At 45.1% G+C, this 72,089-nt stretch overlaps 1 protein-coding gene across 1 annotated transcript; it reads right to left on the bottom strand.

Annotated features, from left to right (window-relative positions):
• Window positions 1–17,097: 17,097 nt before the first annotated feature.
• LOC126992961 (uncharacterized) lies at window positions 17,098–58,817 on the bottom strand. The gene is made up of 7 exons (XM_050851786.1): window positions 58,345–58,817; window positions 57,596–57,910; window positions 55,552–56,310; window positions 49,206–49,451; window positions 45,194–45,423; window positions 18,473–18,621; window positions 17,098–17,254 (listed from the first exon to the last, which is right to left on the bottom strand). Exons 2-7 carry the CDS (start codon window positions 57,891–57,893, stop codon window positions 17,098–17,100), a joined length of 1,839 nt encoding a protein of 612 aa, XP_050707743.1. The 5' UTR covers window positions 57,894–57,910; window positions 58,345–58,817.
• Window positions 58,818–72,089: the final 13,272 nt, after the last annotated feature.

Here is a 72,089-nt window from a genome sequence, read left to right as displayed (position 1 = left end):
GCAATAAGGTTTTGATTATAAGTGATCCGGGTAGGACACTTAGCAATGGATTGGATAAGTTCAGGTTCAACGAAGACATAGACAAGAAATGGTTTACCAACAGAGTGGTGGATGAGTGGAATAGACTTAGAAGTCATGTGGTGACGCCAACACGAGAGATACATTCAAGAAGAGGTTAGATACGTTCTTGGATGGGAGGGGTATGGGGCGTTAGTTTGGTGCCGTGGTCTAGTCGGCATGTTGCGCTGTCTCATGAGACCTTCTTCCTCCTCTTCTTGTTGCAGGGAGGAGGGGAAAGGATACGGGATGGTGCGGTGTGGCGTTTGGCTTGCAGTGCCACATTGGGATCACAGGAGCTGCCTTGTATTGGCCACCCGGTCTGTTGCAGACTCCTTATTTTCTTATGCTTTTAATTTAACAAGGGATTCCCGATTTTACAACCCCCCCTTATTAACTACTGAATAATAACGCTTGCATTGTTACCGCGCGGCGAAACCCTAACCAGATTCCCGACTATGCTGAGCCCGACGGGTGGGGGTGGGGGGTCGAGGGGAGGCACAGCCCCACCCCCCCGTTAGAAAGGTGGGAGGGTCGAGGTGGGGCGAGGCCCCCCCTTTTAGCTTCAGTCTTGTTAGTTTCCTGAGAAGGAACTGACGCTGTCGACATTAGAGGGTGGAAAAACTGCATCAGAAAATGCATAACTGGTAACTGAGGCAGGCGACCCCCCCCCCCTCCTCCTCCTCCAAAGATTGCTCCCTCCCCATGGGGGGGGAGCACGGGCCTTTGCTAATGGCGTTCCGTAGCAGGGTGCCGACAGACCGACTCTATCGGCGACCGCAATCTAGCCGATCAAGTCGGTCTGTCGACGAGGACTCGCGTGTCTCTGCGACCCACCTGCGGAACTGGAATTGTTCACGCTTCTTGACTGATTAAATCAATAAGTAAGTCTTTTACCATGGCTCCGATGGGGCTCGACCTCTTTTTAAATGCCTCCATGCTTGTAGGGGTGATACTAAAGGGCAGAAAAGAGGTAGCAGCACGAACACGTGTGCACTCCCGCGGGCTGTAAAGTGTAAATACTGGCCGCCAGGATGCCAACTCTATCACTCACGCCCTATGTTCCCAATTATACCTATATTTGCCTTTCAATCAACCATTTTACTCGTGATTATACATTGAAAAATATGTATGATTACACTAATATATGTAAAATGCTTCAATTATCAATATTTCCGTGTAGAGATGTGTACAGAGGCTACCAACCCAACTCGGAAGAAGCTCTAACGAAGGAAGGGGCCGAGATCACTAATAGTATCTGGCAGAAAGGGGGCACTGCTGAAGGGAAGAGGAAGAGGAAGGTGTAGAGGCTGCCAAATGGTACGGCTGTTAGGCCAATCGGCAGTGACTGAAAAATCCAAGGTGGTAGCTTGTGGATTCAAACCGATGTTGTCCATGGTGTGGTGAATGTGAGCCCAGCACGCTAACCATTCAGCCACCGCCTACCCATTTGCATCGATAGTCTAACATACAAGCTACGAAAAGACATAGTCACATCATGGAAGAGCGATCAATGTTTTTTTTTCAAATTCATTGATTGATAGCTCATTTCAGGTATATTAAAAGACAACTGTCTTAATAATTAACTGCATGTAAATAATGATTAATAATCGAAATAACATGAAATAGTATAAAGTAACTGTTGAATTTGATGCTAGGCTATTAGAATATTAGGCTACCCCTGTTGTTTACATGCCACGCATCAAAAGTCCTTACATCAAAATTCTTTATGTGTAGACACTTGCTGAGTCGGATGTCACTTTATGTACCTGAATGATATGAAATATGGGTATCTGGAAGGCTATTAATCGTTTGAGTATGATCAGACTATACTGTTTGATATACAAATTGTAATTTCGTGAGATTATATGGTAGATTATCGCTGCAAATCGGCACGTTTGCTGTTCATATAAAAAGGCGATGTTTTTTTTTTATTACAAATATTCAAATAGTATATATAAGTATATAAAGTTGATCACGCAGTCACGAACTAGCATTGCGCAGGTGCCACATCTACGTTCGCGAGTGAACAGACGGAATGAAACGGACTATAGCTTTATTTTATTTTTGCTACTGGTTCATTTTTTTTTTTTGTGTGTGTGTGTGTATTAAAATTCGTGTTTTCTTACTGTTTTATTTTGTTTGTTTCTCTACTGGGTTCACTTTATTTTTGCTACTGGTTTTATGTTGTTGTTAAAGATTTACCCCTAGTATCACTAGGGGAACGGGCCCTTGCTCGAAGACTGTTAGTTAAGTTAGTTAAGAGGGTAAAAATGCTCCCTCCCTTCGCGGGGGAGCACGGGCAGGCCCGTAGCAGGGTGCCGACATACTGACTCTATCGGCAATCGAAATCTATCCGATCAAGTCAGTCTGTCGACGAGGACTGGCGTGTCTCTGACTGGTTTTATTTAGCAGCATATCTTTGACAGTCAGCCCAGTTTATTTTTGTACACTGGCTGAGAGGGATATATATATATATATATATATATATATATATATAGATATATATATATATATATATATATATATATATATATATATATATATATATATATATGTAGTTTTACTATTTAGGGGAAAAATGCGTGTATCGTATTGACATTATTATGAATTCGTGTATTTATATGTGTATTTATATGTATTTATATATCAACATCATGTTCAAACGGTACTTATTATAATGGTTAGTTGTTTATTGTTCTGTATCTCTCTTTTGTGTAGTGACTATATCGACGGCTTCGTTTTGTTAAGTGTACAGTGAAGACGCACTTTTCAATGGCTGGTGCAAAGAAAACGAGAAGCTTGAAAGAGGAACAGCGGTAAACGAGAAAACCTTTAGACGATTGTTGCACGGGGGTGCTAATTTATATTATTTAATTTGCTAACTTGCTTGTTACTGTGTAGACTGACTTAACCTAATGATGTGACTGAGTGAAGACGTAAAAATATACTCTGTGAATTATAAACTGGTTCTGAGAGGAAGGGACACTGCTCTTTCCAATGCTCAAAAGCTCTTCTGAATCCTCAGTTCCTCCTCTCGTCTCCTCTTCGTAATCCATAAAACCCACTCTTCATAAGCTCGCCTCCTGCTCCAAATCCCATGTCTCTTTCTCCTAAATCTTCTTGCTTGATCTCGAATCCTTTGTGCCCCTTCCCAATCCTCAGTGCCTCTGACTGACTAACTATCTGTCAAATTGGCAGACAAACTGACTGAAAAAGTGACTGGTAAACTGACTGACTAATAACTTGACTGACCTCGCGAACTAAGGGTGTGGCTAAATATATATCGGAATATCTGACTGACTGACTTATTGACTGACTGACACACTCAGGATAAGTCTCAGGAAGGCGCTTTGAGGCACGTGGCACCAGGATGGATTACCAGATCATTCTGCAGTGGAGGCAGTAAATAGGGGATGAGGGGTAGAGGGAAGGGACAATGGGGGAAGAAGGATTACTGGATTTACATATATTTACATAGAAAATCAGACCACACAGACCACATGGTCCAGAATAGGTGGTCTGTCCTTAAACCTAAGTGATTCTACATTAATTAGATGGCTCCAGAACGTTGCATTTCAGCTCTAGTTAATATTAACTAGTTAATATTAAGTTCAAGGAAGTGACGGTCGAGCTTGTCATTAGTGTTACACTGGACCACTGAAGGTGGGAGCTTATTCTGTTCTCGCACTACAACGTTGGTGAAAAAAAATTTGGTGCAGTCTGAATTTACTTGTCTACATTTGAGTTTTATGCCATTGTTCCTCGTTCGCAAAGTGTCATCGATCATAAGCAATTTTTATCTGTCTACATTCGTGAAACCATTAAGTATTTTAAAACGTTCGATCAGTTTTCCTCGGAGGCGACGTTTATCGAGAGAGAACATGTTAAGGGTGGAAAGCCTTTCTTCGTAGGCTTTGTTGGAAAAATAGGAACATGTAATAAAGGGAGGGAAGGAAAATAAATGACAAGATAAGGGAAGGGAAGAGGAAAATTAGAGAAGGGGAAGAAGTTTGGTCGGGCTATTCAACTTGTTTTTGTTATTTATTTGTAAGACCGCATGGCGTGGGATATTAGGTTGAGCTAAGTTTGGTTTATTTAGCTTTATTGTTATTTATTTGAAGCACAGCGTAGGGTGATATTATTAGGAGGGTAAAATAAATATTATCATCCTAGGCGAGGTTAAGTTAGGTTAGGTTAGGTTAGGTTGAGTTAGGTTTGGTTTATTTGGCTTTCCCCTAAATCTATTAACAGTGGTGTCCCACAGGGTTCTGTCCTATCTCCCACTCTTTTTCTGTTGTTCATTGATGATCTTCTTTCCAAAACGAACTGTCCTATCCATTCCTACGCCGATGATTCCACTCTGCATTATTCAACTTCTTTTAATAGAAGACCCACCCTTCAGGAACTTAACGACTCAAGGCTGGAGGCTGCAGAACGCTTAGCCTCAGACCTTACTATTATTTCCGATTGGGGCAAGAAGAACCTGGTGTCCTTCAACGCCTCAAAAACACAGTTTCTCCACCTATCCACTCGACACAATCTTCCAAACAACTATCCCCTATTCTTTGATAACACCCAGCTATCACCTTCCTCAACACTAAACATCCTCGGTCTATCCTTAACTCAAAATCTCAACTGGAAACTTCATATCTCATCTCTTACTAAATCAGCTTCCTCGAGGCTGGGCGTTCTGAACCGTCTCCGCCAGTTCTTCTCCCCTGCACAGTTGCTGTCAATATACAGGGGCCTTGTCCGCCCTCGTATGGAGTATGCATCTCATGTGTGGGGGGGCTCCACTCACACAGCTCTTCTGGACAGAGTGGAGGCAAAGGCTCTTCGTCTCATCAGCTCTCCTCCTCATACTGATAGTCTTCTACCTCTTAAATTCCGCCGCAATGTTGCCTCTCTTTCTATCTTCTATCGATATTTCCACGCTGACTGCTCTTCTGAACTTGCTAACTGCATGCCTCCCCCCCTCCCGCGGCCCCGCTGCACTCGACTTTCTACTCATGCTCATCCCTATACTGTCCAAACCCCTTATGCAAGAGTTAACCAGCATCTTCACTCTTTCATCCCTCACGCTGGTAAACTCTGGAACAATCTTCCTTCATCTGTATTTCCTCCTGCCTACGACTTGAACTCTTTCAAGAGGAGGGTATCAGGACACCTCTCCTCCCGAAACTGACCTATCTTTCGGCCACCTCTTTGGATTCTTTTTAGGAGCAGCGAGTAGCGGGCTTTTTTTATTAATGTTTACTTTTTTGTGCCCTTGAGCTGTCTCCTTTGCTGTAAAAAAAAAAAAAAAAAATTATTGATAGCACAAAATAGGATGATATGGTACGCGGTGGCTGAGTGGATAGCGTGACGGCGCCGGGCTCAGGACGACGCTGGTTCGCGCCCAGCCCGGTGCCACCAAGCCGGGATTTTTCAGCCGCCGCCGAGTGGCTTAAGACTACCCACATGCTGTCCAAAAGACCACCCATCAACCCGGACTCTAGATTCTAGGATTAAATATGAGTTCCGGAGGGCAGCATGAGCCAATGCAAGATGGCGCCACTATAAACACTTGCCTGCGTCACAACGGGCTGGGCCATACCATAAGGCCCCTCCAAACAAGCCTACCGGCGCCACAGGCGAAGACGTAGAAATACAATTATGAAGGAGGGTATTATAAATATAATCATCGTTGGCTAGGTTAAGGTTGAGCTAGGTTTGGTTTATTTAGATTTATTGTTATTCATTTAGAGTAAAACACAGGGTGATAATATGAAGGAGGTTAAAAAAACATATAATCATCGTAAGCGAGGTTAAGTTAGGTTAGCTTTTTTTTATTACTTCGTTTTTTTTTTTTCTTTATAGCAGAGTAAGGCGTGATATTTTGATGGCGTAATAGAATAATATCATCTTCGTAGGTCAGGTTAAGTTAGGTTAGGTTAGGTTATTTAGATTTTTACTTAGTGTTTGGTTTATTTATTCATAGCAGAGCAAGACGTGATAATACGAAGGCGTAATCTAATAGTATCATTTCTGTAACGGCTCGTGAAGTGTTCGTTGAATGATTATTATCAGATTAACACTCCTCAAGAAGATTACAGACACTGATAAGAAACTGGCTGATAAGCATATATTCTCTCTCTCTCTCTCTCTCTCTCTCTCTCTCTCTCTCTCTCTCTCTCTCTCTCTCTCTCTCTCTCTCTCTCTCTCACCAATCTAAGATTCGTAATAGACTTACCGAAGATTACGTCATCATAGAAGCAAATAAAATTATTGTTCAAAGAAGATTAAATTTGTTAAACGTGCAAATTTACACACTCAGACTTACTTTTTTTCCTCTCTTTAGTTGTAGAGTTACCCCGTGTGTGTGTGTGTGTGTGTGTGTGTGTGGTGAATGCTAGGTAGCTAGTGGTTTGGACGGGAAGGAAGAAAAGATGAAGAAGGTTAGGGAAGACAAAATGATGAGGAAGGACAGATAGGGTAAAAGGTATTAGGATTAGGAAGGAAGGAAGGAAAAAAAGAAGGAACGGAAGGAGGAGGTAAGGGTAAGATGAACTAGAGATGGAATAGATGGATGAAGGAAGAGAGAGGGTCATGGTGGTGGTGGTGGTAGTGAGGTGATGGTGGTGGTGGTGGTAGTGAGGTGATGGTGGTGGTGGTGATGATGGCGGTGGTGGTAGTGAGGTGATGGTGGTGGTGATGATGGTGGTGATGGTAGTGAGGTGATGGTGGTGGTGATGATGGTGGTGGTGGTAGTGAGGTGATGGTGGTGGTGATCATGGTGGTGGTGGTAGTGAGGTGATGGTGGTGGTGATGATGGTGGTGATGGTAGTGAGGTGATGGTGGTGGTGATGATGGTGGTGATGGTAGTGAGGTGATGGTGGTGGTGATGATGGTGGTGGTGGTGGCGAGGAGACAGTGTTTAATGGTGATGACAGTGGTGATGGATAGAGTGTAGCATGGTGGTGATCACATGTTTGCGGTGGTGCTGGAGATGGTAATGGTGGAAGTGGTGGTGTTGTTGTTGTTTTTGGTGGTTGAGGTGGTGGAGGTGATGGCGGAGATGCTGGTGGTAGTGGTGGTGGTGGTGGTGGTGATGCCTGATCGTACCAAGAGTATAGGGTCCTGTTATTATCTGTGATAAGGTGGTGATGAAGTGAGACTGTGTACCTGAGTGAAGGAGACCGGCAGGTAATAGTGATAGGTAAGAGTTAACGGTGTGTGTGTGTGTGTGTGTGTGTGTGTGTGTGTGTGTGTGTGTGTGTGTGTGTGTGAGTGAGTGAGTGAGTGTTTACAGCAGAGGAGTCAGTTCAAGGGCATAAAAAAAAGGTAACAAATGTAAAAAAAAAAAAAAAGCCCGCTACTCACTGCTCCTAAACAGAGTTAGAGGAGTGGCCGAAAATAGGTCAATTTCGGGAGGAGAGGTGTCCTGATACCCTCCTCTTGAAAGAGTTCAAGTCGTAGGCAGGAGGAATTACATATGAAGGAAGATTGGTCCAGAGTTTACCAGCGTGAGGGATGAAAGAGTGAAGATGCTGGTTTACTCTCGCGTAAGGGATTTGCACAGTAAAGGGATGAGCTTGAGAAGAAAGTCGTGTGTGGCGAGGCCGCGGGAGAGGGGGAGGCATGCAGTTTGCAAGTTCAGAAGAGCAGTCACCATGGAAATATCGATAGAAGATAGAGAGGCAACATGGCGGCGAAATGTAAGAGGTAGAAGACTATCAGTAAAAGCAGGAGAGCTGATGAGACGAAGAGCATTAGGCTCCACTGTGTCCAAGAGAGCTGTGTGAGTGAGATGCGCACTCCATACGAGGGCGGACAAGGCGCCTGTAAATGGATAGCAACTGTGCGGGGGAGAAGAACTGGCGGAGACGGTACAGAACGCCCAGGCTCGAGAAAGCTGATTTAGTAAGAGAAGAGATATGAAGTTTCCAGTTAAGATTTTGAGTTAAGGATGGACCGAGGATGTTTAGTGTTGAAGGTGATAGCTGAGTGTTGTTTGGAAGATTGTGTCGAGTGGATAGGTGGAGAAACTGTGTTTTTGAGGCGTTGAAGGACATCTTGCCCCAATCGAAAATAATAGTAAGGTCTGAGGCTAAGCGTTCCTGTAGGGTGAGTCTTCTATTAAAAGAAGTTGAGTAATGCAGAGTAGTCATCGACGTAAGAATTGATAAGACAGTCCGTTTTGGAAAGAAGATCATCAATGAACAACAGAAAGAGAGCGGGAGATAGGACAGAACCCTGCGGAACATCACAATTAATAAGTTTAGGGGAAGAACAATGACCGTCTACCACAGCAGAAATAGAACGGTCAGAGAGGAAACTAGAGATAAAGGTACAGAGAGAAGGATAGACACCGTAGGAGGGTAGTTTGGAAAGCAAAGATTTGTGCCAGACCCTATCAAAGGCTTTTGATATGCCCAGCGCAATAGCAAAGGTTTCACCGAAACGGCTAAGAGAGGATGACCAAGAATCAGTTAGGAAGGCAAGATCACCAGCAGAACGCCCCTTGCGGAACCTATACTGGCGATCCGATAGAAGGTCAGAAGTGGAAAGGTGCTTTTGAATCTTCCGGTTAAGGATTGATTCAAAAGTTTTAGATAGACAAGAAAGCAATGCTACAGGACGATAGTTTGAGGGATTGGAACGGCCACCCTTCGTAGGCACAGGCTGTATGAAGACATACTTTAAGCATGAAGGAAAGGTAGATGTTGATAGGCACGGAGGCACAGTTTATAAGGACAATAGGAGGCACTCCATCAGGTCCATAAGCCTTCTGAGAGTTGAAGCCAGAGAGGGCATATAAAACATCATTATGAAGAATCTTAATAAAAGGCACAAAGGAGTCAGAGGGGATATGAGTAGGATGAATATGCCCAGAATTGTCCAGGTTGGAGTTCTTACAGAAAGTTTGAGCGAAGAGTTTAATTAACCAGGCAGGGTATCAGCACGGAAGCACAGTTTTTAAGGACAATAAGAGGCACTCCATCAGGTCCATAAGCCTTCTGAGGATTGATGCCAGAGTGTGTGTGTGTGTGTGTGTGTGTGTGTGTGTGTGTGTGTGTGTGTGTGTGTGTGTGTGTAAACACGTCGGAGGGGCCAGCCAAACACCGTACAATATAAAACACGATTTGTTCCAAGTCAATACAAAAGGTCATAATCTTAAATGTCATAGTAATAACACATACATACGCACATACGAACATACCCACGTACATACATACATACACACACGAAATACGTATGTCGACCCCCTACGCACATGTAACACTCTCTCATGTACTACTCACGATATATACATACATACATTGGGGAGGCGGTGGCTGAGTCGACAGAGTGACGGCGCCGCGTTCAGGAGGACGCGAGTTCAATCTCCGCCCGGTGCCACCAAGCTGGGATTTTTCAGCCGCCGCCGAGTGGCTTAAAACTACCCACATACTGTCCAGAAGACCACCTATCAACCCGGACTCTAGATTCTAGGATTAAAGATGAGCTCCGAGGGGCAGCATGAGCCAATGCAAGATGGGACCACTATAAACACTCGCCTGCGCCAGAACGGGCTGGGCCGACCATCAGGACCCACCGGGAAGAAGCCTTGGGCCGACCATCAGGCCCCACCATGAAGAAGCCTACCGGCGCAATAGGCCGCGACGTAAAAAAAAAAAAAAATATTAACGTATTTTTTTTATACGTCGAATTAGTCTTTAGTAACAACAATGTGGCTGATTTCTCTTGATTGGCCCATTTTTCAAGGGGTCCTTCTACAGGAAAGGAAGCAGCTCACGGGCAGAAAAAAAAATAATAATAAAAAGCCCGTTAATTACTACGACAACAGATGAAAAAGGTGATGATTGAAGATTGAAGGTAAGACAGAAAGGTGATCAGATCTGCCCATACAAAAAAAGAGTATTGATGAGTGGCCCAAAGAGAGGTCAGTTACAGGTGGAAGCTAGCTGGCATCCCTGATTTTTTCTTTACATCAGTTTACCCGACTGAGTTTGTAAAATGTCGACTCAACTCTGTGACAATAAGTAAGGTAAGGTTGGAGGCATACGCTATGGATGCGCGTGGCCTAGGTGCTATAATCCACCACTTCTATTTCAGTCACAAAACAAGGAATTTAAAAGGCAGACTTGCCATGTGACTCTTAACTCGGTAACAGCGGGGATCATGTTTCTTAATGGTCCCTGAGGGATTTTTTAGTATTGGCGAGGGGTGGAGGAGTAATGGGAGCAATGGGAGGAGTAATGGGAGGGGACATCTAACTCATAATATAACCAGGCAGCTTAGAAGTAATTCTAGGGGAGTAACAGAGGACGGGATAAGAATCTTCTATACTAACAGCAGGAGCCTCAGAAACAAGATAGACTTACTAAGGGGTGAAGCTTGTTCAGAAAATTTTGACATAATAGCGATCACTGAGAGTCAGAATTGAAAATCAGAATTTGAAATAACGGGTTATCAGATGTTTCACAAAGACAGAAGGGGCAGAAAGGGAGGTGGAGTTGCGCTATATGTTAAAGACTCACTTAAATGTTTAGTTAACAATTCAGTCAAAACTAACATGGATTCAGAATCAGTTTGGGTGGACGTTTACAAAGGGAAAGAAAAACTAACTCTAGGAGTTATATACAGGCCACCCAACCTTAACTGACAGGCCACGAGTATATTACTACAGGAGATTGGCAGGGCGAGTATGAGCAGAAATGTCTGCGTAATGGGGGACTTTAATTATAGGAATATAGACTGGGAAGACCTAGTGGGTGACCTGGAAGCCGAGGACTTTCCTGAAGTTATACAAGATAATTTCCTTAAGCAGGTAGCTACTGAGCCTACCAGAGGAGATAACAGACTTAGTCCTAACCAATAATGGGAACTTGCTACGTGAGTTGGAGGTGGGCGGAGAGTTAGGAAATAGTGACCACAGAACGGTTCGTTTTAGCTTAGACTGGGTGGTAACCCGCGAACCAAACCCAGTGTTAGTGCCAGATTTTAGAAGAACAAACTACGAGGGGCTTCGAAGACATCATGAAGGGGTAAACTGGGATAATTTAGGGATTCATGAGGGCCAGAACTGCGGATTGGAGAGCCAGGAGAACCAGGTAGAAATGTCTTACAATAATTTAGTTACAGTAATAGTAGAGGGGCAAGGTCAGCATATACCACAGCGAACACTTAGAAAAGAAAACAATGATCCTAAGTGGATGACTCGTGGACTAAAACACGAGATTGGGTTAAAGAAGGGAATTTATCAGAAAATAAAGAATGGTGAAACACATCTCAGTGGCCGGTACGTCGAATTATCTAGATTAGTTTAGAAAAACACCAGGATAGCAAAAAGGAACTATGAGATCAAAGTAGCAAATGAGGCGAAAAGTAATCCTAAGGGCTTCTTTCAGATGTATAGAACAAAAACACGGGAGAAAATTGGACCGCTGAAAACAAACACAGGGGAGCTAGTAGAAAATTACGAAAATATGAGCACATTGTTGAACGACTACTTCCTTTCAGTATTCACACAGGAGGATCGAACGACTATACCGGAAAGAGTTCAGGTGTACGAGGGCGGGGATGGCGATAAATTGAGGGATATAATCATTACCAGGCAAGTAGTTTAGGATGAGATAGATAAGCTTAAGAAGAACAAGTCGCCAGGTCCTGACGGGATATTTCCGAGGGTATTAAAGGAATTAGGTGATGTACTCAGTGACCCACTAACCGACATCTTTAAGCTGTCGGTAAATACTGGCTATGTGCCGAGCCTATGGAAATTAGCTAATGTGACGCCGATTTTTAAAAAGGGGGACGGGTCAGATGCTTCAAACTATCGCCCAATTAGCTTAACATCGGATATAGGGAAGATGCTGGAGTCCATAATAGCTAGGAACATTCGGGAGCATTTAGAGAAACATAGCTTAATTCACGACTCGCAGCATGGGTTCACAAAAGGTAGGTCATGCCTCACCAATCTCTTGTCCTTCTACAATAAAGTATTTGAGGCGGTTGACAGAGATGAAAATTTTGATGTAATCTATCTTGATTTTAGTAAAGCGTTTGACAAAGTTCCTCACCAACGACTGTTGCTTAAATTACAGGCTCACGGAGTAGAGGGTACAGTTTTGAACTGGGTCAAGGCGTGGCTTAGCAATAGGAAGCAAAGAGTGCAAATCAATGGTAAAAGATCTGACTGGGGATGTGTTACGAGTGGGGTCCCACAAGGTTCGGTATTAGGTCCACTTTTGTTTATTATTTAAATCAATGACTTAGATACAGGAATTAGTAGTGATGTTAGTAAATTTGCAGATGATACCAAGATCGGTAGAGTAATTGAGTCGGATCAGGACGCTAGTATTCTCCAAGGTGAACTCAACAGATTGTATGACTGGGCGGATAAATGGCAGATGGAGTTCAATGTAGGGAAGTGCAGTATTCTGAGTGTAGGTAGGAACAACCCCTCACATAACTATTGCTTAAATGACACTCTCATAAGTAGGTCTGGGTGCGAGAGGGATTTAGGGGTCTTAGTGAGCTCTGATCTCCGTCCAAGGGCACAATGCATTCAAGCTAGTAATCGAGCTAATAGGGTACTGTGATTTATTTCAAGGAGCGTAAGCAACAGAAGCCCCGAAGTCTTCCTCAAACTATATTTAGCATTAGTTAGACCTCATCTTGACAATGCGGTTCAGTTCTGGTCACCTTACTATAGAATGGATATCAAAATGTTAGAATCGGTGCAGAGGAGGATGACTAAGATGATTCAGGGGTTGAGAAACTTGCCATACGAGGGAAGACTCAAACAGTTAAACTTGCATTTTCTAGAAAGGCGAAGGGTGCGTGGAGACATGATCGAGGTTTATAAATGGATGAAGGGCCTTAATAAGGGAGACATTCATAAGGTTTTGTTGGTAAGAGAACCGAGTAGGACACGAAGTATTAAGTTTAAACTGGATAAATTCAGATTCAACAGGGACATAGGCAAAAATTGGTTTACTAACAGGGTGGTGGATGAGTGGAATAGGCTTAGCAGTCATGTGGTGAGTGCCAATACAATTGTCACAATCAAAAATAGACTAGATAAATTCATGGACAGCGATATTAGGTGGGGTTAGATACACGGGAGCTTAGGGTCAAAGGAGCTGCCTTGTACAGGCCTACCGGCCTCTTGCAGACTCCTGCGTTCTTATGTTCTTATGTTCTTATGTAAGCGAGAAAAATGAGAAAAAAAATCATCACTCACGCATACCATTTCATAACATATATCAACGCATTTGTGATCATTTTATGCATCATCTATTTTAGTTTTTTTTTTATCATGGCAAAAATTTGGCCCGTCGCTGGTACACGGTAAAGCCACAAATCTGGCCCATCGCTGCTACCAGATTAATAAATACCAATACCACGTTTACAAAGTCCGGCGATGTGCGTGGGAGCAGACTCACTAAAAAATAAAAAAAGGACATTTGGCAGCGGGGCTCAGACATGATTATACAGAACAGATTGTGAACCCCAGGGTGTGTAAGACTTAGCCTAATAATCAAAGCAAGCATTTATAACTGAACGAGTAAGGCACATAGAACATTTTCTTTCTTTCTCTTGTTTTCCTTTTTCTTTTTTTCTTTCTTTTTTTGTGCCTTTCATTTCTTATAAAGTTTACACTCGATTTGTTTTTGTTTTATTTTTCGTTTCTTCTCTTTTCTTCTTTTCTCGTGTTTTCTGTTTCTCTTATTTCTTCAGTAACTTTTTTTTTTTTTGCTTTTATCTTCTTCACTGCTCGACACACATTTTCCTTCACCCACTTCTATTACTACTACTACTACTACTACTAATAATAATAATAATAATAATAATAATATTTGAGGGTGTTTAGTGGCGGTGGCGGTGGTGGTGGTCGTGGTTCAGGTCGAGTGAAAAAGAATGAAAGGAAGAAAGAAAAAAATAAAGAAAATGAGAGAGAAAGCAAGAAAGAAATGAGAGAGAGAGAGAGAGAGAGAGAGAGAGAGAGAGAGAGAGAGAGAGAGAGAGAGAGAGAGAGAGAGAGAGGGAAACGAAGAGTTGTTACCTGGTGTGTGTGTGTGTGTGTGTATGTGTGTCTCCTTTTTGTATCAGTCTTCGCGTCCATCCACCATATAAACAACAACAACATCAACATCAACAAAAAACAACAGTCGTGAAATACAGTAACAAGAATACACACATTGTTGTATTGAAATTGTTGTATAAAAAATTGTTATAAACATTCCTTATCAATCGTATTTCTGTGTGTTTGTTTGTTCGTTTGGAAGACAAAACGGAATATTTTGTCATTATTATTATTATTAGTATTAGTATTAGTATTAGTATTGTTGTTATTGTTGTTGTTGTTGTTATTATTATTATTATTATTATTATTATTATTATTATTATAATTATAATTATTATTATTATTATTATTATTATTGTCACTGTTATTACTATTCCTTTTCTTCCTCAATCTTTATCTTAAACCTTTCATCGTAACCATGTTTCTTTACTTCTTTTTTTCACCCAGTTCCTATATTGGTAGGAGTAGATAGGAAGACACCTACTGAACGGGCGTGAGCTACTCCCGGTGAGGATATATGGGAAGCGAGGAGGGTGCTGAAGCCCTTCAAAGACCCTTCCCATGTCCTCACTAACCGTTTTCCTTTTGTCTCATCAACACCAGGGAGTAGTTCATCATGCTCTCTAAAGACAGATCCTTGCTCTTTCTACACCACACCACATTCACACAACATACACACATTATCCTAAAATTCAAAATAAAAAAATGGCGCACAATAACACTGCCTTGGAGTCCCCGCCTGTGGGGGAACCATAAATTCCCCCAGGGAGGACTCCCCTTCTGGCTGCCGACTTGAGAGGTGTCCTGATAACTCCTCGAACCTCCTCCTTATCAATTTCTGCAAAATTCGCGGTCTTATATATACTTTCCATTCTGTGGAACACCATATCTCCTCCTCTAAACCTCACCTTCTCTTCCTCATCGAAACACAGGTTTCTGAGGCTACTGACAGCAACCTCTACTCTGTTTCCTCCTACTATCTCTATCCTAAATTTCAATCCAAAGCTGGATGTTGCACCTACGTGCGCAACGACATCACTTGCTCTCGTACCCACGACCTTGACTCTGAATTTTCCACCATCTGGCTAAGACTTCATTGTCATTCTATTACTAAATACATCTGTGCTGTTTATATCTCACCTAACTCTACTAACTATGTAAAATTCTTTGACTATTTGAACTCTAAAGTGGAGCACATTTCGACTCACTCTCCCTTCGCTGAAATCTCCATCTTGGGAGATTTCAATGTTCACCACCAGCTTTGGCTTTCATCCTCTTTCACTGACCAGCCTGGTGAACAAGCCTACAACTTTGCTCTCCTCAACGATCTAGAGCAGTTGGTTCAGCACCCTACACGTATTCCCGACCGTCTTGGAGACAGGCCCAACATTCTAGACCTCTTCCTTACCTCTAATCCTTCTTCTTACTCTGTCAAACTGTTCTCTCCGTTGGGCTCCTCCGATCACAACCTTATTTCTGTATCCTGTCCTATCGCTCCTGTTCATCCTCTGGACCCACCGAAGAGGCGATGCTTCTGGCATTTTGCCTCAGCCCGGTGGGACGACCTGAGGATGTACTTTTCCGATTTCCTATGGAATGATTACTGCTTCCAGGAGAGAGACCCTGTAGTCGCGCCTACGATATGTTGTATATATGATGGTGTAGTACGCGCCTACGAAGTGTTGTATGGTAACTAATGACAGATAAGATTGTAACCGTAATGGTAGGAAATGTATGTGAGGAGTTAGGAGGAAGTGTGGTGGGGCGGCGATGGGCGCCTCAGAGTCCCTGAGTCTGCGTATAGACGCCGAACTCAGCTTAATCGTCAAATAATCAAGAACAGTGAATGATGTCATGCCTGACCTAAGGGTCACAGTGCCATAGCAAGGTTTGCTTCAGGCGAGGAGGACAGACGCTAGGCGAGAAGACGAGAGGCAGGAGCGTGAGGCTCCTACCCATGGAGAGGAGATGAGAGACAGGAACGAGCGCAAGGCTCGTACGGCGTATGACGAGGCTATTATTAGACCCCTCAATAATTGTGAGTATTATAAGTTTGATATTGTGTCATAGGAGAAGGTGACATTTGGTGTATTTGATGTGGCTGCAGCAATTGTATTGTGTTGATTGACACGTGCTGATGAGTTGTATTCTTTTACCTCACTCAGGTTTACACGCATATTAAAAGCGAGTAAAACAAGACGGGTCTTCTGATTTATCCTGTCCAAGCCGCCATATCGCGGCTACAGTAAACAATTAACGGGTCTATCTGCGGTTGACGTGCCAACCTCGGGGTCCGAGAGAAGGGCGCGGGCGGAGAAGAGTGTCCATGCCGCCGCGGCCTTTCTACCGCGCCAGCGGCAGAGCCTTGGGCGAGGAGAAAATCTACGGGAGTTAAAGGAAGACTCGCCGACACACTGGCCACCAGGTAACAAAACATTAAATTTACTTGACTGCACCCACAGGTATGAGAGTGACTAGTGATTGGTGACTACGCTGGAGCCGTTTGGTGCCTTGTGTTGGGCTCGATTGGTGATACTCAGTGCTTTCTCGACACGGGGCGAGTCTGTGACCGCAGGAAAGAGGTGCCGTGACGTCTTGCGTGACGTGTGGAATGAGAAACTGTTAATTACGGATGACCAAGGCATCGAGTGTTGCAGGTGAGTGTTGACGCACTAGTGTTGTGTCGTCACTATTACTTATTAGGTGATTACTGTGTCAGATGTTGCAGGTGACGCACTAGTGTAGTGTCGTCACTGTTACTTATTGGGTGATTACGGTGTCAGGTGTTGCAGGTGACGCACTAGTGTTGTGTCGTCACTGTTGCTTATTGGGTGATTACTGTGTCAGGTGTTGCAGGCGGCACACTAGTGTTGTGTCGTCACTGTTACTCACTGGATTATTACTGTGTCAGGTGTTGCAGGCGGCACACTAGTGTTGTGTCGTCACTGTTACTTATTGGGTGATTACTGTGTCGAGTGTTGCAGGCGACACAGTAGTGCTGTATTGGGTGGTTGTGGTGTCGAGTGTTGCAGGCGACACATTAGTGTTGTGTCGTCATTGTCACTTGTTAGGTATATTACGGTGTCGAGGGTTGCAGGCGACATGTTAGTGCTGTCGTCACTGTTAAGTGGATCACGCGTGTGTGACAGTGCACGGAACTTGTGTGACGGTGTGCACAGTGCATGGAGTGCACGGAGAACGGTGAAACACGCGTGTGGGACAGTGAACGGACCTTGTGTGACGGTGTGCACATGCACGGAGTGCATGGAGATAGTGTTACGCGTGGTGACGGTGCACGCGGTGACAGATAGTGGTACGCTTGGTGGACGGTGGTACTGAGCAAAGCGTGCACGACAGTTGTACTGAGTGCAGTGTGCACGACAGTCGACAGTGGTAATAAGCGCGGCGTGCGATAATAAGCGCGGAGTGCACGACAGTGATTGAGTGTATTATGCACGACGGTAGTGTTGCGTGCGGTGTTTGAATGGGATAATGGTCAACCGACGATACATGCAATTTAGGTGCGTCCACTGTTTGTGGAAGCAGAGCACTGTGGATCTTGTGGCTCATTTGTATTGGTTGTGTTGTCATGTTAGAGTTCCAGCGTGACCGATGCATGGCAAGAAGGTGTACGCTGGGAGCCTTCCGCCGTCCTTTACTAAGTATTCGGTAGAATAATAGAGCGTTGACTACTGATAACAGTCCTGAGAGGTCAACACCTATGGAGGGCACGCTAATTGCGTTGAGACTAGCATGTAGGTGCTACGAGCTCTGACTGTTCTGACGAGTAATCTCTTTACGGACTATAGACCAGACCTTCGACACCAGTATCGACACGCATGACACTGCCATATATACCCGGGCACAATAGAGTTCGCTGTGAGCCACAGCAGGAGCCGTCACCGTCATCTTCTGACGGACGAAGGCCGCCAGAATCTAAAGCTGACTCACTGTGGGCGGTACTCTGAAGCCAAGGAGACAACCGCTACCTCTGGACAGGGAATGCTACGGACCAAGGAACCGTCGAAGTGTTTGGTAGTCATACCAGCGGGGTTCGGGCCAACGCTACATCCCGAGGAAGCACTTGGTGATGCTAAGCGCAATCAGAAGGAAGGAATTCGTAGATGATTCGCTGTCGAGGATGACTGTGGCCGGAGAGTGGCGGCCACTGAGAGAAACCTGGGATGGAGAGCCGCTCTGCAATGGCGGAGATAGAGAGGAAGGGGAAATAGTAATCAGCCTGTGTGGATCAGGTAGACAATGGCATGGTCATGAATAGTATGCATGTGGGCGGTGGGCACCATCGCAGACGTAGTAATGCCGATAGCCAAGACTCACCCTAAGCGGTTGAACCGCACGAGGATCGTCGGAGGGTAGTGAGAGGCCACCTTACCGGAGGGAGTACAGGAGCCACGTTCTGAGAGGCCCGCAGATGCCGAGACCATGGGAACGCCGCGATATGGACAGAGAGCGTGGAGAGTAGACTTCTAGGGACCGGGAACGCGGTCGGAGGATAAAGTTTGGGTACATCAATTTGGGCACGAGTTACTATAGTGGTGTTTCGCAGGGATCAATTGGTGGATAACCACTGCCATCGGCAGGTTGGGGATAACGCGAATTGAAGAAGACTAATCCAATCGGACGATGACGCTGAGGTCCTTCAGAAGGACCTACATAGCTAGAGTCTTTACGCACTATGTAACTAAGCTTGTGACGAGCGGAACAAACTAAGTGGTAGATACCTTTTGAATGGAACGCTCAGAAGGTGGGACTGGGACCTGCAGCGTATAGGCAACATAGAGTCAGCTGCATAGGGTTGGAAAGAGGAGAGTCAACGGGTAAAACCCAATGACCAACGGATGATATCTAAACGACGGAGAGTGTGAGACAGTTCAGAGCCTACCGGAACGCTGCTGTTGGTAGATTTAGGGTGGGATAACCGTAATCGTCTACCACGGCAGAGATAGATCGGTTCGAATGGTAACTGATGATAAAGGCACGGAGAGGCGGAGAATCCGTAGGAGTCGATGCTCAAACCTTTCCTCTTGGAAATAATCCCAAGGCGAGTTAGAAGGCTATAAAGACATGGCAGGATCATTGGCATAATTCGTACGAAGCTACACTTCTAGCAGGAAGGATGGAACGATAGCTGTCGAAGGGCAGAGAAGAAACAGTTTCGCCAGGCAGGATGTCGGTACGGTGGCAGAGAGCCCAAGGCCAAGAGGAGGCGCTCCATCGAGTCCATCAGCTTCAGGAAATTCAAACAGGAGAGAGCATGGACAACAATGTAGGCACAGCCTGTCAGAAGGGGGATGAATGAAAGAATTCTTTGGTAGTATGAGCAGAGTCTAATGGGCAGGCCGGTCTCTATCTGGATGATGGTACATCTGTTCGGCGAGGTAGAGCCTACCTCTCAACCGCAACGCCCTGACTCTGATGTTTAAGGTTTCTAGACCAGAGTTATCAACGGGAGTTCCGGAAGCAGTGGTGTACCTCTACATTGGCAACCGAAGAGGAGGACAAGAGCCCAGCAGAGCCCTCGACGGGAGTTCCGGAGGAGGTGGCATCCCTATACGTTGGCAACCGAAGAGGAGGACAAGAGACCAGAGCCCTCGACGGAAGTTCCGGAGGCAGTGGCATACCTCTACATTGGCAACAGAAGAAGAGAACAAAAGGGATGGGGACCTGATTCCGCGGGCAGTCTCGCCATGCCGGAGTTGGGGCGCTCTCGCCACTCCACACTGACTTGGGTGGTTTCGCCACACTGACTTGGGCGGTCTCGCCACACTGACTTGGGCGGTCTCGCCACACTGACTTGGGCGGTCTCGCCACACTGACTTGGGCGGTCTCGCCACACTGACTTGGGCGGTCTCGCCACACTGATTTGGGCGGTCTCGCCACACTGACTCGGGCGGTCTCGCCACACTGACTCGGGCGGTCTCGCCACACTGATTCGGGCGGTCTCGCCACACTGACTTGGGCGGTCTCGACACGCTGACTTGGGCGGTCTCGACACACATCTTGGGCGGTCTTGCCACTCTGTTACTTTGTGCGGTCTTGCCTCTCTGGTTGCTTGGGCGGTCTCGTCACGCTGTTACTTTGTGCAGTGTTGCCTCTCAATTTGCGTGGGTGGTCTTGCCACTCAGTCATTTTTTAAGATCTTACCACTGATTCCATGGGCGGTTTTGCCACTCTGATTGCATGGGCCGTCTTGCCGCTATGATTCCTTGTGCAGTCTTGCTACTATGATTTCTTTGTGCAGTCTTGCTACTATGATTCCTTGTGCAGTCTTGCCGCTATGATTCCTTGTGCAGTCTTGCTACTATGATTTATTTGTGCAGTCTTGCTACTATGATTCCTTGTGCAGTCTTGCCACTGATCCCTTGTGCAGTCTTGCTACTATGATTTCTTTGTGCAGTCTTGCTACTATGATTTCTTTGTGCAGTCTTGCTACTATGATTTCTTTGTGCAGTCTTGCTACTATGATTTCTTTGTGCAGTCTTGCTACTATGATTTCTTTGTGCAGTCTTGCCATTGATTCCTTGTGCAGTCTTGCCACTGATTCCTTTATGTAGTCTTGCCACTGATTCCTTGTGCAGTCTTGCCACTGATTCCTTGTGCAGTCTTGCCACTGATTCCTTGTGCAGTCTTGCCACTGATTCCTTGTGCAGTCTTGCCACTGATTCCTTGTGCAGTCTTGCCACTGATTCCTTGTGCAGTCTTGCCACTGATTCCTTGTGCAGTCTTGCCACTGATTCCTTGTGCAGTCTTGCCACTGATTCCTTGTGCAGTCTTGCCACTGATTCTTTGTGCAGTCTTGCCACTGATTCTTTGTGCAGTCTTGCCACTGATTCCTTTATGTAGTCTTGCCACTGATTCTTTGTGCAGTCTTGCCACTGATTCCTTGTGCAGTCTTGCCACTGATTCCTTTATGTAGTCTTCCCACTGATTCCTTTATGTAGTCTTGCCACTGATTCTTTGTGCAGTCTTGCCACTGATTCCTTGTGCAGTCTTGCCACTGATTCCTTGTGCAGTCTTGCCACTGATTCCTTTATGTAGTCTTGCCACTGATTCCTTGTGCAGTCTTGCCACTGATTCCTTGTGCAGTCTTGCCACTGATTCCTTGTGCAGTCTTGCCACTGATTCCTTGTGCAGTCTTGCCACTGATTCCTTGTGCAGTCTTGCTACTATGATTTCTTTGTGCAGTCTTGCCACTGATTCCTTGTGCAGTCTTGCTACTATGATTTCTTTGTGCAGTCTTGCTACTATGATTTCTTTGTGCAGTCTTGCCACTGATTCCTTGTGCATCATATAGTCGCAGCTTGGACAGCTCTAGGACGTAGTAGCCAATGTAGTTTGGATGATTCCCCTGTGAATATTTCTTATGGTGAACTACAACTACATGACCATCATTGAGGGGTACAACGCATTTAAAGTAAGGACTTCGGGCCAGCTTCAAAAACTTTTCGCGGTTGGTGACAATATCTATGTCTTCACTATATTTGGCCGCGTTCATCAGGAATCGACCAAAAATGCTGTTTGAAATACACTTGATTGCAGTTTTCTTGATAGGGCAAGTAGCACTTTTGCGGGCTTCTATGTTATCCTGAATGAAGTCCGCAAGAAAGTGCTTTTGCTTAAACATATAAATAGCATGCACTTTTTAACAACCCGGCCTAGTTGAATAAGCAGTTTAAGGAGGGACAGAGCAAACAGCATTCTCTCCTGAGCAACATGTGTTCCAATCTGTTTTATGTTCTTACACGGTACTGGACGGTTTTCTTCTTCATACCATTCGTGTGCGGCTGACGATATATCTCTATTGATGATATTGTGTCTTCTGATGGTCAGTGGAGGTCATCCGTTTTCTCAATGACTTCACGTGAGACAGCCTCAGTATCGCACAGAATGAGGTATCCAAAATCGCCATCGGTTGCTTGATTGACCTAGCCCCCCTCCCGCTCAAAAACCAGTGCATTTCTGTCTCATCTAGTTTTCTCATATCTCCACATGGTAACTTCTCTTGCATTACAGTGGGATAAAGACTGTTGAAGTCAAGATATGAAAGGAAAGTGTTTATATCATGTTTTGGATTAAACTGAGGGTTCGTGTAGATGTTATTGGTGCGTACAAAACGACGCACAACACTTGTGTAGCCCCCACGCACATTTGTTTGAATGCAATGATATATGTGTGGGCTACTAAGCATCTCTAATTCCTGCTGTGTTTTTAACAGAAAAGAGTCATAGGCAAATCCTGGCAGGCTAACATAATTTACAATATCCAACCTCCACTGAGTTTTCAAAATACCTCTCCACTCTAGGAAGGCATCACATAGAAGGCCAACATCCACTTTTACATAAAGCAACAAATAGTCCATCAGGCTCTGACACCCAGCTACTTTCCAAACATTCTGAGCATGTTTATAATCACTTTCGGAAAGTTCTGCTTCTTGAAGCGAATTGAAAAAATCTTCGCGGGATGGAAGACGTGTCTCAGAAAGTCGTTCCATCGAATCCATATAGTCATAACAAAAAACCTGCTTTCCCTTGATCAATAATGGTAACGCAGGTGCTGGCACATCTTTCAACATCTGTTGTGTGCATATGGGTTCGTTCCCATTGCTGATGAATTGGTTCGCTAAAGCCGCGAGTGAACCAGACATAAAGACATACGCGTCAATAAATATCAAGTCATTTATGATGACTTCATGGTATTTGTGAACTGAATGTTTTGGTCTTAGTTTGATTTTCAAAGTCAGGTAGCGTTAATTCACGCGGGATTAACGTCATGTCGTAATCCGCATTATGTGCAATGAGAGTGCGCTGCAATTTGTGATTTTTTTCATTTGAAGGTTGCATCTATTACAATAAGCTTCAATGTAATTGTTTCCTGATTTTTCATGGTCATGATGTTTTACTCCTTTAACTTTTAAAACCCGTATTTACAGAGAAGACAGTGAATTTCTTCATTGTGACATGCCGTATCTTCATCGGTCATATTGATTTTATTGTAGCCTTTAGAAAATTTTAACTTCTTCCAGGAGTGTGGGTTCAGCTAATGTAAGTTCGTTCTATATTCAAAACAGTGTGAGTTCAGCTAATGTAAGTTCGTTCTATATTCAAAACAGTGTGAGTTCAGCTAATGTAAGTTCGTTCTATATTCAAAACAGTGTGAGTTCAGCTAATGTAAGTTCGTTCTTTATACAAAACAGTGTGAGTTCAGCTAATGTAAGTTCGTTCTATAATCAAAACAGTGTGAGTTCAGCTAATGTAAGTTCGTTCTATATACAAAACAGTGCGGGTTCAGCTAATGTAAGTTCGTTCTATATTCAAAACAGTGTGAGTTCAGCTAATGTAAGTTCGTTCTATATGCAAAACAGTGTGAGTTCAGCTGATGTAAGACCGTTCTATATACAAAACAGTGTGAGTTCAGCTAATGTAAGTTCGTTCTATATACAAAACAGTGTGAGTTCAGCTAATGTAAGTTCGTTCTATATACAAAACAGTGTGAGTTCAGCTAATGTAAGTTCGTTCTATATACAAAACAGTGTGAGTTCAGCTAATATAAGTTCGTTCTATATACAAAACAGTGTGAGTTCAGCTAATATAAGTTCGTTCTATATACAAAACAGTGTGAGTTCAGCTAATGTAAGTTCGTTCTATATACAAAACAGTGTGAGTTCAGCTAATGTAAGTTCGTTCTATATACAAAACAGTGTGAGTTCAGCTAATGTAAGTTCGTTCTATATACAAAACAGTGTGGGTTCAGCTAAAATAGTTTACAGCATTACTTCCACAACAGGATCCGCTTTCTACTGTTTCTCCGTTTCTATTCACTATAATGTAAGCATACGCTATGGCAAAGTGATGTCTCTTTACACCCATTCGAAGAAGACTTTACGAGAATACTCTCAAAGACATAGAATGCTAAATAAGATGGCTCATATGCTTTAGCATTATTAATAAATTTCACAGTATATCCCGCAGGTGGGAATCTTAGTCTTGTGATCATCATTGGGTGCTCAGCAAGCGTTGTCTTGTTCTCACAGGCACACAAATTGCCATGCTGTTTTTCCATGCTGCATGGTTCTTTTTAATTTCCCGCCGCAGGATAGTTTCCTTAAGCAGTTAATTAGAACACCAACGAGGGAAGAAAATATTTTGGATTTGTTGTTAACTAATAAAGAGGACATAATAAGCTGGCTGGAGTAGGTAGGAAGACACCTACCGAACGGGCGCAAGCCACTCCCGGTGAGGTATATATGGGAGGTGAGAAGGGAGCTGAAGCCCTCCAAAGACCCTTCCCATGTCCTCACTAACCGTTTCCCTATTGTCTCACCAACACCGGAGAGTAGTTTAGCATGCTCTCTAGAGACAGATCCTCTCTTTATCCACACCACACTACATTCACACAACATATACACCTTTTCCCAAAATTAAAATTTCATAATGGCGCACATACACCAAGCCTCGAAGTCCCCGCCTGGGGGACCACAAATTCCCAGGAGGACTCCCCTTCTGGCTGCCGACCCGAGAGGTGTCTTGATAACTCCTCGAACCTCTTTCTTCTCAATTTCTGCAACATTCGCGGTCTTCGCTCTAATTTTCATTCTGTGGAACATCATCTCTCCTCTAAACCTCACCTTCTCTTCCTTACCGAAACACAGGTTTCTGAGGCTACTGACAGCAATCTCTACTCTGTTCCCTCCTACTATCTCTCCTAAATTGACTCTTCTGAATTTTCCACCATCTGGCTAAGACTTCATTGTCACTCTATTACTAAATACATCTGTGCTGTTTATCTCTCACCTAACTCTACCAACTATGTAAAATTCTTTGACTATTTGAATTCTAAAGTGGAGCACATCTTGACCCACTCTCCCTTCGCTGAAATCTCCATCCTAGGATATTTCAATGTTCACCACCAGCTTTGGCTTTCATCCTCTTCCACTGACCATCCTGGTGAACAAGCCTACAACTTTGCTATCCTCAACGACCTAGAGCAGTTGGTCCAGCACCCTACACGTATTCCCGACCGTCTTGGAGATCGGCCCAACATTCTAGACCTCTTCCTTACCTCAAACCCTTCTGCTTATTCTGTCAAACTGTTCTCTCCGTTGGGCTCCTCCGATCACAATCTTATTTCTGCATCCTGTCTTATCGCTCCTGTACACCCTCTGGACCCACCGAAGAGGCGATGCTTCTGGCATTTTGCTTCAGCTCGGTGGGACGACCTGAGGATGTACTTTTCCGATTTCCCGTGGAATGATTATTGCTTCCAGGATAGAGACCCCTATGTGTGTGCTCAGCGCATCACAGAGGTGATTGTCTCTGGAATGGAGGCATACATTCCTCGTTCTTTCTCTACTCCTCACGCTAAAAAGCCTTGGTTTAATCACGCTTGTTCTCGTGCTGTCAATGATAGAGAGGTAGCTCACAAAAGGTACCAGAGCCTTCAAACTAATGCTAATTATGAACTTTACATTTCTGCCCGAAATCGTGCCAAATCTATTCTCCGACTAACCAAAAATTCTTTCATTAATAGAAAATGTCAAAACCTTGCTTTCTCTAACTCTTCCCGTGACTTCTGGCATCTAGCCAAAAACATCTCCTCCAACTTCACTTCTTCATCTTTCCCTCCACTCTTCAGTCCTGACGGCAACACTGCCGTCTCATCTATCTCTAAGGCTGAACTCTTCTCTCAAACTTTTTCTAAAAACTCCACTCTGGACGATTCTGGGTATATTCCTCCTACTCATCCCCCCTCTGACTCCTTTATGCCTGTTATAAAGATTCTTCAAAATGATGTTTTCTATCCCCTCTCTGGCCTCAATCCTCATAAGGCTTATGGACCTGATGGAGTGCCTCCTATTGTCCTTAAAAACTGTGCCTCCGTGCTGTCACCCTGCCTGGTCAAACTCTTTCGCCTCTGCCTGTCAACATCTACCTTTCCTTCTTGCTGGAAGTATGCCTTCATACAGCCTGTGCCTAAAAAGGGTGACCGCTCCAATCCCTCAAACTACCGTCCTATAGCTTTACTTTCTTGTCTATCTAAAGCTTTTGAATCAATCCTTAACCGGAAGATTCAAAAGCACCTTTCCACTTATGACCTTCTATCTGATCGCCAGTATGGGTTCCGCAAGGGGCGTTCTACTGGTGATCTCCTAGCCTTCTTAACTGACTCTTGGTCATCCTCTCTTAGCCGTTTCGGTGAAACTTTTGCTATTGCGCTGGACATATCAAAAGCTATTGATAGGGTCTGGCACAAATCTTTGCTTCTAAACTACCCTCCTACGGTTTCTATCCTTCTCTCTGTACCTTTATCTCCAGTTTCCTTTCTGACCGTTCTATTTATGCCGTGGTAGACGGTCACTGTTCTTCCCCTAAATCTATTAACAGTGGTGTCCCACAGGGTTCTGTCCTATCTCCCACTCTTTTTCTGTTGTTCATTGATGATCTTCTTTCCAAAACGAACTGTCCTATCCATTCCTACGCCGATGATTCCACTCTGCTTTACTCAACTTCTTTTAATAGAAGACCCACCCTTCAGGAACTTAACGACTCAAGGCTGGAGGCTGCAGAACGCTTAGCCTCAGACCTTACTATTATTTCCGATTGGGGCAAGAAGAACCTGGTGTCCTTCAACGCCTCAAAAACACAGTTTCTACACCTATCCACTCGACACAATCCTCCAAACAACTATCCCCTATTCTTTGACAACACCCAGCTATCACCTTCCTCAACACTAAACATCCTCGGTCTATCCTTACCTCAAAATCTCAACTGGAAACTTCATATCTCATCTCTTACTAAATCAGCTTCCTCGAGGCTGGGCGTTCTGTACCGTCTCCGCCAGTTCTTCTCCCCTGCACAGTTGCTGTCCATATACTGGGGCCTTGTCCGCCCTCGTATGGAGTATGCATCTCATGTGTGGGGGGGCTCCACTCACACAGCTCTTCTGGACAGAGTGGAGGCTAAGGCTCTTCGTCTCATCAGCTCTCCTCCTCATACTGATAGTCTTCTACCTCTTAAATTCCGCCGCAGTGTTGCCTCTCTTTCTATCTTCTATCGATATTTTCACGCTGACTGCTCTTCTGAACTTGCTAACTGCATGCCTCCCCCCCTCCCGCGGCCCCGCTGCACTCGACTTTCTACTCATGCTCATCCCTATACTGTCCAAACCCCTTATGCAAGAGTTAATCAGCATCTTCACTCTTTCATCCCTCACGCTGGTAAACTCTGGAACAATCTTCCTTCATCTGTATTTCCTCCTGCCTACGACTTGAATTCTTTCAAGAGGAGGGTATCAGGACACCTCTCCTCCCGTATTTGATCTTCCTTTCGGCCACCTCTTTTGTTTCTTTTTTAGGAGCAGCGAGTAGCGGGCTTTTTTTTTATTATTGTTTTCTTTTTTTGTGTGCCCTTGAGCTGCCTCCTTTGTTGTAAAAAAAAAAAAAAAAAAAAAAAGCAACATTGAGGTTGGGGGTTCATTAGGTAACAGTGATCATAAGGAAATTATATTTAATATTAAATGGGAGGATAGAGTCAGCAGAAACAACACTTAATACCTGACTTCCGGAAGGCGGACTTCGAGGGTTTAAAAAAGCAGCTGCAAAGGCTTAAGAGAGTAAGATCAGAAGTAGCTGAGAGCTTAAACCATAGGGTTCGTTATGTTGGGAGTATAGAACGTGTAAGAATTCCTTTTTCCTGGAATTCACCATCGGAATACGCGTTCACCTGGGAGGCTCTCCAACAATGTTTGAGCGAAACTGTAGGGTATGATATTCTGCTACGGAAGGAGGGATGAATGTAACCCGCATGGTGGCGGCGAGGAGACTGTCTTTTCAAATGGACAACATTCCTATTAATACAGCAAAATGTACTCAAAGATTCAACGCGATCGGATATGGAGTAAACATGTAACAGGGTATCCTTTTTCGAAATGTATAGGACGACCTTTTTGATCTGTGAGTTTAATAGAAATCGAATCAATTACTTTGGATTTAAGGGACTTATATATAGTTGGATGCACGCCTTTTGTTAGACCTCCGGAGAGCGAAAAGGCATCAAGAATATTTACATTTTTCCCTGCATATCTAGAGGGATTGACAAGGTCAGTGTAAATGAGAACACACTGTACGTCACCATTTCTCAACAGAGGGGCATGACCATGTAGCGGAACAAGAACGTTTTTTTTTTGTTCTTCATGTGTACCCAAGGAAGAAAACACAGCATAACCTAAGCTGGGGACAAAACCGAGAACCTGGGCCAGTCGCGTATCAAAGGAAACCTTAATAAATACAACTTGTGGATGATAACCATTGTAGCAGAACAAAGTTAAATGATCATTTGTTGAGCTAAATGCAAGAACCTCTCTAGAATACGCTAGTAAATGGTAGCTGTATCCATCGACCATCTCCTTTATCAATGTCGTTATTATACCGTTAACACACATCAGCAAATACCCAGTGTCATTATACAAGATATTAGCATTAATAGCCTCTGACAGTGTGCGTCTTTCAATAGCTTCTGAATCTGGCGTTGGTCTTATACCACATTCAAGATGTATACTACACTCTGGTTCACCCGGTTTAACAATGTAATACCGACGGGGAAGCAACACGTTCAGTAGACCGACTTCATATTCCACGTCCTTGTCTAATGTTAGAGTTTGTATATTATTAGTAAAGCTAGTGCTGGAATTGGGGTAAATTTCCCCATCCGCAATGCTGGTAACATATATATGATGTGATTCCATTTAGAGCAAGCAAGACACTAGCAAAAATATTATAATTATTTCATTATATAAAGGTAGACATGACGAGATGCCAATTACATATTGAAGGTAAATCATACTAAATATCATTACATTGTTATTTATTGACATATTTTACATTTAGTGATGTACATAATTATTGGGGAATTGTCTGGAGCTATAGTTATTTAGGACCCACGTCGACTACAGCACCGTCCCGTTTTCTTTTCCATTCGTCAGCCACAGCGTCGTCCTCTGTATCCACCAGATTAATCTTCCTGTTTCGCTCGGGAGACACAGATAGAGGTCATTTTGTTTCAGGCTCATCGCAGGTCCACCATCTGTTCAGGATGACGCACGATATATTATGCAGTTGGAGTTCAGCCGCAGCCTCTTGGAGATGCGGTTGGTAGTCAGCTTTCCACAACATGTAAAGAATTCCAGCGCTTGCAATATTGTAGGGGAAGACGACACTTGTAATGTTGCTTTTAATCACCCATTCTACCAGTTTTGTGATGGACTCTTTAAACCAGCGGAGACGGTTATCATAACTGTCTTCCTTTACCCCACGAATGAAATTTTGATCTCTTGACGTCTGAAGATATCCTTGGTTTATAGGGTTATTTTCCAGTTCGCGGCCAGGAGCATATTGGGTTAGGATACACGCCACATAAGGAAGATTTTCACTCGGAGGATAGCGAATATGCAGACTACCGGGAATACCACGATCTTCCCAGCGACACCTGTTCAATTGGTAGATCGGGCTTCTTTCGCGGTAGAGATTACTGTGCGGGTACAATCCATGTAGGCGTCCAGTAAACCCCTCTTTTCGTAGCAGGAACTGCAGTTGAGGGAAGAAACGATGATGGTCTTGTTGTTGCGGTAGATGCCATCGCCAGGAGAACCGTCTTTGTAGTTGAACACGTAGGCGTCCGACATGGTGTCCTCTGGTATACTGGTGAGTGATGAATAGTACCGCTTCAGCTGATGGCGAGGGACGAGTAGCGAACCATCGTCCCATCTGCTCTCTCTTATAAGCCCGCTCGGGGCACCATCGTGTCCGAGCGTGTTCGTCCTCGCCTCCGTCCTTTCTCTCTCCATGACGTCGCCGCTCCCTCTGTATAAGTCGCGCGTCCAACGCGGTTCAGTATCTACAACGTCCATGATTCTGTTTCTTTCTTGAATCACAATGTAGGACTGCACTAGCACATTGGAAAAGCGGATTTAATATGGAACCCATCTGTAAGTTGCCAACGATGGTTGTTTGGTGAAACCAGATCCCTGAATCTTTTGCCGCAAGCGCGTATTTTTTATTTCGCTAGGTAATACACCCGTGGCGTCAATGATGTGTTTTATATTAGCAATGTCAGCAATCGTTGGTTTTTGACTTGCATTAGAGAGTAAATTCAACATGTACAGGATATTGGAGGATCGAACAGAAGACAATACGTTGCCTCGGCTATCCAATTTTACGATGGGATTGTCTTTTATTCGTTCTAGCATCATATTGACGTATGGCACGTCGATACTTTTAACATACAGAGGTATTAAATTACTTATTTCAGGATTGGAGGAAATCTTGTTCTCCCTAATCCCTGTGACTCTAAGTTGCACGGGTGGTAGTTTTGTGGTTTTGTATACACCAGATCGCGATATTTTCTTTTTTTTGTAAGTTTTCTTTCTTACAGAGCGAGATGACGGGTTCAATCTTGTAGGAGTGCTTGGTCTTGCACCATGGGACGACACGACAGGATCGCTGCTGCTTACTGGCACATGTTCAGAGACCGGCATGTGATCGGGATGGGTCGACTGCGGGTTGAAACACGATTGACCGTTGACCCCCGGACTCGTGGAGTTGGCGCATTTAGGCTTAATACCCGTTAAAACACGCTCAGCGGTAGACTCGGGAACAAGATAATACGTGCGCATTATCCAAATAATTTTCCGATCAAGGAAGCGGCAATAGGTAATATAGCAGCTAATATATTACCACCCCACCCCGTCTCGATGACAATATAAGTCTTTTCTTATGGAGAGGAGTTTTCTTTCTAGCTATGGCACGTATGTCTTCCCGATAGTTACGTAATTTCTTGATAACTTTGTTATTGAGGGTGAGGGGCTTCTTTAACAAATTGGAAAATATTTCAGATATACAGTTGAATTGTTCTCGAGCTGCTTGCTTAATAGCACGGTTTCTATCTTTTACTTTTAATTTCTTCAAAAGTAAGGCAAAGTTTTTGTGTGCACTGAGGAGTGGTGTCTTTTTACGCATTTTATACAATATCATTAGCGTCAATCCAGCTGTTGAATGAAGTAGGGTATCCCAACCACGATACAAAATACTGCTTTTTTCCTTTATTTTTTTCGTGAACGCAGTATTTTAATATCGTATGTCTCAGGCAGAGCGCTTAAGACGAGCTCTGGCGCGTAGAATATCCCCTGTATTGGTTCTCCAGACAAATCTTCTAAGAGATAAGTTCTTGGGCGATTCTTGTGTTTAATTGATTTTATGCGAAAGAGCTCGTGAGTATTTTGCTGCGTGTATCCTTTATGGAATACAGAGGAACGAGCACTTCCAACAAGGCGAACTATTTCACCAACTGCAAGTCTAGGACTGATGGAAGACGCTGGTTGCTTCGGGTTTTTATACATTGCGTGGAATTGCCGTTTGATTGGAGATGGGTCTTTTAAGTTATGGATATCAATGGGAGTTTGTTTTTCTTCAGTCCAGAATGGGGCGAGCGGTTGTAGGCATTGACCATGTTTTGCAGCTGATCAATATATCTTGAAGAATTTTGAGACGTGATGAACTTGTAGATGCGTGTACGAATGGCACGCTCTGCCAAGGCTGCTTTGATCTCACTTGAGTACACATTGTACAGCTTAATGCCCCGGGAACATAAATAGTTTCTTACTTTTCGATTCCAGAATTATGTGCCCAAGTCGGTGTTTAATCTTCGTAAGCCTTCAGAATCTTTATTTTCCACCACTTGTTTAAAGGCCACGAGCATAGTATTTGCGTCTTTATTCCGACACGGGACAACTTGCATATATCTAGAAAACACGTCTATGCATACTAACAAGTAGCCTATGTTATTATTTTCCTTTCTTATATGTCTCACGTCTGCTAAATCGGCAGCCATGATTACTTTGGGTTTTGAGGATATTATCTTTTGCCGGGGGATTTTTTTAGTCTGTAGCTTATCCAATGTATATGTTTTATTGCTTCTCAAAAAGTTGAATACGTCATCACGTGTTATTGCCGGATTTATACTTTTTGCTTTCTCCCATAATTTCGCCTGAGAGCTTAAAGCATAGGGTTCGCGTTCACCTGGGGGTTATCCGACAATGTTTGAGCGAAACTGTAGGGACTCAGGAGTATTTATACCCAAATCAACAAGAAGAAGAAACTAAACTAAAAAGGTAAACTAAGAGCAAAGCCAAACAAAACGAGACGAAACAAGTCACACAGAAAACGGTCATAACTCATGGAGAAGGCCAGCCTTCTCCATAAAGAGAAGTACCTCATGTCCCGGGGTAAGGCATCTCCCTCCCAGTATCAGCGAGAAACGGAATGATCCGTCTTCTCCCCGACACTGCGACAGGTATAGCACTCGCAGGTCCCCCAAACTGGGGCACTCGACCAGCAAGTGCCGCACAGTCAGGGGAACCAAGCAGTCATCACAATAAGGCAACCATGTGTTAGACGCGTATGACCCGTCCGAAGACGGGTCAAGGCTGTCTGCGAGCGACGGTCACGGACACTTTCGTATGACCAAGGACGAGCATTCCACCTGTCCTGTCAACTGGCAAGAATTGCCTTGCGAGTCTCTGGAAACATATATGTACATGGGACGGCACTAGGGGGGGCAGCTCTAGCTGCTGTCTCCCTTGCAAGTCCATCATCTCGTTCGTTCCCGTGTACGCCAACGAGTCCTGGAACCCAACAAAACCCAACGCGATATCCCCTGTTGCTGAGCAAATACAGCCACTCGAGAGCAGATAAAACTACGGGATTAACAGAGGGAGTAAAGGAGCCCAGCGCAGAAAGAGCGCTACGAGAATCACTAAAGATCATAAAAGAGTCCACAAGAAGCGTAAAAATAATCTGTAAAGAGAGGACTATTGCAGACAGCTCTGCAGTAAATACAGAAGCAACAGAAGAAAGACGACCTCCCCGACAGAAGGAGGGGAACACAACACCAAAGCCAACTCCAGTATCCAATTTAGAGCCATCAGTAAAGACAGGGATGGAGTCCGAGTGTTCAGTGAAATGCTCTAAAAATAAGGCTCGGGACGCATATGGCGGTAAATCCCTCTTACTATCTATAGTGGGAGAACACACGGATACACCGGGGAACTGCCAGTATCCAACCCTAGGTACTCCATAAGGGCAGATAGGAATGGGAGGGAAAGATAACGGTGTCATGGTAGACGCTACCCGAAACCCAAAAGGTTTAGGGAGACTAGGTCGCTCATCATATGCAGGCGAACGGGAATCCCGCAAAATTGGCACACAAGGAACTGATTCTGGAAGGCGTTGAACGCGGAACCAGCAACGGAATAGAGAGGACGGGCGTCTCAAATCCAGAGGCAGGACGCCAGCATCCACGAGGAGGCTAGGTATCGATGAAGACCGGAATGCACCAGTAGCCAAGCGGACTCCGGCATGATGCACTGAGTCCAACACGCGTAGGCGAGCTTCCTTGTCGGAGGAGTAAACCTCGCCGCCATATTCCAACTTGGAAAGCATGAGTGTTCTGTGGAGGAGGAATAGCGTGTCCCTGTCTGCACCCCAAGAGGTATGAGCTAAAACACGAAGGAGGGACAAGGCTTTCTGACAAGCCGCCTTAACGTAACGTAAATGAGGCACCCAGGTTAGGCGGCTATCAAATAAAAGACCGAGGTAACGAGTCGTCTCTACACAGGACAGTCGCCAATTACCAAGATATAAGTCAGGGTCCGGATGAACGCCTCGAAGACGACAGAAATGCATAGCTACTGTCTTTGAGGTCGAAAATCGAAAGCCGCGCGTATTTGCCCAATTGGCGACTCTATTAATTGTCAATTGCAGTTTTCGTTCAATCAACGACATCCTTGCCGCAGAAAACGAAATGGATAAATCGTCTACATATAAGGAGCTATGAACTCCATCAGGCAGGACACCAACGACTCCATTAATAGCCACAGCAAATAGCGTAACACTGATATTACTTCCCTGTGGTACACCGTCCTCAAGAGGGCAAATCTCGGAAAGAGTACTCCCCACTCTAACCCGTAAAAGATGATGAGATAAAAACTCCTGAATAAAAATAGGGAGACGGCCACGAAGACCAAACTCAAACAGGCTAAGTAAAATACCATGGCACCAAGCGGTGTCGTAGGCCTTCTCTAGATCAAAAAACACGGTCACCTGGTGGTGATTATTGGCAAACGCCTCACAAACTGAGGATTCAAAGGATAAAAGAGCAACCGAAGTGGACAGCACCTTTCGGAAACCATATTGCACCGGGGTCAATAAATTCCGGCTCTCCAGGTACCACATAAGCCTGACATTCACCATCTTTTCCATCACTTTACAAATGCAGGATGTTAAAGAAATAGGACGAAAGTTTGTTGCTTGGAGATGATCTTTCCCAGGCTTCAGAATGGGAAGAATTACAGCCACACTGCACAGAGATGGAAAATCACCGGTACGCCAAATGAAATTGTAAAGATCCAATAAAAATGTAATACCACAGTCAGACATGTGACGTAGGAAAGCATAAGGGATGTCGTCTGGACCTGGCGAGGAATCATGACACTGGGATAAAGCCGTCTTTAACTCGGAGAGAGAAAATGGGATATTATAAGATTCCCCTCCGGTGGAAGCGAAGTTAACGCCGAATGATTCCAAATCCCGGCGATGACGTGCCCCTGGTGCAGTAGGATCTTTCCTAGAGACACTGACAAAGTGCTTGGCGAATAGGTCAGCAACAATCTTAGGGTCCGACGCCGTCTCCCATGCATTCGATAGCACTGGAGGGGGAGGGGGGGGGAAAACTTCCCAGAGATCTTACGAACTCTGTTAAAGACTTCTGTGAGTGTAGTTATGGTAGTGATGGAAGAAAGATAATCCTTCCAAGACATTCGTTGAGCCTCCTTGAAAGTGCGTCGTGCTCGAGCACGCGCTCTCCGAAAAGCATCCAAACACGGGGGGTCCCCACAGTGACGACGAAGTCGAGAGAATGCAGCACGCTTCTCTTGCACAGCAGTAGTGCAAGCAGCGTTCCACCAGGGAACATGACGTTTAGGGAACTGGCCAGATGTCCCGGGGACGGATTGAAGGGCTGCAGAATGTAAGGCATCAGTGAAATAGGATGTAGCCTCGTCGGAAGTTCCAAAGTCACCCAACGGACGAAGAGAGGAGCTAAGTTCCGTAAATCGCTGCCAGTCTGCTTTATCTAGACGCCGCGAGAAAGGTGTGACTGTGGTACGGAATCAATGCGTTCCAATAAAATTGGAAAGTGGTCACTGCCATACAAGTCCGGTAAGACCCGCCAACTAAAATCTGGAAGAGAATTTTAAGTGCAAAGTGAAAGATCTATAGAAGTAAAAGTACAGGTAACTATCAATTTACGCCAGTATTATGTCCTTGAAGAGGTCGCGTAAATCAAAAACAATGTAAATCAAACAAGAGGTAGGTTTCTATCGAAAAATAAATATTCACTTCATTCAGTGGAGAGAGAGAGAGAGAGAGAGAGAGAGAGAGAGAGAGAGAGAGAGAGAGAGAGAGAGAGAATATCCATATCATCGAGATATCCACTCAGGCACTCAGTCTCAGCCTCACTCATGTGAGGAAGAAATGAGGGACAGCATGAGCCACTGGCTAGTGTTGGTACCAGTACCGAGCAGTCTGGTACCGGTACCGTACCGTATAGTTGGTACCGTTAGTATCGGTACTGGTACCGGTATAAGCCCACCCCTATTGTTGAGTAGCGTGGCAGCGTAGGTACTGTATTGTTGTTCAAGTGGCGCGCGGCGCCGTGTGAGTCCAGTTGCGTGAGACATCTGGTGGCCTCTCCATAAAATATCGCGTATAAGTGAAAACATGTGTAAATAAAATAAAATAAAAAGGATTTTAGACCCCGCGTTATTTAAAAAACGCGTAAACCAAACTCGCGTAGACCGAGAGTTACCTGTACCAGTCTGGCTATGAAAATGTCACCTTCCCAGAGTTTAAAATTTATAATCCCTGATCCTCAATAAAAGAAGCAACTAAGAGTCCGCGTGGGTTTGTAGGACCATCATCCCACAACGGATGGCGACCGTTAAAATCCCCTAATAAAAGTAAATGCGAGGAAAGTTCCTGCACCAGGTGGTCAAGATCGTGTCTGTCAACAGGAACACCGGGAGGGAGATAAATGCTACATAATGTATAAAATTTGCCCAAATAAACCTTACCAGCAACAGACTGCAACGTTGAGTAAAACTGTTATGGGACTGAAGGGATATTACAGCGAACGAATATGGCGGTGCCACCATGGTGGCCCTGTCCAGGATTAGTGGTACTGTAAACGGTACGATACCCAGGAGGACTAGAGTGAGTGTAGTCTCCGAGCATTGTCTCCTGTAAACAAAGGCAATCAGGAGAAAACCGATATATCAATGCTCGGAGTTCCTCCCACGAGGCCCGTAGGCCTCTACAATTCCACTGGAGGAGTCGGAAGATGTCTATTTAAGAGTGCGCTCCAGGCGAGCCCCTGAAAGAGACTGCCCTCTACCCACCTGATTCGGTACGGTAATACGGCGAGAAGAGGAGACTGGGACCCGAGAGGAGCCGGGTCGAGGGACCTCGAGCTTTCTCCCAACAAAGGAACCTGCGCCCCCTCCGGACGCCGCACTACTAGAGCCAGACTGCACACCACTCCCCGAAGCTACATGCTCCCGGGGAGGGTTTCAATATTATCTCCAAGGGATTCCTCAGTTTCCATATCCCGATCAGGAAAACCACTAGACGCAACAGGAACTGGAACAGAGGGGGTCGCAGCAGGCTCAGTATGAGCCTCCGCATCTTCCTCCATAGGCCTTTCATGGGAGACCCCAGAATCATGTATACCTACAGTAATCTTAGTTGGCGGCACAGATTCAACTGAATCTGTAGAACCGCGATGTCGCTTGTTCATACCTCTGGCGGACTTCGGCGAAGCAATGTGAGGTGCATGTACATCAATATGCATCACCTGGGACGAGGCCGGAGAAGCCCCATCAGAACCTGGAGGTGTCTCGACAGAATCACAGGGCAAAAGGGAAAATCTATTATGGGACGTAGTAACAGTAGCTTCAAAGGGCCGGGAGGAAACCGTAGAGGACACCTGAGCAGCGGGCTGGGCAGAAGAGCGAGTGCCTAGCGAGAGGAATTCACGGCGCGCACTACCAAGGCTGATAAACTGACTATTTGCAAGTTGCAAAATATCTTGTTCCAGGCGACATCGTGGGCACTGTCTGGAAGACAACCGGTGAGCATCCTAGCAATAGAAGCAATAAGCATCTGACTCACATTCCGCCGTGGAGTGTGCGGCTAATGCAGAACAATTACCACACCGAGAAGGTTCAGTGCAGTATTTCGTACAATGACCATACCCGTAACATGAAAAAACATTGTAGAGGGCGGTCAACAAAAGACTTTACCCGAAGATGGAGGGGGCCAATACTGACACGGTCAGGGAGGGTAGAACCAAAAAAGGTGAGAAGTATCATGTTAGCTGAACCCTTCATCTTGGACACCTTATGAACAGAACTAGGGCACATCCCAAATATTTCCTCCTCAGAGAACTCAGAGGTCATGGTTATATATACTGCCTTTACTATAATTGAAGGTATGATGTGCTTTGACCATTTCAAACATGTTGTCAGCAGGGCATGGTAGATGTTGCAGCATTTTAGCTTGAGTAATATCTTTAGCCCTGACTAACACCCCCTTCCCATACTTTTTTTCAGATTCCCCTCAGGGATCGTGCCAATTTCTTTGGCGAGGTACCTGGCAGCATAAATGAAGTGGCCACGCCCATTCTTATTGTATGCAACAAACCAACGAGGGGGAGGGACCTGGCTGTCCCTGGGAGTTGGCTCTAACAAAGCGTCTTCAAAGAGATTCGGAACATAGTCCATGTTCCTGTCCGAAATATTGGAAGAGCGAAGAAGTTTCGCTTGAAATCCAGCACCTGCGATAGGCAGAGTCGCAACAGCATCACACGCCGACTGGGCTTCAGCGCTGGAGGCAAAGTTCACATAGCATCTATTTGACTTGAAGTCTCCATCATAAATGAGACGGATACGAAGGACTGTGCCAAATGGCTTGAATAAGGAGTGCAAGGCACGGTAGGAAAACGATGGATCGATATTCACCATCTGTAGTGCGTCCAGCTTGGAAGAAGGGCGCACATCAGAGTTACCCCCGGAATGGAAGGCAGCCTTGTCAGACACACGTGGACTTTTGTGTCGCACGGACTTATCTTGGTCAGCCCCTCTAGGAGGTAGGGACTTTCCAGCGGCACCACCAGGAGCCGTGAAAGGCTCCAAGGGGGCGACGAGCGAGTACCGTGTAGGGGTAATCGAGGACAGGCGGACGTCAGGGAGAGAGGCAGGCCGAGGCAAGGGAAACTTACCCATACACAGGGGAGGTGTTTCACTCCCCAACACCCCCACCCACCACGTAACCCAACAAGGGTAGGCCAGATGTTGAGGCCAGACCGCACCCAACAGCCCCAGGGGTAATGGGGAAGTATACGCATCCACTGCCAAGTGTTTAACGGCGGCCGCGGGACCGTTGCGACCGCCCACCCGGCAGTGATCACTTGACCCTAGCCATCGCATGACCAGCCGATTGATTCAGTGGGGCCACACTGAACCGCCCGTCTTACCCAAACCCTCCCACCAAAGGAGCGTGTTGCCCATCGATGGGAACTACACCCTGCCCCGCGGTGGACTCAACCCCCAGATGAAAGGGCACGGGGAGTATACGGGACGCTACGCACGGCAAACACGTGGGGAGACAGTAGCCCTACCCTGGGTGGTAAAAGGTCAGGGCGGGCGAAGGCAACCTCATCAGTAGACCTCCTCTACCGGTGATGAGGGGGGAGCACTTGGTCCACGAGGCCAACGGACATCGAGCCCTATCGGGGTGGGCAAGCCACCACGATAGGTGGGGCCGCCGACCTCGCTTCAAGCCCCATCACCGCGACAAGGTGACTCCCCATCGACGGGGAGGAAGAGGAGGAAGGAGGTATCGCGAGACAGCGCAACACGGCACCAAACTAACCCCCATAATCACATAACCCTCTCATCTAATAATTTATCTAACCTCTTCTTGAACGTATCTATCGTGTTGGCTCTCACGACATGACTTATACGTCTGTTCCACTCATCCAGCACTATTGGTAAATCAATTAGTGCCTATGTATTTGTTGAACTTGAACTTATCCAACTTAAACCCATTGCTTCGTGTCCTACCCGGTGTGGTGTCATCTGCCATCCACGTATCCTAAGACATAACATCCAATCTGCGCATGCGCGGGATTTGTTTACAAACAAAGGGTGGATGAATTGCGACACGGTACCGTGTCTTTGTCGACTGCCTATTGCCTATTAAAAGTAAATGTTGACGTATGTTTTGAATTTGAGAATTGCTTGATATATGAAAGTTTCTTCCTGCACCCTTTGTATGTCCGTAAATGTGATAAATGAGATAACCTGAACCCCTTGTATGTCTGTATATGTGATAAATGAGATAACCCGCTCCCCTTGTATGTCGGTAAATGTGATAAATGAGATAACCTGAACCCCTTGTATGTCCGTAAATGTGATAAATGAGATAACCTGAACCCCTTGTATGTCGGTATATGTGATAAATGAGATAACCCGGTCCCCTTGTATGTCGGTAAATGTGATAAATGAGATAACCTGCACCCCTTATTTTTTTATACAGCAGAGGAGTCAGTTCAAGGGCATAAAAAAAGGTAACAAATGTAAAAAAAAAAGCCTGATACTCACTGCTCCTAAAAAGAGTGAGAGGAGTGGCCGAAAGAGGTCAATTTCGGGATGAAAGGGTTCAAGTCGTAGGCAGGAGGAAATACAGATGAAGGAAGATTGTTCCAGAGTGAAGATGCTGGTTAACTCTTGCGTAAGGGATTTGGACAGTAAAGGGATGAGCTTGAGTATAAAGTCGTGTCTGGCGAGGCCGCGGGAGGGGGGGAGGCATGCTGTTAGGAAGTTGAGAAGAGCAGTCACCACGAAAATATCGATAGGAGATAGAAAGAGAGGCAACATGGCGGCGAATTTTAAAAGGTAGAAGACTATTAGTAATAGGAGGAGAGCTGATGAGACGAAGAGCTTTAGACTCCACTCTGTCCAAGAGAGCTGCGTGAGTGGAGCCCCCCCGCACGTGAGATGCATACTCCATACGAGGGCGGACAAGGCCCCTGTAAATGGATAGCAACTGTGCAGGGCAGAAGAACTGGCGGAGACGGTACAGAACGCCCAGCCTCGAGGGAGATGATTTAGTAAGAGAAGATATATGAAGCTTCCAGTTGAGATATTGAGTTATGGATAGACCGGGGATGTTTAGTGTTGAAGAAGGTGATAGCTGGGTATGTCAAAGAATAGGGGATAGTTGTTTGGAAGATTGTGTCGAGTGGATAGGTGGAGAAACTGTGTTTTTGAGGCGTTGAAGGACACCATTATCTTCCTGCCCTAATCGGAAATAATAGTAAGGGCTGAGGCACATTCTGCCGCCTCCAGCCTGGAATCATTTAGTTCCTGTTGGGTGGTTCTTCTATTAAAAGAAGTTGAGTAATGCAGAGTAGAGTCATCGGCATAGGAATGGATAGGACGGTTTGTTTTGGAAAGATCACCAATGAACAACAGAAAGAGTGGTAGATAGAACAGAACCCTGCGGAACACCACTATTAATAGGTTTAGGGGAAGAACAGTGACCAGATGGTCACCACAGCAGACATAGAACGGTCAGAGAGGAAAGTGGAGATAAAGGTATAGAGAGAAGGATATAAACCGTAGGAGAGTAGTTTGGAAAGCAAAGATTTATGCCAGACCCTATCAAAGGCTTTTGATATGTCTAGCGCAATAGCAAAGGTTTCACCGAAACGGCTAAGAAAGGATGACCAAGAATCAATTAGGAAGGCAAGAAGATCACCAGTAGAACGCCCCTTGCGGAACCCATACTGGCGATCAGATAGAAGCTCAGAAGTGGAAAGGTGCTTTTGAATCTTCCGGTTAAGGATTGATTCACAAGCTTTAGATATACAAGAAAGCAAAGCTTTAGGACGATAGTTTGAGGGATTGGAACGGTCACCGTTCTTAGGCACAGGCTGTATGAAGGCATACTTCCAGCAGGAAGGAAAGGTAGATGTTGACATATAGAGGCGAAATAGTATGACCACGCAGGGTGTCAGCACGGAAGCACAGTTTCTAAGGTCAATAGGAGGCACTCCATCAGGTCCATAAGCCTTCTGAGGATTGAGGCCAGAGAGGGCATAAAAACTTCATTAGAAATAATCTTAATAGCAGGCATAAAGGAGTCAGAGGGGGGATGAGTAGGAGGAATATGCCCAGAATCGTCCAAGGTGGCAGTGCTGCCGTCAGGGCTAAGGAGAGAAGGGAAAGAGGAAGAAATGAAATTGGAGGATATATTTTTGGCTAGATGCCAGGAGTCTTGTAATGTGTATATTATAATGTACATGTGAATGTATGACTGTACGTGTGGCGACACCCAGTCGGTGTCGCACAACAGGATGTTTAACACCACGTCGTGCTTTTGGCCGTTGGAAGCTGTGATGAACTGACACTAGGATCAGCAAATGATGACTTTCATCAGCCGTCATCAACCGGAACCCACACCCTTCCGGACGAACTACAAGCAAATAAAAGGAGTGAAAAATGCGAAGACGGGGGGAGAATAGGAGAAAAGACAGCGGAGTAGTAACAAATGTACGGAAGTGGGGGTTGCCTCAGCGGGGGGGACTGGAAGTGGGGGTTGGGGGGGTCAGCGGGGGGGTTACGGAAGAGGGGGTATCTGGACCCCCCCCTGCCCCCCCCCCCCCCCCCCCCACACACACACACATCTCTTTTACCTTTTCACCCCCCCCCTCACCCCCCCCCCCTCACCCCCTCTCGGACTAGCGTACGGAAGCGAGAAGGTGACGGGAGTAGGGGTGCCCAGCAGGGAGGGAGGGGGGGGGTGACGGGAGAAGGGATACTTGAAGGGTTAAGATAAGATCTTTCTTTGACCCTCGAATGACCACGAGATTATAATCACGGAAAAGGTTAAGGACATTAGGTTAATGACCAGGCTGAAATATGAATTTACTCTCTAATGCAAGTCCGAAAATAAAATAAAAAATCGCCATTGAACGTAAGACTCGATAAATTATTTAAGTTTTTGCTGGATGTATTGTATCATTATCTTCTTATTTCTCATTTCTCAACTTGTTTCTTCTTATTTCTTTCCTCAACTTATATATATTTTTTTTTACTCCGGTTATTTGGTGCCATCTAACCCTAAACACTGCAGCACCAAGTCTTTTTTTTCTGATTTTGCATTAATTAATGTCTTATATCTCATTTCTTAACTTCTTTCTTCTTATTTCTTTTCTCAACTTGCATTTCTTTATATTTTCTGCATGCTCTTCGATGTCATATGACCTTAGGCGTTGCCGCATCGAATTTACCTTTTTCCGTGAAAAAGGGATCGTGTGTGTGTGTGTGTGTGTGTGTGTGTGTGTGTGTGTGTGTTCCATTCCCCTCCGATTCTTGAGAAATCTGCGGCTAGCTCGAAATTTTGTGGGCCATCTTTTTTAGCCGATTATATGCTCCGAAGCGGAATTTAGTGAGGATTCTTATGGTATCTTCAAATTCCTCATACGTCTATTAGTTCCCGAGTTACACCGAGAAAACTGATTTTTTTTCTCTCGTCAGAGTAGCCTAACAAATAAAAAACACTCATTAATTAATGTCTTATATCTCATTTCTTAACTTATTTCTTCTTATTTCTTTTCTCAACTTGCATTTCTTTATATTTTCTGCCTGCTCTTCGGTGTCATATGACCTTAGACGTTGCCGCATCGAGTTTACCTTTTTCCGTGAAAAAGGGATCATGTGTGTGTGTGTGTGTGTGTGTGTGTGTGTGTGTGTTCCATTCCCCTCCGATTCTTGAGAAATCTGCGGCAAATATTTTGGATTTGTTGTTAACTAATAAAGAGGACATAATAAGCAACATTGAGGTTGGGGGTTCATTAGGTAACAGTGATCATAAGGAAATTAAATTTAATATTAAATGGGAGGATAGAGTCAGCAGAAACAACACTTAATACCTGACTTCAGGAAGGCGGACTTCGATGGTTTAAGAAAGTAACTGCAAAGGGTTAAGAGAGTAAGATCAGAAGTAGCTGAGAGCTTAAACCATAGGGTTCGTTATGTTGGGAGTATAGAACGTGTAAGAGTTCCTTTTTCCTGGAGTTCACAATTGGAATACGCGTTCATCTGGGAGGCTCTCCAACAATGTTTGAGCGAAACTGTAGGGATTCAGGAGTATTTATACCCTAATCAACAAGAAGATATCCATAAGGACGTGAATATACGGCATATTTATATATATCTACAAACTGGTTTGCCTTCTCTTTTCCGAATATTTGTCTGCCCAGACAGTGAATTTGAGATAAATCTGACTTATTTAACCCTCTCGCGCACGATGACGCATTTCATGTCATCAAGGGTAAAAGGTTCTGGCGGACGATGACGCGAAACGCGCCATAAAAAGTAAATAAAATTATTAAAAATTAAGTTTTCGATGAAAGTGCGTCAAATTTGCAGTTGTTGGGATAAGTTTCTTAATAGTAACATATGGCAATCTTTCTAAGGAACGTAGATGAGGAGCTTTGAGTGATTTTTATTTGTTAGGATACTCTGACGAGAGAATAACATCCAGTTTTCTCGGTGTAACTCGGGAACTAATAGACGTATGAGGAATTTGAAGATACCATAAGAATCCTCACTAAATTCCGCTTCGGAACATATATTCGGCTAAAAAAGTTGGCCCACAACATTTCGAGCTAGCCGCAAATTTCTCAAGAATCAGAGGGGAATGGAACACACACACACACACACACACACACACACACACACACACACACGCACACTTTCCCTCTCACATCGCTCTCCCTTCCCTCCACTGACTCACTGAGGTATTTCTGGGTTGCCTTCGGTTGAGCGCTATCTTGATCTAGGGAAAAAGGTAAACTCGATGCGGCAACGTCAAAGGTCATATGACACCGAAGAGCAGGCAGAAAATATAAAGAAATGCAGGTTGAGAAAAGAAATAAGAAGAAAGAAGTTAAGAAATGAGATATAAGACATTAATTAATGCAAAATCAGAAGAAAAAAAATGAAAGTGCGTCAAATTTGCAGTTGTTGGGATAAGTTTCTTAATAGTAACATATGGCAATCTTTCTAAGGAATGTAGATGAGGAGCTTTGAGTGATTTTTATTTGTTAGGCTACTCTTACGAGAGAAAAAAAAAACAGTTTTCTCGGTGTAACTCGGGAACTAATAGACGTATGAGGAATTTGAAGATACCATAAGAATCCTCACTAAATTCCGCTTCGGAACATATATTCGGCTAAAAAAGTTGGCCCACAAAATTTTAAGCAAGCAGCAGATTTCTCAAGAATCAGAATGGAACACACACACACACACACACACACACACATGATCCCTTTTTCACGGAAAAAAAGTAAACTCGATGCGGTGTAGCGGCAGCCTAGGCCGCTACAGCGAAAACCAAACATTTCTGTCTGTGTGTTTTCGAGGCAGCATACGTTGTAGCTGGTACAACGCCGTTTGGGTCCGTTAAAGCCGCCTTGTAGGTTAAAAGACACAACTAATAACCAGTGATGACTCCATTGGAGAGGAATTTTATTTTTGGGCATATGAATGTTATTACATATGGTAAATAATATTTACAGAGGTTGATATACATTATTATATACACGGTTGATGATTTGGTGTTATTATCTATGTTGGTGAGTTTGTTATAATATACATGATGATTTGGTACATGTTTATGATGTAGTGACCCACGACTCGATGAAATATGGAGGATGAGATGGTGTGTGTGTAATAGAAGGCGGAAGAGAAAGAGAACGTGGTGAGTCAAAGGGTAGACTAAAGAATTAAAGATGAAGAAAACGGGAAGATTTAGAGGGTCACTACATAACTCCCCCCCTAGTGACGAGGTAGGAGGAACGTTACGTGTTTTTGTCTGTGGCACTGGAGTTTGTCTGCAATCACTGGAGTGGGGGACACTGACACGGTGTTGGTGCGTGGAGGATCCGGCTGCAGGAGGTACGCGGGCTTGACCCGGTCGATGGCGATGACATCGGATTTGCCGTGGCGGTCGATTGTGATGTTCTTCCGCGTCCTCTTGATGACGGTGAAGGGGCCATCGTATGGTTGCTGCAGAGGCTTCTTTGTGGCGTCCACTCGCACGAACACGTGTGTGCAGGTGTCGAGGTCCTGGCTCACGAACGTTTTGGATGGGGATGTACGTGGCGGCACTGGCTGGAGTCTCTGCATTGCGTTCTTGAGGTTCCTGGCGTAGTCCTGTATGTCGCAGGGAGGGCCAGGAGTGGGCGAGAGAACCTCTCCTGGGAGGCGGAGAGTGGTGCCGTACAGGAGCTCTGCAGAGGAGTGGCCAAAGTCTTCTTTGAGGGACGTCCGTATGCCGAGGAGGGCTAGAGGCAGAGTCGTAGTCCAGTCGCTGCGGTCCTGAACTGTTGCTGCCAGCGAGGCCTTGAGTTGGCGGTGGAAGCGCTCGACAAGGCCATTCGACTGAGGATGGTAGCTGGCGGTTCTGATCCGCTTAATCCCCAGGATGGACATGACCTTGTCCCAAAGGCTCGACTCGAACTGGCTTCCACGGTCGGATGTGAGGCTGAGAGGCGTACCGAAGCGCGACACCCAGGTGTTGACGAAGGCTCTGGCGATGGTGTCCGTTGTTATGTCTTCGACCGGGACAGCTTCGGGCCAGCGTGTGAATCTGTCAACGCAGGTGAGGAGGTACTTGTAGCCGTTGGAGTGTGGGAGTGGGCCGACGAGGTCGACGTGGACGTGTTCGAGTCTGGAGGATCGGGGCGTGAACGCTGCTGGAGGCGAGACGGTGTGGCGCGTCACCTTGGAAGCCTGGCACTGGACGCAGGTGCGGGTCCAGTCTCTGACGTCCTTGTTGATCCCCGTCCATATGAAGCGCGAGGACATCATGCGTTGTGACGCTCGTATCCCGGGGTGAGAGAGGTCGTGCAGCTGGCGGAAGAGAGGATACCGGTGGTTCTTCGGTAGGTAGGGCCGGATGGTGGCGGTAGATGAGTCAGCGTAGAGGTGCACGTTGGTCCCGGGGAACTCGACTCGCCTCATCGACAAAGCGGGGTTATCCCTCAATTGCTGCAGCTCGGCGTCGTCGACTTGGTCTGCAGCAATGGCGGCATAATCGATGAGGGAGGAGGATGTTGCAGAGATGTTACGGGAGAGAGCGTCGGCGGGGATGTTGTCTTCGCCTTTGACGTACCGGATGTCTGTCGTGAACTGAGAGATGAAGTCGATGTGGCGCAGCTGCCTGGGAGAGTAGGTGGACTTGTTGTTGATGAAGGTTGTGGCAAGAGGCTTGTGGTCGGTGTATATGTGAAATTCCCGGCCTTCGACGAAGTATCTGAAGCGCTTGACAGCCTTGTAGATGGCGAGAAGTTCTCTGTCGAAGGTGCTGTACTTCTTCTCAGCGTTGTTGAGTTTCTGTGAGAAGAATGCAATGGGTCTCCAGGCTCCGTTTACGTGTTGCTGCAAGACTCCACCAACGCCGGTGTCTGAGGCATCCGTGGAGATTGAAGTAGTGGCGTCTGGAGTAGGGAAACTGAGTGTGGTAACAGCCTTCAGTGCCTCCTTGGCTTTGAGAAAGGCGTCGTCAGCTTCGGGAGTCCAGGCGAGTGTGACGGACTGGCCTCTCTTGCAGGGCTTGATCATGGAGTAGAGTGGCTGGAAGATGAGCGCGCAGTGTGGAATGAAGCGGTTGTAGTAGTTGATCATCCCGAGGAACTGCTTGAGCTGGCGCTGAGTTGTCGGCTTCGGGAACTGTTGAATGGCGTCGCAGCGGGAAGAGATGGGAGTGATGCCTGAAGGAGAGACGGTGTGGCCGAGGAAGTCGACGGAGGTAACACCAAACTCTGACTTGTCAAGGCTTATCTGGATGCCGTAGTCCTGGAGACGGGCGAAACTTGCTCTAGGTGTCGGCGGTGTGTGTCAGCGTCAGGACTGGCGATGAGGACGTCGTCGATGTAGGCGAAGCAGAAAGTCAGTCCTCGCAGCACTTCGTCCATGAACCTCTGAAAGGTTTGTGCAGAGTTCTTGAGTCCAAAGGGCATCCGTACGTACTCGTACAAGCCGAAAGGTGTAACGATGGCTGTCTTCGGGATGTCTGCTGGGTTGACTGGGATCTGGTGGAAGGCTTTGATGAGGTCGATCCTGGAGAAGATGGTGGAGCCAGCAAGCTGTGAGGAGAACTCCTGAATATTCGGCACCGGATAGCGATCCATGACGGTGCGCGAGTTGAGGGCTCTGTAGTCGCCGCATGGGCGTATGTCACCGTTCTTCTTGGGCACGACGTGGAGGGCAGACGACCAGTTGCTTGAGCTGGGGCGGATAACACCTTGGCGCATCAGCGACTCGAACTCGGCCTTGGCTTGTTGGTAGCGTTCTGGAGCTAAGCGGCGAGCCTTGGCGTATGCTGGTGGTCCGGTCGTTTCGATGTGGTGCGTGACGTGGTGCTTCACAGGCTTGTTCGCTGTGTGTGGCTGCGTCAGCGTCGGGAAGGACTTGAGGAGAGACGCGAACCGGTTGCCTGCGCTGATGGTGGAGATGTGGGTGCTTTCGCCTGCTGCTGCTCTGGTCCTGGTTGAGATGGATGTCAGTGGATCCAGGAGCTTGCGACTCTTGAGGTCGATTAGGAGATTGTAGTGAGACAGGAAATCGGCGCCCAGGATAGGTTGGGAAACTGTTGCCACGTAGAAGGTCCACTCGAACGACCTGCGAAGGTTGAGGTTGAGCTGGAGCGTCTGTTTCTTGAAAACAGGGATCCCCGTGCCGTTAGCAGCGTAGAGGCGAGCGATGGTCGGTAAGGTCCTCTGGCTTGGTGTGGCGGGGAGGACGCTGACCTCGGCTCCAGTGTCGATGAGGAAGTTGGTGCGGGAGAGTGGGTCGAAGATGTGGAACAGCTTCGAGGTGTGTTGGCGGACGCTGTGAGCTGTTAGTCCACGCCCGAGCTGTTGTGACGAACCCTGGAAGCCGCAGGGAGATGTGCACTGCCTGGCATCCTTGCCGAACCTCCTGTGGTAGTAGCAGACGCCGGAGCTATGTGAGGGGCTACTACTGGAGGTGGAGTGGCGGCGGGGTGACGAGGAGTGGTGGTGTGATGACGAGGAGTGGTGGTGGTGTGATGACGAGGAGTGGTGGTGGTGTTGTGACGAGGAGTGGCTGCGTTGGCTCCTGATGTCCTCCCTGAGCGTGTTGACCTCTGTCCGTAGCTTAGTGATAAGAGCCGTGAGCTGGTGGGTCAGACTGTCGCTGGTGACGGTGGGGGCATGGAGGCTGGCCACGCCCTGCGCAGCGTCGTCGTCAGACATCGTGGAGGGGCACGTTAGGGCAGGGTCGGTGTCGGTTGTGGAGGCCATGACTGACCGTAGAGGCGCTGGCAGTGTAGCCAGGGGCCGCGGCGGCTGGAGGCCGAGAGTCGCGTCAGGCATCCCGGAGGTGTACGGAGCACAGCACTAAGTGGTAAACTACGTCGGGGAAGCACTGACTACCGACGGGGAGCACTGCCGGGAGGGGCGTCACTAACACATTCACTCGCTCAGGCGGTTAAGCCGCGGACGTCACTGCACTGGTGCTGGCTTGTCATGCCAGGGCGTCACTGAACAAGCACACCTGCACTGTCTTCAGCGTCACTACACATTCCGCGGGTCAAGGGGAGGCGCTGGCGGTTGCCAGAGGCCACGGGGGCAGGAGGGCCGTTGCAGGAACAGCAGTGGTGAAGGCGATGCCGTGGAGGTAGGTAGGCGACGGCAAGGAAACCGGCGATCACAGCGGCAGGAGGCTGGTGAGGCGGCGAGTGACTGGTGTGTCGGGCTGGCGAAGAAGGCAGGCAGCCGTGGGTGCGAGGCGGCGGTCAGACTAGCTGAAGCCTGAGGAGTCACTCGTAGAAGCGGGCGGGGCGAGGTACCGCGGCGAAGGTGAGACAGCATAGGGGCGGCGTTGGAATGGCTGGCTGGGGCTGGGCAGGGAGTGGCGAGGTACCACGGCGAGGAGGGCGACACCTGCGTGGAGGGGGCTGGGCTGCTGGCGAGTCTGCGGATGGGCCGAGGCAAGGTGGCGCGGGCGAGGGCTCGAACTTGCCGGCGGCGGGAGAGCCTCGGATCACGTTGGAGAGGCCGGAGGCGGAGCGCGACCTGCTGCGGGCCGGTGGATCCTCCGGGGGCGGTAGCTTGGGCCGCGACGGGACGGACGAAGCATGGCCAGCAGCGACAGCAGCAAATACCCGAGGTTTACCTCGTAACTTAGGTCCGGAGGTCACCAATTGTAGCGGCAGCCTAGGCCGCTACAGCGAAAACCAAACATTTCTGTCTGTGTGTTTTCGAGGCAGCATACGTTGTAGCTGGTACAACGCCGTTTGGGTCCGTTAAAGCCGCCTTGTAGGTTAAAAGACACAACTAATAACCAGTGATGACTCCATTGGAGAGGAATTTTATTTTTGGGCATATGAATGTTATTACATATGGTAAATAATATTTACAGAGGTTGATATACATTATTATATACACGGTTGATGATTTGGTGTTATTATCTATGTTGGTGAGTTTGTTATAATATACATGATGATTTGGTACATGTTTATGATGTAGTGACCCACGACTCGATGAAATATGGAGGATGAGATGGTGTGTGTGTAATAGAAGGCGGAAGAGAAAGAGAACGTGGTGAGTCAAAGGGTAGTCTGTGTGTTTTCGAGGCAGCATACGTTGTAGCTGGTACAACGCCGTTTGGGTCCGTTAAAGCCGCCTTGTAGGTTAAAAGACACAACTAATAACCAGTGATGACTCCATTGGAGAGGAATTTTATTTTTGGGCATATGAATGTTATTACATATGGTAAATAATATTTACAGAGGTTGATATACATTATTATATACACGGTTGATGATTTGGTGTTATTATCTATGTTGGTGAGTTTGTTATAATATACATGATGATTTGGTACATGTTTATGATGTAGTGACCCACGACTCGATGAAATATGGAGGATGAGATGGTGTGTGTGTAATAGAAGGCGGAAGAGAAAGAGAACGTGGTGAGTCAAAGGGTAGACTAAAGAATTAAAGATGAAGAAAACGGGAAGATTTAGAGGGTCACTACAGCGGCAACGTCTAAGGTCATATGACACCGAAGAGCAGGCAGAAAATATAAAGAAATGCAAGTTGAGAAAAGAAATAAGAAGAAATAAGTTAAGAAATGAAATATAAGACATTAATTAATGAGTGATTTTTATTTGTTATGCTACTCTGACGAGAGAAAAAAAAAATCAGTTTTCTCGGTGTAACTCGGGAACTAATAGATGTATGAGGAATTTGAAGATACCATAAGAATCCTCACTAAATTCCGCTTCGGAGCATATAATCGGCTAAAAAAGATGGCCCACAAAATTTCGAGCTAGCCGCAGATTTCTCAAGAATCGGAGGAATGGAACACACACACAAACACACACACACACACAGATGATCCCTTTTTCACGTAAAAAGGTAAACTCGATGCGGCAACGTCTAAGGTCATATGACACCGAAGAGCAGGCAGAAAATATAAAGAAATGCAAGTTGAGAAAAGAAATAAGAAGAAATAAGTTAAGAAATGAGATATAAGACATTAATTAATGAGTGTTTTTTATTTGTTAGGCTACTCTGACGAGAGAAAAAAAAAATCAGTTTTCTCGGTGTAACTCGGGAACTAATAGACGTATGAGGAATTTGAAGATACCATAAGAATCCTCACTAAATTCCGCTTCGGAGCATATAATCGGCTAAAAAAGATGGCCCACAAAATTTCGAGCTAGCCGCAGATTTCTCAAGAATCGGAGGGGAATGGAACACACACACACACACACACACACACACACACACACACACACACACACACACATGATCCCTTTTTCACGGAAAAAGGTAAATTCGATGCGGCAACGCCTAAGGTCATATGACATCGAAGAGCATGCAGAAAATATAAAGAAATGCAAGTTGAGAAAAGAAATAAGAAGAAAGAAGTTAAGAAATGAGATATAAGACATTAATTAATGCAAAATCAGAAAAAAAAAGACTTGGTGCTGCAGTGTTTAGGGTTAGATGGCACCAAATAACCGGAGTAAAAAAAAATATATATAAGTTGAGGAAAGAAATAAGAAGAAACAAGTTGAGAAATGAGAAATAAGAAGATAATGATACAATACATCCAGCAAAAACTTAAATAATTTATCGAGTCTTACGTTCAATGGCGATTTTTTATTTTATTTTCGGACTTGCATTAGAGAGTAAATTCATATTTCAGCCTGATCATTAACCTAATGTCCTTAACCTTTTCCGTGATTATAATCTCGTGGTCATTCGAGGGTCAAAGAAAGATCTTATCTTAACCCTTCAAGTATCCCTTCTCCCGTCACCCCCCCCTCCCTCCCTGCTGGGCACCCCTACTCCCGTCACCCTCTCGCTTCCGTACGCCAGTCCGAGAGGGGGAGAGGGGGGGGGGGAGTGAAAAGGTAAAAGAGATGGGTGTGTGTGTGTGGGGGGGGGGGGTTTAGGGAGGGGGGGGTCCAGATACCCCTCTTCCGTAACCCCCTGCTGACCTCCCCAACCCCACTTCCAGTCCCCCCCGCTGAGGCAACCCCCACTTCCGTACATTTGTTACTACTCAGCGGGTAGCGGGCGGGCGAGTGGTCCTCGCCGGCCCCGGGCACGTTGGTGTGGCTATCTCTGGTGTTCGTGAGACTCGCTCACTTAAAAACAGTAAACTTTTGTGTACAACTGTTAATATAGTTGAAATACATTTTGTATTTGTACTTACCCTGTGAGAGAGAGAACTAAAGTGAACTATAGTGAACTTATAGCGGCTACCGCTCGGCCAAGCATCCCTTAACTAAAAGGCTATTGTGTTATCTCATCTACTACAATCAACTTGTGAAGCAGGCCACGGTACGGACTTGACGAGTGACTAACAGTTCGCGCCTTAAACTTAACACAATAACACAAACCACATTAAAAGTAACTCTTAAAAGTCGTTAACAGTTTCTGGACGAATTAGAGAAAGCAAGGTGTCGACATTTTCTGTGGATGAAGGAGTTTTTAGTAAGTCGGATAATAGATTTGGCACGATTCCGGTTGAAAATGTACAGATCATGGTTAGTGGAAGTTCGAAGGTTCTGGAACCTTTTGTGAGCTACCTCTCTATCTTTGATAGCACGAGAACAAGCGTAATTAAACCAAGGCTTTTTAGCACGGAGAGTAGAGAAAGTACGTGGAATGTATGCCTCCATTCCAGAGACAATCACCTCTGTGATGCGCCGGGCACACAGAGAGGGGTCTCTATCCTGGAAGCAGTAATCATTCCATGTAAAATCGGAAAAGTACATCCTCAGGTCGTCCCACCGAGCTGAAGCAAAATGTCAGAAGCATCGTCTCTTAGGTGGGTCCAGAGGGTGTACAGGAGCGATAGGACAGGATACAGAAATAAGGTTGTGAGCAGAGGAGCCCAACGGAGAGAACAGTTTGACAGAGTAAGCAGAATGGTTAGAGGTACGGAAGATATCTGGCGCCCGGAGCGACAACCACGTAAGCGCCAAAACAACAAAAACGAGAAAAATAGCTTTGAAGTTGCGGAACATGCAATTGTGTGTCATTTAAAAGCTAATAATGCCATGTGCATGATTCATTGAGTCAGTAGAGAATAGTAGGTTGTTCGTCTATGGCATACGTTGCCAACGTAAAATATTGAATATTTAATGGCTATAAAGAAGCCTACTACTACTACTACTACTACTACTACTACTACTACTACTACTACTGCTGCTGCTGCTGCTGCTACTACTACTACTACTATAGACTACTACTACTACTACCCACCCATCTGTTCACCACTTCCCTACCAGTATTAATAAATTTTCGCATCACAGTCATGCTAGGTATACTCAGTATTATGTGACTGTCTTGATAATACCAGGTGAAAGAATAATACAGTCGGCGGCTTGGCGCCAAGGACCGAAGACGTAGCATTATGCGGCGATTATACTATACGATGGAGTGTAGGTATACTCGTAGATGTCTCATGGCTAATACGCTCATAAAACTCTGCATTACTAACTACTTCAAACTTACCAATGCATTAATATTTTGTTATGTTTGTTTGGTGACGCCCGAGATGTTTTGTAGCGCCATTGTATCTGATCAAGATAGTCATCACATAAATGTCGCCGCAAGTACTGCTCTATAAAGTCAGCTCAACAAATCACTTTTATTTCCCTTAAATTCTTTTGCTTCCAAGCAAGGATTATTATCAGTATGTCCTTACTTAATGTGCTGAGTGCGGGTGTACAATACACACGTGTGCAAGTGTGTATAGGCGGCATACCAAGACAAGACACTTCTTATGGTTGAGCATGATCAGCGCTTCACCCAGCCTTGCAGTTCACAGTTTTATTGCTTGTGGGTGGATCTCGAAAATGTTCCCGTGCACTGCCACCAACACAACTGACAAGTGAACACTGAGTGAGTCATGATTGATGGCTGGGATTTCAAGGCCGCGGCGTCCTACATCTCGATTGTTGCCAGTTGCAGTTTTTTTTTTCTTTAACCCAACCAATCAACATAGGCTCGACGCCTCACACCACATCATCTTCTTTGGCGCTCAACAGTTACATAAGTAGCTAATCCTGCTTCATATAATTATTCATAAACCTTGCAGTTACTCTGTTACGTGGTCATTAACCAGGATGTCATAATTATGAGGAAAAAACAAATACAACTTAGTAACCGAGTTTTATTAGAAAATCTCTTGGTACCTCTTATAGTCACAGGCGGAAAAATAATAATAATTGATGAAACTATAAAGATTTTAATATCAGTAGTAAGACCCGAGAACTGAATACAAAAATAAATTCGAGAAAATAAATAATAGTAATATTAATAATAATAAGTCAGTGTCTCAACATCAGTCAATGATCAGTGAAAAAAAAATACCTATCAACTGAGAGAGAGAGAGAGAGAGAGAGAGAGAGAGAGAGAGAGAGAGAGAGAGAGAGAGAGAGAGAGAGAGAGAGGTACTGCCCAAATAGTAGCCCTTCTCGCTGAGAGAGAGAGAGAGAGAGAGAGAGAGAGAGAGAGAGAGAGAGAGAGAGAGAGAGAGAGAGAGAGAGAGAGACTCAAAAGTTCGTTATTCCCCTGTACGTGTGTGTGTGTGTGTGTGTGTGTGTGTGTGTGTGTGTGTGTGTGTGTGTGTGTGTGTGTGTGTGTAGAAAAAATAATTTACACCAGCATACACTTAAAATGCAGTCACATCGATTATTGCAATATATTGTAGCATAATAATTATTATTATGCTACAATATATTGCAATAATTTGTTTCCTCACATTGTGTTGCACTACTTTCTAGTATTATGAAAACAAAACCATACACAAATGTTTATTTTTATTCCTTATGGTAGTCCAGTGTGTAGTTGTCAACATAATCTTCATCGTCATTAGAGGCATCTATTTGATTATCTTCTTGATTCTGGAAGATGTTCTCATAAAACTGTTGTTCAGCAACACTCAGAAGTGGATACAGTGACCTGATATCTGCCACTTTCTCCTGATCAAGTCTGAGAGGACGGTCATATTTGGGAGTCAACTGTATGGTACTGAGGTTGAAGTTGTTGGGACTGTATGGCTCTCTTCCTGGCATGAGGCGCATTCTTGTGGCGTTGGTGAAGTTAGTGGCATCATAATCCTGCAGAAGAACATAACCCTCTTTGTACTCCGAGTTGAGAATGATCATCTTTGCGTTCTTGAATGTTGAAGCTGTAGCTCTCCTCCTCGTTACCATCGTCTTCAGCAGGTCTAAATTCAGGAACTTTGACTGGTCCATTTCTTCAACCGTGAAAGTAGAGGCAGCACTTTTCATAACACTGCAGTAATCACGAGGAAGCACCACATTGCCATGTCGTTTCAGGCGTTTTCAATAAGCCCAAAGGACCTGTCACAACCCATGAATGTATGTCCTGGCACCAAAAGATGTGTTTGATGTCCTGTATTCGCCCACAATGCAACTCATGGAGATAGTTGAGGACCATGTTTATGTTCTTATTTTGTCCTCCACAGTTATCAGAAAACACAACTAGTTTTCAAAAGCACATCTAGCATATTCACGAAACACCCAGTCCTTTAAGCAACTAGCAATCTCCACAGAACCACGCTTAGCTACACTTTCATTCCACATACATGGTTGATTTTCTGTTTTCAAATTAAATATGCACAAGTTATAAGTCCATATTTTGCGTTTGTAGTAAGAGATTCCAGCTGACAAGCGAGGTGTTGGGAGAGTTTGTTGGAGGTCTACAGCAACTGCACGAACATCATCATCATCATTATTTTTCCATATTTTCATAAGGTTCTGTGCTTCGTCTGCTTCTGCCTTGTGTGCCTGTAAATTCATTTGATGTTCTGCTACCTTCTCCAGGTTTTCAGCATCATTCTTAATTGCAGCATTCAAAGTATCACAAGTGGTACAGGTGTCAGAATCAGGAGGTGCAAAGCAAATGTTGAATTCCTTGGTGAAGACATCACTGTAGTAGCTGAAGGTGACAAACGGTTCATTACTGTGTTCCTTTTCCATCCATTCTACGTATGAATCATAGAGTTTCTTGATGGTAAGGGACGAGTCTAGGTAGCGACGGTGTGGAGCCTTGAAGCGACTGTAGTGGCACGACATGGCAGGCAAAAGTTTGATGTGTTCTCTGACTCGATCCGCCTGCATCCCCACAATTTTGTTTTGAGGAACTCGCCTTCCGCGTTTATCTGCAATTAGGGTTCCGGTCAACGTCATTTTCTTGCTTGCACTTTCAACACGGCTAAGACTAAGGCCATGCATACTGGCAAATCCTCTTTTGCAAACACTATGTGAGGCACCGTTAATCATCACACTGTAGAGAAAAGTATGGCTACGCCTGCTGACTTCTGCCAGTGTACGCTTTCGCTTGATGGGCACAGTCTTCACCAGTTTTTGAATATAGGCGTTTTGGAGTTCATAATCTCCTACTATGCATTTCAGCGGTGGACAAACGGTGTTTTTTGCAGATATCTCCTAAACGAATCGTTGGATGAGTATGATATTTCAACACACTACCTTGAACATCCGTTCGTAATTTTTGGTTAACATACCACATTGCTATATATGTTATGTGAGGAGTTTACTCGTGAAAAATAACACAAAGCCGACGAGTCATGTTCACGCATTCGAATGAAAGTGTGCCCCCACCCACCCAAACCATTCCTAACCACTACTACGTCTCCCCGTCTCGAAGTCCCCCCCGCCTCTTTATCCCTCCTCTCCTCTTCCTTGCTTCTCGCCTCCTCACTCCTGTGCCTCCCTACTTCTCCCACTACTGTATTTATACATTATAATGTTCTGTAAGTGTGTATGTATAGATATGATTATTTCCTAAGAGTATGGTACAATTTCATGAAGGCAAGAAGTGGTTCACGTTGATAATTACTGTACAACAGCACGTTTACGTGTAGTATATAGGAGAGCCATGTTTGCAGTCGTTATGGTCAACCACGTGAACATGATGTGCTGGAATTACCTGTGACTTGGACCTTCTACTGTTAGGAAAAGTTGATACTCTTATTGCGTACTGTCTGCCTATTGATCATAAAAAGTGGTCCAGTTTATATATAATATTATTTTGTTGACTTGTTTGTTGTATATTCATGTTATCAAAAATTATAAACTGCATATATTTTCTTAATCTATACATATGTGTATAATGCGTAAAAGTCAGAGAGAGAGAGAGAGAGATTAACAGCGGAATTAGCTATGGCTTTAACGGTCGTTTGACCCAGTCTGGTTTTCATGTCCTAATATACCAGCACTTGTATTTGATACTATTCTTAATGTATGATATGTATGTACATACTGACCTATGTAACTATTATACCTATACGTATGTAATTACAATAGGGAAAAAAAATCACAGGTGGAAGGCTGATGGTGTGAGCAGGGGGGGGGGGGGGAGAGGGTCATGTGATACGGGGGTAGAGAAGGAGTGGTCTGGGGGTTCTTCAGGGTGGTGGTGGTGGTGGTGGAGGGGTTAGACGAGTACCCCACACTCGTCCGATTCTGTGTAACACCTTTGATATGATGACTGGATTAGGCGTAATATCACTCAGTAAACTCCTCACATAACACATATAGCAATATGGTATGTTAACCAAAAATTACGAACGGATGTTCAAGGTAGTGTGCTGAAATATCATACTCATCCAACGATTAGTTTAGGAGATATCTGCAAAAAACACCGTTTGTCTGCCGCTGAAATGCATAGTAGTGCCCAAAAAGCTTCAAATATGGCTCGAATTCCTTCACGTCCTACCCTGTCAAAACACCCGTCAGCACAAGGAGGGCCAATAGCACGGGCTGCTACATGTCTGTTTGTTTTCACACTGATGTAAGCCTCACCAACATTTCTCTTGTGTTTTGCAACATTTTTTTTCCACACTGCTGGATTCCTGGTGCGTTTTCTTCCACGGGAAGGTTCAGGCACGTCACCGTCACTATTGTCATCATGGCTGACGCGCTCGCCGCCAGCATCAACTTCAGCTGCCTCGTCAGACGACATCTTTGCACGTCAATAACCTGAGGAAAAATTTGTATGATAAATAAATTTTAAACAAACAACACACACACACACACACACACACACACACACACATGGTTTATAGGTAACAATAATAAGGTTGACATCGCAACGTCGAATAACACAAAGGTTCATTAGTGGTGATGATCAGACACTGCATGTTTTTTTTTTTTTTTTTTTTTCATTGAAAAGGCGTTATAAGGTTAATTGGCATTGTAAGGATGATTTGAGCCCGTGAGGATGACAGATACTATGAACCTGACAAGTAGGCTACCGTCAGGTTTATTGGCACTGTGAGGGTACTGAGGTTGACATGATGTACATTGTACGGCTAACTGACACTATAAGGTAGATAGACATTCAGATACTCAGGTTGAATAACACTGAAGCATGAACTTGTAACAGACAGTGAGACAGACAAACATATACTTACTCAGGTCTGGCCGAGACATCGGTGGGGGAGTGGAGGCTGGAGACGCGTCGATGACTGATGGCGGCTGTTGATTGAATACGCCTAATTGTCAAGGTGCAACCTATTTTTTTAGTGGTGAGGACGCAAAAGTAGCAATGTGATTTTTGTGCCCAAAATGGAATTTTCGATGCGTGATTTTGTGTTTTCTCGGACATATTCAAAGCTAAAATACTCGAAAAACTAGTAATGAGGAAATACCTCCATATGATAGAATTTAGTAAGAAGATGTGTTACTTAGTATTTGCTTGACAATTTCTAATAAATATTGAATATTAGTGTAACATTGTGTAATTTTGTGTAATTTTGTCACGTATCATCATCCCACGCCCACCTTCCCCACTCTCGTCTTCCCCCTAGAGGGGTTATAGTGGGTAGGAATAATGATGGATGATGATGAGTCATAGTGAGAAGATGTGATGCTGGATGATGACAGGATAGTGGTGATAAGTGGTGATGCATGATGTTGAGTAGGAACAGTGTTGGATGGTCATAGGTAATGTTTGGGAAAGTTGCTGAAATAATAATGATAATACTTAATAATAATAATGATAATAAAAATAATAATAATAATAATAATAAAAATAATAGCCTAACAAAAGTAGGCTATGTGCAATAAAGCATAACAATTAATACTGAGTTAAAAAATCGTACTATGAATGATGATTTATGACAAAATAGCCTAATAAAATAAATATATGCACTGATATGCTATTTTATTGTTACAGATTATCGATAAATTTTTGAGTAACAGTTTCTATTCAAGTCAAAAGTGGCGCGAAATGTCTGAGATTTGCGCTCGTAGCTGTGTTCTACATGGAACCAAACTGATTTCATGTCATTATGCATAATTATTATTCATTTACGTATTGGCAGCAGTTGTTTGGTATTCACTTTCATATTTTTCATTCAGTTTTACACAACGCATTTACCCATATATGGATGAAACCATCTCGGGTTCCCTTCTAAATGTATAAATCTTTCGTCTTTAACTAAAAACTTTCGTGACTCGATGAGTCAAAGAATTGTTTAATGGCATTCAGTTGAAGTTACTCCTATCCGCAAGCAGTCTATCATCGTTCTTATATTTTTATTAAGACAGATATCCTTCCTGTAGAGTGGTATTATAACTCCAATGTCCCTTCCTCATGATCTGTGCGAGGGAGAGGCGGTGCTGAAAATGTGGGAGAAAATGTGTATGCGCTACTTTAATTATTGCTTCTTTTCATATATTTTTTCTCGCGTGATTATTTTATATTAGTGCTTATGTGATGCAGAATTTCCTTAGGAAGAAGATGGTGGTCCCCGTTTTTCATAATATTGTGTGATAGTGTCAGGACGTCCAGTGGGAGTGAGGTGTGTGAGTTGTCACATTTCGGCGCGGAGCCATGCCTCACATTCCTTTTTTAAAGAAAACGTAAGCACCGAGGACTCACTCAAGTTGTAGTTTCCGCCTGAGATACCCTTTTTTAAAATTGAAATTAGAGTATTTAGTTTATAAGAAACATGTAAATGCTAAACACCGCCAAATAGATCGAGAGTTGCTTTATTTCATTCGATCATTATCTCATTTTTGACCGCGATGTCGCTTACGTGGTTGTCGCTCTGAGCGCCACAATTATAGTATGTTGGGCTGGTCTCCAAGACGGTCGGGAATACGTGTAGCGTACTGGACCAACTGCTCTAGGTCGTTGAGGAAAGAAAAGTTGTAGGCTTGTTCACCAGGATGGTCAGTGAAAGAGGATGAAAGCCAAAGCTGGTGGTGAACATTGAAATCTCCTAGGATGGAGATTTCAACGAAGGGAGAGTGTGTCAAGATGTGCTCTACTTTAGAGCTCAAATAGTCAAAGAAGTTTACATAATTAGTAGAGTTAGGTGAGAGACAAGCAGCACAGATGTATTTAGTAATATAATGACAATGAAGTCTTAGCCAGATGGTAGAAAATTCAGAAGAGTCAAGGTTGTGGGCACGAGAGCAAGTGATGTCGTTGCGCACGTAGGCGCAACATCCAGCTTTGGATTGAAAATTAGGATAGAGATAGTAGGAGGGAACAGAGTAGAGATTGCTGTCAGTAGCCTCAGAAACCTGTGTTTCGGTAAGAAAGAGAAGGTGAGGTTTAGAGGAGGAGAGATGATGTTCCACAGAATGAAAATTAGAACGAAGACCGCGACTGTTGCAGAGATTGGGAAGAAAGAGGTTCGAGGAGTTATCAAGACACTTCTCGGGTCGGCAGCCAGAAGGGGAGTCCACCCTGGGAGAATCTGTGGTCCCCCACCCAGGCTTGATGTAGGTGCGCCATTTTGAAATTTGAATTTTGGGAAAAGGTGTATATGTTGTGTGAATGTAGTGTGGTGTGGATAGAGAGAGGATCTGTCTGTAGAGAGCATGCTGAACTACTCTCCGGTGTTGGTGAGACAATAGGGAAACGGTTAGTGAGGATATGGGAAGGGTCTTTGGAGGGCTTCAGCTCCCTTCTCACCTCCCATATATACCTCACCGGGAGTGGCTTGCGCCCGTTCGGTGGATGGCTGAGATGCGCTGAGCACACACATAGGTGCCTTTCTCCTGAAAGCAGTAATCATTCCACGGGAAATCGGAAAAGTACATCCTAAGGTCGTCCCACCGAGCTGAAGCAAAATGCCAGAAGCATCGCCTCTTCGGCGGGTCCAGAGGATGTACAGGAGCGATAGGATATGATACAGAAATAAGGTTATGATCGGAGGAGCCCAACGGAGAGAACAGTTTGACAGTAAGCAGAAGGATTAGAGGTAAGGAAGAAGTCTAGAATGTTGGGCCGGTCTCCAAGACGGTCGGGAATACGAGTAGAGTGCTGAACCAACTGCTCTAGGTCGTTGAGGAGTGCAAAGTTGTAGGCTTATTCACCAGGCTGGTCAGTGAAGGAGGATGAAAGCCAAAGCTGGTGGTGAACATTGAAATCTCCCAAGATGGAGATTTCAGCAAAGGGAGAGTGAGTCAAGATGTGCTCCAATTTAGAGTTCAAATAGTCAAAGAATTTTGCATAGTTAGTAGAGTTAGGCGAGAGATAAACAGCACATATGTATTTAGTAATAGAATGACAATGAAGTCTTAGCCAGATGTTGGAAAATTCAGAAGAGTCAAGGTCGTGGGCACGAGAGCAAGTGATGTCGTTGCGCGCGAAGGCGCAACATCCAGCTTTGGATTGAAATTTAAGATAGAGATATTAGGAGGGAACAGAGTAGAGGTTGCTGTTAGTAGCCTCAGAAACCTGTGTTTCGGTGAGGAAGATAAGGTGGGGTTTAGAGGAGGAGAGATGGTGTTCCACAGAATGAAAATTAGAACGAAGACCGCGACTGTTGCAGAAATTGATAAGGAGAAGGTTCGAGGAGTTATCAGGACACCTCTCAAATCGGCAGCCAGAAGGGGAGTCCTCCCTGGGGGAGTTTATGGCCCCCCCTCCCAGGCGGGGACTCCCGAGGCGGTGTTTTCGTTAGCCATTTTGAATTTTGGGAAAAGGTGTGTGTGTTGTGTGTTGATGAGACAAAAGGGAAACGGTCAGTGAGGACATGGGAAGGGTTTTTGAAGGGCTTCAGCACCCTCCTCGCTTCCCATATATCCTCAGCGGGAGTACCTCACGCCCGTTCGGTAGGTGTCTTCCTACCAACTCCTACTAACCATTTGAGGAGGTTAGGTTAGTTTGCAAGTTACTTAAATTATGAATATGTGAATAGGCTATGTAACAAAAAAAATAAAAGCATTAACCTTAATTTCATTATCTAACATTATATCACCATAATCTGTTTGACCAATGCTATAAATATCCTATTTTAATCTTACTTTACCATTGTCATGAAACCTACCTATTCCCATATGGTCTTGACATAAAGTACTCGTAAAAGTGTCCATAGTCTGGCATCCCTAGCACTCTCCCCCCCCGCCGAATCAGTTCGTGTACACCTCCCACCGCGACCCGTTTGCCGTGTCGTGATTGATTCGCCGAATATTCGGGGACATGTCCCCGAATAGTCTTGGCCATTCGGCGACATGTCGGAGACATGTCCCAGAATAGTCGGCGACTGTTATAGTAGTTGTAGTTATATCAGTGTATTATTATTATTAATATATGTCACCATGGATTAGGAATGCATGTATCAGTGGAAAATACCCACTGCAGATAGATCACGCCACCGTTTGTAGGAATGTCATCCGTCAGTGTTTATCGTACGTTCGTTCTCGGTTTACGTAACAAGCATTTCGTCAACTTAGAGGTCACCATGACGTACGTGACCGGTTGTAACTTAATTATTTTCCAAGTCTCTAATCTTCACTCCTTCCTGAGAGCCCGACTCATACAGACTTACTGTCTCGGCTCTCTCCAACGCCCCTGTACTTAGGTTAAGAATATATTCACCTAAAGCAGCGTGTTTCCCTCCACGCCTTGTTCGTCCCCTCAAGACCCTGTCTGAGCTACACGCAACCAAGACCGGCCGCCGTTACATTATTGGTGATCAGCGGTGCCCAACGTGCCAAGCTGTCGCTACCTATTCTTCTCAAGCGCTACAAGCCACAAGAATTCACCGAACAGGGGAAAGGCGTTACACTAGACAAGGGAAGGAGTCACGCCCGCGGCAGCCACACACCGGCAACACCGCCGCACTACAACGGCAACACCGCCGCTGCAGGAGCCTCGGCCAAACCTCTTACGGCAAACAACCAAACAAGGGCAAGCTCGGACATCTACCGGGTATCTACAAGCAATTACCACTTCAGGCGCCTTTACAAGAGGTTACATACCCAGGCCGCCAAATATACTAATGCTGCTCCATAACACTCAAAATACGAAGAACACCGCAGCCGTCCTACGTCTGGCAAGGAGTTCCGGGAGCCGCCGCCAGCCTTCGCTCGCTCAACACATCAGCGCCGCCATCCCGTCCAGCAGCCCAGAGGGACGCCCTCAGCACCCAGGCAGCCTTCATTCAACAATCAACTCACAACAGCCAACAACCAGGGGCCCTACACGCCTATAGGATCGTGGTAACCTTGGGGCCGACGTCCTGCTTCATCGCCAGTCCTACAATATCACCGGTATTGTTCCTTTATACTATTTTTTTTCAGAAGTGCTGATTGAGCTAATTGCGATTTCATTCAATAAGAACGCACGACTCTGATAATTCTGTGTATCTAACACTGTCAGTCATACTTAATGTACGAGTTAACAATCGTACGCCTACAATATTGATCATTTCTCCGGTTTATTGTATCGTATTGTATTGTACAGTTGTGTCGGTCTTACGCAATTCAACTTCCTTTAGTTTAACCTACACCTCGTTTTCTTTTCGCCGTTCGGAAGAAAACCGCCCTTTCAAGGCAAACTCACTTATTCCTTCTAAACCATCTAATAGTTAACATTCTATTACGTCTAACAGACTACTTGCTAACCATCTCCCCCTATTTTTAGGGGTACTGTGCAAATATTAATTCAGACGCGTTCCGTATTTATTTACAACTAATAAACTATGATAATCTATTATCGCGGAGTTTAGTCGAGTTATGAACAAAAAGACACTCGCTAAGTTCGGCGACACCTTTACGCAGTTGACACAATCCCCAGGAGAAAAGGAAGCGGAACACGATACACCCATCGATGAATTTAATAATATAATATTACGTTCAGGCACTCATTACTCATCAATTCCAGAACGCAGGGATCATTCCCCACCGAGTTCGTCAGGATACGTACAACCCACTCAACCAATCTCGAACATGCCTACCGAGCATCCTGTAGGACCTCCTCCAATGCCTCCTGCCGGGGGCACCTCTCACTTGCCACCTCCACCGATTCGGGTCATTCCAACTCACACCAGTATCAGACAGTTTGCCGGCAGTGAGTCAGACTATTCGGCGAGACAGTTCCTAGATCTATATGAGTCTGCCATCGTAAATTCCTCCATTACGGAAGATCATGACAAAAATGCGTTCATTACGTCCCGATTACTTCCAGGCTCTCGGGCACTGAATTTGATGCAGTCCTCGGCGTTCGCATCGGGGGACATTGGAGTAAACTACGAGATCTTTAAGAAGAATTTTATTAAATTTTTTTTGGAGGATAGTAAACCAAGTATCGTTAGATAGATGGCCCACACGGTAGATTCCCTCCAAAAGAATTCCTCAACAAAGCCGATTTGGGACGCCATGACTAAGGCAAATCAGCTGGCAGCTGACTGTGTTAAAAGTCTAGAGGACGAACAATGGATGGCACAGGGCTGCATGCAAAAACACCAGGTGAAGACCTTGGATTTTTTTTTTCATATTTTAGAGAAGAACTGCCGTTCTGCCCTTCCCTTGACCTTCAAACCAGGCGGAAAGTTGGTTGACTTCGTCTCAGAGTTAGAAGTCAAGGTTCAAGAACACACAATCAGCCACTAGCAGCAGCCGCCGCCAAGCAGGCACAAGGTAAGGCATCTCTCACCTGTAGGTTTTGCAAACAGTCGGGACATTCCGAGAGTACATGCTACTCGAAACGTAGGGACTCAGCACACTCTACACAGGGATCTGATAAGAAATCAGGGGGATACAGAGGCAGCCATCACTCATCACACAGGACCCCTAGGCCAAACCATCAGCGGAAGACTGCCTTTTGCCATGTCCACGGGAATTGTTTTCATGATACAGACAGTTCTTATGCAATACAAAAGGCCAGGGAGGAACAGAAGAACAAATCCCAGGCAGACAGTAAAACAAACGCCTCCACTTCTCAAAATAAAAAGGTATGACTCCGTGACAGCCACAAGGCATACATCCAAGTATCCCATAAGGACGATAATAATTGGGAGCAACTTGACTCAGTCATTGCCGCCTTGGGACGGACAAGCATAATTGCTCTCCCTTGCAAGGTGGGCAAAACTTCACTCACCTTAGCGGTAGACACAGGTGCGACAGTCAACGGGATCTCAGACTCCGCTTACAGGTCACTGACACGACAGGCGAGAGGGGGAAATTGGCCGCTACAAGAGAACGACCTGAATGTGGTAGGCGTGACAGGCACCGCGTTGGGAATCCTAGGGCGAGTAACACTAACAGTCAGCCTACATGAAAAGGTATGTCCCTTTCGAGATCTCTTTTATGTATCTAGCAGGTTTGCTTTACCTGTAGATGGGATCTTAGGAATAAACGCCATGAAAGACCTGCACATAACCATAAACCCTGAAAGCAACGCGATCGTGTATCAAGGACGACGCATACAGGGGATGGTAAATCCATCGCCTATGTCACCAGTAGTCCGCCCAATCTCTTACGGTCAAACCACACGAAAACGTTACAGGCTTGCGGCGGACGGTAACGGCAGTGGTAGAAGGATCTTAAATGGTCCCGGATCATGCTGCAAAAATTATTAAAATCAAAATACCTAGCGCCCCAACGGGCAGTGACGTGTGCATTGAATGCGCACCACACATACACCGGGTGGCGGTGGAGGTAACTCTCGTGACAGTCAAGGAGGGAGGCATAGCAGAGGCATTGGTAATAAACAAGTCAGGATCCCCTGTATCCTTAAACACGGTGTTAGATTATGCCAGTGTCTAGTTTATGGGAAAATGTAGCCTCGGAACCAGCTGAATACCCTTCAGCCCAAGTCTCAGGCATAACCTCGGCGTGTCAGGATACTCACAAATAAGACACAGCTAATTTAGAGGCGTTCCTAAAAGTTGCACACTATTCAGAATATATATATATATATATATATATATATATATATATATATATATATATATATATATATATATATATATATATATATATATATATATATATATATATATATATATATATATATATATATATATATATATATATATATATATATATATATATATATATATATATATATATATATATATATATATATATATATAAATGCATACAAACTCCCCCACAGTCAAAGAGAAGTAGTACAGGAGCTTATATCTGATATGTTAAACAAGGTGTCATCAAAGAATCATACTCAACGTGGAATTCGCCCTTGTTTCTGGTTCCCAAGAAAGGTGGTTCTTGCCGTCCTGTGATAGACTTCCGGCGCGTAAACAACGCGACCGTGTATTACCATTTCCCTCTTCCCGTTCAGAGAGATCTTCTGATGTGTCTCGGTAGAGGAAATAAAGTCTTTTCGAGTCTAGACCTGGTCAGTGGCTACTGGCAACTGCCTATGGGCCCCGTGTTCCGTGAAATAACGGCTTTCAGCACACCTCATGGCCACTATGAGTGGACGAGGATGCCGTTCGGGCGCAAAGGAGCTCCCTTGACCTTCCAAAGGATAATGAATAGTATTTTTGGGGACTTGCCGGGCTACTCTGTCTATGTGTATTTAGACGACATTATCATAGCAAGTAAAGACGTGCATGCACACATGGAAACACTAAAAACAGTCCTACACAGACTTCAAGAGGTAGGGTTAAAGCTCAAACTCACCAAATGTGAATTCTTAAAGCCTCGGATCAAGTTCTTGGGGCATGTCGTGGAGGAATTCGGGCATCCACACAGTGGACGACAAAATAAAAACTATTGCCGAGTTCCCTCAACCAACGTCTACAGACAAGGTACGGTCTTTCTTGGGAGTTGCAGGGTACTACAGGCCTTTTATAAAGGACTTCGCAGCACGCGCGAGTCCCCTAACCCACCTATTACAGAAAGACGTACCATTTCAGTGGCTCCCAGCTCAACAGACGAGCTTTGAGGATTTAAAGAAAGCGCTTACACAGGCTCCGGTCCTTGTCCTTTCAGATTTCAAGGACCCCTTTCAGCTTTGTACCGACCCTTCGACCAGTGGACTAGGAGCCGCTCTTATGCAAACAGATAAGGCCGGCAAAAAACTTGTAATAGCGTTTGCCAGTCGAGTCCTAACGGCTCCGGAAAATAAATATTATGTTACCCACTTAGAGGCGCTTGTCATTGTATGGGTTTTGAAGCATTTTCGAGACATAGTGATGGGGTACAAAATTGTGATGTACACGGACCACGCGGCCATCACTGATCTTTTTAAGGGAAAAAACCTACACGGTCGTCTGGCAAGGTGGTTCTTAACGATCTAAGCATACAATCCTGAGATAAAATATATCACCGGGAAAACAAATGTGGTCGCAGATGCCTTATCACGAAATATTCCAATAGGTGCGATTACCAACTCAGAGGTCATCCACAACTTCACTTCACCTGAGCTACACACTGCTCAGCGAGAACACCCAGTGTGGAAGAGGGTAATTTACGCCCTAGATTCGGGAGACGAAACAAACCTTCCAGAATTGCCAGTTCCCTTTTCACAAGTTTTCCTATCAGAGGACAACCTCCTTTGTAGGTCATGGCCAACCAAACCAGTACCTATAGAACAACTGGTCATCCCAGACAAATACGTCCCCGCGACCCTTAAACTGGTCCATGACACACCCATTGCGGGTCACCCAGGAAGGGACAAGACATTGTCTGTCACCAGACATAAATACTATTGGCCCACATTACGGGTTGATGTAGAAAAATATGTCTCACAATGCGTCGTTTGTGACAATGGTACCGAGTTTAGAAACACGGTATTGGGCGAAATATGCACTCAGTTTAACAAAAAAGCAATCCTTCATCACAGCTTACCACCCTAATGCTAATGGGTTGGCGGAGAGGGCAAATCGGAAAATCTTACAGGTCCTCAGACCTATCGTGAATGATCTCCACGATAACTGGGAAATTGGCTAAAACAAATAGCCGCTTCCATAAATACGTATGTAAACGATTCTACGGGAAAATCTCCCTACTACATCTTATATGGGGTGGAAAAACGTCTTCCGTAAGACCTCCTAACAAAACCACACCAACCTTTGTATAACACTGATAAGTACGCGCAACAGCAGATGCATATTTTTTTTCTAAAATGCACTCAGAGGTGAGGAGTAAGTTAAAAGCTACGAAGGCTGAAATGATGTCAAACCAACACAAAAGGGCCGTCCCGGTGGAAATAAAAGAGGATGACACAGTAATGATTAAGCAAACAGAAAGGAGTTCAAAACTGGGGGCTAAATTTGTGGGTCCTTACCGAGTTGTTCGGGATGTCAGGGGAAATAGGTTCGAGGTTCTTGAACCAAATAGTGGAGTCAGTCTAGAAGTTCACAGTGATCGTCTGAAAGTAATTTCCTCACCCTTGGATCTTGACATTGGTGATTCCTCTTCAGAGTCAAATGTTCAACAAAATAATACACCCACCCATAGCTATAACTTGAGGTCACGAGTTTAAAAACTTCATTCCCACCACTTTCAGATCATGATGTTGCGTTTTCTGATCATCTTGTTGTACCTCGGCTCCCTACTTGCAACAACACCCATCCACCTGAAGCCTGGCGCCCTCACGGCACACATGGGAGAGGTCTTCCTCATAGAAGATGTGCTCCTCGTGAAATACCCATATACTTCTTTGACCAACACCACAGACACAGTCAGGGTAGTCTCAGAAAAACTACTCGGCATGGCAGACACCATACGGGCAACCAGGACTAGGGAGTCAAAGGCACCTTCTAGTACTCACTCTCTGGATCTTTTTCAACTACTGGAGGATAGGATTCTGTTCTTACGGGGAAAGGTAGATGACGTAGACAAGGACTATGGCTTTCACTCAGTTCACTCTCGGGTAAAGAGGGGGCTGCGCAACATCGTTGGGTCCGCCTCAAAGTTCCTATTCAGTACGGCAACCGACGAGGACGTGCGCGATTTGCGGGGTCACTACAATCGTGTACTTTCCTTTGCTGCCCAGAATCGCAGAGTAATCAACGCCAAATGTAAAAAACTGGCGCGATTGCATACTCACATTGAGGAACTGCTAGAGCAAACGAATAAGATGGCAGAAGTTGTCAACATAGTTGTCAAGCAGATAGATCAGGTAAATCAGTTTATCCTCCTAGATCAAGCCTTGCATGTACTGGACAACGTCATTGAATATGTCACTACGGCGAATCAGCAGGTTATTAGCAACATGGTTGATGCGGCGCACGGTAGAGTCACACCCATGGTCTAATAAAGTGGAGGTCAGTCCACCCGGGCGGTAAAAATGAGTCAGGTTGGCGCAGTGACGTCACGCAGTGGCCCGAGACGGGGTTCCACGTGCGATTGTACCCCAGTATCTCCTGAGCGTCCGTGACCTCAAGATTTCCCCAGTTTTGTGATGGTGCGCAAGTGTTCCGTGAATGGCTGTAGAAATACACAGTCAAATAAAATTGGCAAGTGGCACAGGTTTCCTCGCAATGAAGAAACAAGAAGGAAATGGGTCTCTCTTTGTGGTAAAAAAAGACAAGAACTAAATACTAAAAATGCAACAATTTGCAGTTTGCATTTCAATGAAACGGATTATAAAAGAAACTTGAAATATGATCTTCTACAATTGCCAGTGCCAAGACATCTACAGCAGCTTAAGCCAGATGCAATACCAACGCTTCAGCTCCCAACAAACACAGGTAAGTCAAAAGTTAAGGAAGCTGTGTTTATGTTTGTGCATATTGTGTGTGTATATATATATATATATATATATATATATATATATATATATATATATATATATATATATATATATATATATATATATATATATATATATATATATATATATATATATATATATATATATATATATATATATATATATATATATATATATATATATATATATATATATATATATATATATATATATATATATATATATATATAGAGAGAGAGAGAGAGAGAGAGAGAGAGAGAGAGAGAGAGAGAGAAATACATGCAGACATACATACAGAGAAGTAAACCTTGGAAGGATAAAAACTACTTAGTTCCCGCTGAAATAAGAGAACGATAGGGGTAGGAGGCGGGAGTGGGAGGGGGGAGAAACCCCCCACTATAAGGCCAACACAGGGCGTCGCACTTTAGCTCCGCCCACATGCGCGTGGCCTGACCTTACTTTATTAGACCATGAGTCACACCTGCCTTGTTTCCTCTACACGATTTGATAACGACTATCCATATCGGGTATCAAAATTATAGTCACAAGCCATTGTACAACCCAGACATGAGTCAATATTTTACCCTTTGATTGAGTCCAGCCTCACGTCCGATGCCATAATTATTCATGTTCCGTTCCAGACGGCAGATGTGTTTGAGGCATATGAAATTGTTCCATTCCCCTTCTCCACTAAGGACAATGTATTGACCCTAGACGCGACCCCGTCTCTTGTCTTAATTGCAAAGGATTTCGCTCTGTATTCGACGGGTAGCTACTCACTCTTGAAAGCGATTCTATTGTTCGGCATCTCTCTTTGCCTTCCTACTTGTTCGGGGAGGAGTGTGTGAGATCGCCCTCACCCGGGTGAACGCGTCTGACGCTCTTTCCCTGTGCCCTTACAAGCAACTACCCCCAACACCTGCTTTCCATAAGAACTTTCATGGTTTACATTATTTCTACTTTCCTCAGTCCTTCTATGTATCAGTAATCTGTCCGGAGGGTACCACTTATCAACACGTAATTGGTCACTATGCCATAGCGGAAGCATGCTATATCCGCTCCACTAACATAACAACGTACCCATCACGGATCCGTTTGGTTTTCACTGCCAATATTTCCCATAGAGTGTTTCCTCTGCGGTCTCTCGATAACATTCACTTCTCCAGCATCTCTTATGTGACAAATTCCCTTAATTCATTGTCTTTTGCAAACGAAACAGAGTTTGCAGAAACCCTGGAGGAAACGCTGCCTGAATACTTGCACCTCACATACTTGTACCCTGGAATTTTTGTGCCGATGGTTCTGATGTTCGTCAATCTCGTCGTCGTGTGCTACCTTCTTAGGAGGAACTCTGTCCTGCACGATTATTTGATTGTTCAGACGAGGCGACAGGATGCAAGGATGTCACAGGCAAGGTAGTTTTTTTTCTTTTTTCACGATGTAATGTGTATTATAATGTACATGTGAATGTGTGAATGTATGTCGCAACGCCATGGCATAGCCGCCTAGGAGGATGTTTATTAACACGTCAGGGCATAGTTTGTGCTTAGGAAATGTTCCTTGCCGTGAGAACGGTGCTTTTTCAGCAAGCCTGCTGCACCGGGCCGCTCCTGTACCGAGAGAAGCCGGCAGAATATAACGGGCGGCGGGCAAGAGCAGAGGACTGCTCGGAGTTGTGCGTGACTCCTTCACACAGTTGTAAGACTGTGAATATAGTTACAAAGCCACAACTGTTTTAATTACCTGAGAGAGAGAGAGTAAATTAAGTGAACTCAAAGTGAACTAACGGCTACCGCTCGGCCAACTAAAAGTCTATCGTGTTGTCTCACGTACTTCTATCAACTGGAGAAAGCAGGCAACGGTACACCGGACCTGAGGTGAGATAACAGTTCGCGCCTTTAAATATTAAAAGTAACACTTAACACTTAAAAACAGCTAACAAAAAGGCTAACAAAAGTGGTGGCAGCGACTTCTGGACCTTCTCCGAAGTGTTCTATGTGTGTTATCTCTCTCTCTCTCTCTCTCTCTCTCTCTCTCTCTCTCTCTCTCTCTCTCTCTCTCTCTCTCTCTCTCTCTCTCTCTTAGCATATAACACTTAACGGTCGCAAGTGTCGTCAAGGGGCAGACAGGAAAGTGTGCAAGAACGCTGACACAAGCAGCGCCATCCCCCCCCCCTGCCCCGTGCGAGTCGAGTCAGCACACTTCACCACACCGCCCCGCGCGCCC

The sequence above is a fragment of the Eriocheir sinensis genome, unplaced genomic scaffold (genome assembly GCF_024679095.1).
Source record: "Eriocheir sinensis breed Jianghai 21 unplaced genomic scaffold, ASM2467909v1 Scaffold53, whole genome shotgun sequence".
Classification (NCBI taxonomy): Eukaryota; Metazoa; Arthropoda; class Malacostraca; order Decapoda; family Varunidae; genus Eriocheir; species Eriocheir sinensis.
Note: the sequence above shows the minus strand (reverse complement) of the source record. Positions and strands in the feature narration are given on the sequence as shown.

Excerpts from the sequence above, each read along its gene's own strand:
- LOC126992961 (XM_050851786.1), bottom strand. The coding sequence starts at position 57,893 with ATGTCGTCTGACGAGGCAGCTGAAGTTGATGCTGGCGGCGAGCGCGTC. Across the intron at positions 56,311-57,595 it reads AGCTTTTTGGGCACTACTAT|TAGGAGATTATGAACTCCAA; the intron begins GCATTTCAGCGG and ends TGAAATGCATAG. Across the intron at positions 18,622-45,193 it reads AGTGCCACAGACAAAAACAC|AAGTCTACTCTCCACGCTCT; the intron begins GTAACGTTCCTC and ends CCCGGTCCCTAG.